General features: G+C 41.5%; 1 protein-coding gene and 1 long non-coding RNA gene across 2 annotated transcripts; one reads left to right on the plus strand and one right to left on the minus strand.

The window, feature by feature from the left end:
• Nucleotides 1-9760: 9760 nt before the first annotated feature.
• Nucleotides 9761-44256, minus strand: LONRF3 (LON peptidase N-terminal domain and ring finger 3). The gene is made up of 12 exons (XM_073641185.1): nt 43499-44256; nt 30247-30365; nt 29688-29810; nt 27885-28034; nt 26178-26421; nt 25593-25677; nt 22488-22602; nt 19847-19968; nt 18609-18767; nt 14766-14928; nt 12472-12621; nt 9761-10340 (listed from the first exon to the last, which is right to left on the minus strand). The coding sequence occupies exons 1-12, from the start codon at nt 44121-44123 to the stop codon at nt 10182-10184; spliced, it is 2214 nt and encodes a 737-aa protein (XP_073497286.1). The 5' UTR covers nt 44124-44256; the 3' UTR covers nt 9761-10181.
• A 2605-nt stretch (nt 44257-46861) lies between these two features.
• Nucleotides 46862-58018, plus strand: LOC141153206 (uncharacterized). Its single transcript, XR_012247263.1, has 3 exons — nt 46862-46926; nt 48148-48237; nt 57301-58018. It is a non-coding gene; the product is annotated as an uncharacterized lncRNA (long non-coding RNA).
• Nucleotides 58019-72089: the final 14071 nt, after the last annotated feature.

Raw genomic sequence — 72089 nt, forward strand, 5'->3', positions numbered from 1 at the left:
TCATATGTTCCATGTAGAAAGAGGCAATGCAATTATATGGGAAGGAGGAAGCGATGATGATTTATGACTTCCTGTAATATAATTGTATCTAAAGTTTTAGCGTGGTTTTTCTAGGCTCTTTGCCAGTGTAAGCATCTTCGTGTAATTGGCAAATTCCATTATTCAGATTTAATTTGTTGGTATACTTACAGGTATCTTGTTAATAATTGTGTCATATAAAATAACATTTACAACATGTCTATTTTGTATCATCATCATTTTTGAAACATAATTGTTTTTTGTTAGAAAGTTAGAAGGGTTAAAATTTGATCAGCAATTTTTCAACAAAATTTACAAAACTAATTTTTTAGGGACCACATCACATTTAAAGTGACTTTGAGGGGCCTATGTGACAGAAAATACCCAAAAATGACACCTTTTTAAATACTGTACCCCTCAAAGTGCTCAAAACCACATTGAAGAAGTTTATTAACCCTTTAGGTGCTTCACAGGAATTAAAGCAATATGGAAGGAAAAAATGAAAATCTGACCTTTTCCCACAAAAATGTTATTATTGTTCCTAAAATTTTTCATTACGGTAATAGCAGAAAGTGGACCATACAGTTTGTTGTGCAATTTCTCCTGAATACACCAATACCCCATATGTGTGGGAAAACTACTGCTTGGCTACACAACAGGGCTTGGAAGGAGCACCATTTGACTTTTGTAGCGCAAAATTTGCTAGAATAGATAGCGGATGCCATGTCGCGTTTGCAGAGCCCCTGATGTGCCTAAACAGTGGAAACCTCCCCACAAGTGACCCCATTTTGGAAACTACACACCTCAAGGAACTTATCTAGAGGTATGTTGAACACTTTGAACCCCCAGGTGCTTCACAGAATTTTATAATGTTGAGCCGTGAAAATGAAAAAATACATTTTCCAGCAAAAATGTTGCTTTAGCCTCAAATTTTTCATTTTCACAAGGGTAACAGGAGAAAGCGGACCATACAATTTGTTGTGGAATTTCTGCTGAGTATGCCAATACCCCACATGTGGTGGAAAAATACTCTTTGGGTACACGGCAGGGCTCTTAAGGGACGGAGAACCAATATAATTCTAGACCACAATTTTGGCTGAAATAGATTGCGGATGTCATGTCACATTTGAAGAGCCCCTGATGTGCCAAAACAGCAGAGACCCCCACAAATGACACCAATTTGTAAACTACACCTCTCGGGGAATTTATCTAGGGGTGTAGTGAGCATTTTTTACCCTTAGGCAATTCACAAAATTGGCACAGTGCAAAGTTCAGAAGGGAGGAAGCACCATATTGGAATTCAGATTTTGCTGGAAGGGTTTGAGGGTGCCATGTCACATTGGCAGAGACCCTGAGGTGGCAGGACAGTGGAATTCCCCCATCTAAGGGTGCAGTAATCATATTGACACCAGGGGTGTGTCACAAAATGTTATACCATTGGGCAGTGAGGGAAAAATAACTACATTTTTACCAAAAAAAAAAAATTATATCCAGATTTTACATTTTTACATGGGGAAATAGGTAAAAATGGCACCAAAATTTGTCACACAATTTCTGCTTAACATGGACACAGCACTTTTTGATTCCTGGAGAACAAATTATCCTAGAATAATTTGCTGACTCCATATACAGAGCCCCTAAGTGCTAGAAGAGCAGAATCCCCCCTCAGGTGACCCCATTTTGGAAATTACACTCCTCTGGGAATTTATCTACAGGTGTAGTGATGATTTTGATTCCATGGGTGTTTTCCAGAAACAAACAGCAGTGGATGTTGCAGAGTTAAAATAGCAAATCTGCCGTTGTAGTGACCAGTACGTTGTAGTGCCTGTACATTGTAGTACCCATACATGATGCCCAGCTTGTGCTTCTGGTTACATGCACCCTTAATTAAGCTTGCGCTCATCACTACAGAAATTCCAAACATGTGGACGCTAAATGTTGTTTAGGCACAGTGGGGCTCAGAAGGGATGGACGGCATTTGGATTTGGGAGGCACTTTTCTAGAGCCTTTGTACTTCCAGTAACGTGGAAGCCCCCTATATTTCCGTTAACAGATGATGGACCTGAGTTGGGACTTGCTTTTTTTTGTGGATTGATTTGAAGCGTTTGTTAGGAACATTTTACATAACATTTTGAATCACATTTATCCGGCGCTCTGAACACTTACATCTGGGTTTCTATCTAAATCTCTGAACGACATGATTCAGATGAAACCCCTAAGGGATCCATTCACTATAATGGGACAGCAAATTTACTCTGGACTCTGGCTGGCCTCTGTTCAGCGGTGTGGTTCTTTTCAAAGGTGCACAAAACTGTGGCCGACCACGTTTTTATGCATGCTTAAAAAGATGGACACTGCCAGACCATAGGCCAGATGGCATCCACAGTGCCTCCACAGTGTCTCCATCTGCCTCATTACAGGGAATCTTCTGCCGGGGGTTCTGTCTGAATCACGTATTTCAGAGATTTACATGGCAACCCCGGTGTAAGCGCTCAGCGCAGAGCATTGGATAATTGTGGGCCGAGCCTTACTGTAATCTTTGGGAGGCAGAATGAACAAATCAACAGTAGGTCGATAATTGGTTATATTTATTTTTTTACGCCGTTCCTCTTGCGGTATAAGTAATTAAACAACTTGGGCTGGTGCGCTTACAGCTATTCCTGATTTATATCGTTTTTTTATGTTTGGCTGCTATAACACACTATAAAAAGATTTTTTTACAAAACAAAGTTTTTGCACCGCCTTATTTTGAAAGGTTTAATTTTGCTATATTTCTACTGACAGTCATGTGAGGGCTTATTTTTTGCGGGACGAGTTGATGTTTTTATTGGTACTGTTTTTGGGAACATTACATTTTTTAATCACTTTCTATTCTTAATTTTGGAGGCAGAATGAAAAAAAAAATAGGAATTCAGGAATTTTTTTTTTTGTTTTTTTTTTGTTTACATGCCGTTCACTGTATTGTAAAAGTGATAAGAGAGCTTTATTCTTTGGGTCAGTACGATTACAGCGATACCACAATTTTTGTTTATCTTTTGCTGCTTTTACACAATAAAAACTATTTTTTTGAAAAAAGAATTGTTTTTGCGCCACTATATTTTGAGAGCTTTAAGTTTTTTATTTCTCTGCTGATGGAGATGTATGGCGGCTTGTTTTTTTGCAGGACAAGATGGCGTTTTCACTGATACTAATTTTATTTACATTCGTCTTTTTGATCGCGTTTTATTCCACTTTTTGTATGTAAAGTATGATGAAAAAACATTGTGTTTTTTATTTATGGTGTTCACTGAAGGTGTTAACTATAGTGTGGCAGTTTTATAGGTCAAATCGTGACGGATGCGGCGATACCAATATTTTTTTCATTTTTTGTTCTTTATTTTGTGATTTTTTTTTTTTCATTTTTATCATTTTTTTAAACTTTATTTTTTTCAGTTTTTTACTTAGTTCTCAATGGGAGTTTAACTTTTTTTATTGTGATCACTGGCATAATGCATTGCAATGCACCAGCACTGCAATGCATTATACCTGTCAGTTTTACACTGACAGAAGCCTTTTAGACCATGCTCTTGGCAAGGTCTAAGCAGGCCTCCGTAGCTGACAGATCAGGAAGTAGTCATGTGACCTCCTGCTGTCATGGCAACAATCGGGCCCCTGCAATGATGTCGCAAAGGCGGCGATCGCATGGGAGAGGGAACCCCCTCCCTCTACCTGCCTCTAGATGCTGCAACCGCTATTGATCACAGCATTGAGGGGGTTAAACAGCAGGCACTGCTCCTGGCAGTGACAGCTGGGTTTCAGCTATCACTTAAGCCAAGCTCCCTGCGGTGTTTGAGCTCCTGGTGGCGAGTGGAAACGCACTGCAAAATAGGACATACCGGTATGTCCAATGTCAGGAAGGGGTTATAGTATAACTAAAATACTTCACCCCAAACTATACTAAATCCATTCCATTTTTTTTTTTTGCAGAGGTGGCCGGTAACCTAGGTAATGACTAGTAAACTATAAAATTACAAAATCGTCCTTTTATGAGAATGGAGAAGATTTTTAAAAGGAACCTATCAGGAGGATCAACCCTCCTAAGCCGTTTATATATAAATGAGCTGTTAAGATCTATGGGCCGGACATAGATCTCTCTCAGAATCTGCCTCCATGGCTTATTTTAAATGAAAGGAGGAGTTACCAATGTGAGACATGTAATGACTGACAGTCTGCTCTCCTGATCTACATGTAACACTGATAACACCCCTTTTCATTTAAAATAAGCTCTGGAGGCAGATTCTCAGGGAGATCTGTGCCCGGCATGGGACAGTACAAGTCCTTATAATATGCTTGTCTGAATAAGCCCTTAAGATCAGATGATGAGTCATGATGCAGCGGAGTTCTTCTATAATAACCCCCACAATTTAAGCATTTTGAAAAAATGTATACTACTTCAAGCCAAGACTTTCCTCAATTGTGTTTTAAAAAGATTAAGAATTAAAATAGTTTAATGAGGACCTGTCACTTGCTCAGAAAAATAAGTTAAATACCTTGTAAAAATCCCTGAGCCCCCCTGATTCTGCTGTTTTTTTCCATTTTGGGCTGCATCGCTCCATTGCAGAAATATTTACATTTGATACTCCTGGAGCTCACCATGTGAAATCTCTGCACTCAGTCCAACTGGGCATGTCTTCACAGTCTTCTCTGGGTGTGTGCGCCTTTACCACTCCTTCCTAGACACTGCCAATCACATCTCAGCATCTATTCTAGCTGTCTATCAGTCTCAGATGTGGCCGAGCTGTGACTAGCAGAATCTGAGAGGGAGGGTAAGAAGCGCATTCCCACAAGAAGACTGAAGACACGCCCAGTTGGAATACAAAGCAGAGATTTGTTTTCTTCTGGAGTGCACTGTAGCTTTATAATGCAGTGACGCAAAAAGAAAAAGAACGTTAGAATCAGGGAAGCTCAGGGAATTTTATAATGTATTTTTTGTGAGCAAGTGACAGGTCCTCTTTAAGGTAGCAGTGTCACAATCTCAACTTATGTCCCATGCACAGGATGGGTGAGAAGTTGCTGATCGCTTGTGCGTTCCAGTGTTGTTACCCTAACTGATCTTGACAGGGGACCAAATTAGTAGCAGAATACATTGACGTAGATCTAGAATTAAGCTGCAGAGCGACAATTAAACAGTGGACCTGGAACAAGGCTTGGACTGGCGAACAGGAGAAACCTCCGGTGGGCCCCTGTGCAGGAGTGGGCCACCACCCTCTTACGTGAACAGTACTCCGCACAATATACTTGAATAACTATGTACAGACAAGGACAGCATCTTATTCATTTAACAAACTACCCAGTTCATTGTTATATAAATTTGTGATTGAGGATAATGTCTGTAAAGGGAAGAGTCCCACAAGATGTATGTTTGTGTATAATATATCTATATATTATACACAGACATACATGTGTGTATATAGTGCCTACAAGTAGTATTCAACCCCCTGCAGATTTAGCTGGTTGACACATGCGGAATTAACTTGGCATTGTGACATTTGTACTGTAGATCAGCCTGGAAGTGGGAAATGCACTGCAGCAAATTATTATTATTATTTTTTTTTTTAAAAACGTTAAAAGTTAATTCAGAGTGTCATTTATTATTCAACCCCTCAAACCACAAGAATTCTGTTTGGTCCCCCAAAAGTATTAAGAAGTAGTTCAGGCACCAAGAATAATGAGCTTCACATGTGTGGATTAAAGATCTCTTTTGCCAGCCTTTTCTGACTATTTAAGACCCTCCCCAAACTTGTGAACAGCACTCAGACATGGTCAACATGGGAAAGACAAAGGAGCATTCCAAGGCCATCAGAGACAAGATCGTGGAGGGTCACAAGGCTGGCAAGGGGTACAAAACCCTTTCCAAGGAGTTGGGCCTACCTGTCTCCACTGTTGGGAGCATCATCCGTAAGTGGAAGGCTTATGGAACTACTGTTAGCCTTCCACGGCCAGGACAGCCTTTGAAAGTGTCCTCCCGTGCCGAGGCCAGGCTTGTCCGAAGAGTCAAGGCTAACCCAAGGACAACAAGGAAGGAGCTCCGGGAAGATCTCATGGCAGTGGGGACATTGGTTTCAGTCAATACCATAAGTAACGTACTCCACCGCAATGGTCTCCGTTCCAGACGAGCCCGTAAGGTACCTTTACTTTCAAAGCGTCATGTCAAGGCTCGTCTACAGTTTGCTCATGATCACTTGGAGGACTCTGAGACAGACTGGTTCAAGGTTCTATGGTCTGATGAGACCAAGATCGAGATCTTTGGTGCCATCCACACACGTGACGTTTGGAGACTGGATGGCACTGCATACGACCCCAAGAATACCATCCCTACAGTCAAGCATGGTGGTGGCAGCATCATGCTGTGGGGCTGTTTCTCTGCCAAGGGGCCTGGCCATCTGTTCCGCATCCATGGGAAGATGGATAGCACGGCCTACCTGGAGATTTTGGCCAAGAACCTCCGCTCCTCCATCAAGGATCTTAAGATGGGTCGTAATTTCATCTTCCAACAAGACAACGACCCAAAGTACACAGCCAAGAAAACCAAGGCCTGGTTCAAGAGGGAAAAAATCAAGGTGTTGGAGTGGCCTAGTCAGTCTCCTGACCTTAACCCAATTGAAAACTTGTGGAAGGAGCTCAAGAATAAAGTCCACATGAGACACCCAAAGAACCTAGATAACTTGGAGAAGATCTGCATGGAGGAGTGGGCCAAGATAACTCCACAGACCTGTGCCGGCCTGATCAGGTCTTATAAAAGACGATTATTAGCTGTAATTGCAAACAAGGGTTATTCCACAAAATATTAAACATAGGGGTTGTATAATAATTGACCCACACTTTTATGTTTAAAATTTAATAAAATTCAACTGAGCAACATAACTTTTTGGTTTGTAAGATTTATGCTTCTGTTCATAAAACCTACTCTCGTTTGCAGTTTGAAGGCTCTAACTTATTTGCATCTTATCAAACCAGCTAAATCTGCAGGGGGTTGAATACTACTTGTAGGCACTGTATATAATCTATATTGTCCCCTGGTGATAATATCCCCTTTGTCCAATATTTCACCATATTATTCCAAACCCCATGTTCCACCACATGTCCAATGTCCTCATGCTTAATAAATGCCCCCACTGTTGAGATATGCCCAGAACAAGAAAAGTCTGGGCATATCAAAACAAGATGGACAGATGTCCCTCTATTGTCTGTGGCTACAGTGGGTACGGAAAGTATTCAGATCCCTTTAAATTTTTCACTCTTTGTTTCATTGCAGCCATTTGGTAAATTCTAAAAAGTTCATTTTTTTTTCTCATTAAAGTACACTCTGCACCCCATCTGGACTGAAAAAAAAACAGAAATGTAGAAATTTTTGCAAATTTATTAAAAAAGAAAAACTGAAATATCACATGGTCATAAGTATTCAGACCCTTTGCTCAGTAGAAGCACCCTTTTGAGCTACTACAGCCATGAGGATTCTTGGGAATGATGCAACAAGTTTTTCACACCTGGATTTGGGGATCCTCTGCCATTCTTCCTTGCAGATCCTCTCCAGTTCCGTCAGGTTGGATGGTGAACGATGGTGGACAGCCATTTTCAGGTCTCTCCAGAGATGCTCAATTGGGTGTAGGTCAGGGTTCTGGCTGGGCCAGTCATGAATGGTCACAGAGTTGTTCTGAAGCCACTCCTTTGTTATTTTAGCTGTGTGCTTAGGGTAATTGTCTTGTTGGAAGGTGAACCTACGGCCAAGTCTAAGGTCCAGAGCACTCTGGAAGAGATTTTCATCCAGGATATCTCAGTACTTAGCTGCATTCATGTTTCCTTCAATTTCAACCAGTCGTTCTGTCCCTGCAGCTGAAAAACATCCCCATAGCATGATGCTGCCACCACCATGTTTAACTGTTGGGATTGTATTGGGCAGGTAATGAGCAGTGTCTGGTTTTCTCCATACATACCGCTTAGAATTATCACCAAAAAGTTCTATCTTCGTCTCATCAGACCAGAGAATCTTATTTCTCATAGTCTGGGAGTCCTTCATGTGTTTTTGAGCAAACTCTATGCGGGCTTTCATGTGTTGCACTGAGGCGAGGCTTCCGTCGGGCCACTCTTCCATGAAGGCCCGACTGGTGGAGGGCTGCAGTGATAGTTGACTTTGTGGAACTTTCTCCCATCTCCCTACTGCATCTCTGGAGCTCAGCCACAGTGATCTTGGGGTTCTTCTTTACCTCTCTCACCAAGGCTCTTCTCCCATGATTGCTCAGTTTGCCTGGACGGTCAGGTCTAGGTAGACTTCTGGTGGTCCCAAACTTCTTCCATTTAAGGATTATGGAGGCCACTGTGCTCTTAGAAACCTTGAGTAATGCAGAAATTCTTTTGTAACCTTGGCCAGATCTGTGCCTTGCCACAATTCTGTCTCTGAGCTCCTTGGGCAGTTCCTTTCAGCTCATGATTCTCATTTGGTCTGACATGCACTGTGAGCTGTGAGGTCTTATATAGACAGGTGTGTGCCTTTCCAAATCAAGTCCTATCAGTTTAATTAAACACAGCTGGACTACAATGAAGGAGTAGAACCATCTCCAGGAGGATTACAAGGAAATGGACAGCATGTGACTTCAATACGAGTGTCTGAGCAAAGGGTCTGAATACTTATGACCATGTGATATTTCAGTTTTTCTTTTTGAACAAATTTGCAAAAATTTCTACATTTCTGTTTTTTTCAGTCAAGATGGGGTGCAGAGTGTACGTTAATGAGAAAATAAATGAACTTTTTAGAATTTACCAAATGGCTGCAATGAAACAAAGAGTGAAAAATTGAAAGGGGTCTGAATACTTTCCGTACCCACTGTATATGCTGACATGGTTAATTACCATGTCAGTAGATAGCCACTGACTGCTAGAACAAAAGATCAAGGTGATCCTTTGCTCTGGCAGCAGCCACTGCCTGCAGGGATCCGAGCGCCAGCACTGATATGATTATATATGATTATATCAGTGCGGGCGCTCTGCACTTCAATGCGCCCTGCCGCCAGCGCGCACACGGGTACGTTCAGTGATGCGAGTGCATTGTGCGGTGATGTCATAGCATCGCGCCATCACTGGCACCCTGCATGTACACGTGTAGGAGGCTTGCGGGTGGCATGGCCAAACAGGAGCACGCCCTGCTGGATTTAAATATCCGGAGGTAGCGCTTAGTGGCTCACTTCTTTCCTGCACCCTGCCTCAGCCCCACATGTCCTACTCCCCTCTGTGTCCCCTTCCAGTCCCATGTGTTCGCAGCCCTCCATTTCCTGCTCCCATCCCTCAGCATCGTCCATAGCCCATGTCCCCTTCAAGCCCCACGTGTACATCAGCCCCTTTCCTCACCAGCACACTACAGCTGTGTGTGCAGCCTCCTCTGTCTCATCCTCTCTCAGCCTATAGTGTACCTCCATATACTTCTGATTTATATGGAGTAAAACAGATTCTTTGTGAGAATAAGGTGCCTCATTGAGACCCTATAAGGGGCATGTTACCAATGCATTGCAGACCCATAGGGCCTTGCAATGTATGAGCTTTTGCATTTACATACTTTTTTTTAAATTTACCGTATTATAGAGAACACTTTTTTGCTTCTGCGAATATTTAGACTGCAGCATAGATGTCTTTTTGCCCTTATGTAACGTCCTTCCTTATAAAATGAATATACTTAAGCAGACAAAGTGAACTGGAGAAGAGAGTTTCTCAATTTTTTTTTTTTATTTATTTTTTTTTAATTATCACAAATCTTCAATAACAGGAAATAAATATATCAATTAACATGTTTTTGTCCATTTTTTTTGATTCACTGTGAACACATCAAGCTGGAGGAATGGTAATGAAAAAATAAATTATTAAGCGTAAAGATGATCACAAATCTGTACATCTCGTAAAAACTCAGATTTTGTATAACAAAACTTTTATCAAAATTTGGATTTCCAAAGAAAATATCTGTATACTGCATTTGATATAAAAGGCGTCCAGGCTTTGCGCTGGTTTCATTCATCAGTTCGAGAAAAAAATCCAAATAAGTTAATTGTGAAGGACTAAATGCCTCTTTGCCAGTTGTAATGTGTCATACACTTATGGCACGCACATTGTGTATGCACTCAATGGAATGTACGATGGCATTATCGTGATCGTGTACGACACATAAAAAGCAGGACGCGCCGAATACTGGTTAAGCGATCCTTCAGGGATGTCATAGCCAGAAAAGGGAGCTGTGCCCTGCTCTCAAGAGGAAGAACAGCCAGAATCCACCAGCACCAAGCAGGACCATTGGGGTTTACCTGGAAAAGACAAGGAGTAACATAAATACATTACGCACTGCAATGTACATAACATCTCGTATCGGCCCATCATTGAGTACTCTGAAATATGTCTTTAAATTAACATTTTCCCAGATGCTAATATTTGAATATGTGTTCAGATTAAGTGGTTCTTATAGACGTGTCAGCTCAATCAGTTTTACCGTGAGATGACAGACCCCACACTACACACTGCAGGGACAAGAGACTTCCTGTTTCTACATAGAGCAGAGAAAAGAGAAGAATTAGCTGGGTAGAAAAGCAAAATGAGCAATTGTAAGTACACAGTGCTGTATAATATGATGATTGCTTACAATTGCTCATTTTGCCTTTCTACCAGCTAATTCTTCTCGTTTCTCTACTGTATAATATGATGATTTCAATATATAAGAGGATACAATTTTTTGATGTGAGTGCTTCTTTAATGAAGAAAACACTGAAGTAAGATGTGCTTAATTTATTAAGAGGCTTACGCCACTTAAAGAATTAGGTACATCTTACAACTGCCGTGCACCTCCAGCAGAGATGTACTCCTTTCTGGGACTAAAGTGGTGTCAATTTTGATGAACCTGTCAGGCAGGCTTCGTCTCACGTGGCATTACGCATATATGTCTTTATGAAGGGACTCACTGGAGGAAAATGCACCTAATTCATGAAGAGGCGTACGCCACTTACTGATTTAGAGGCATCTGTTAACTTGCATGCACCACTGCCAAAAATGTACTACAGTCAGGGTCTGGGGTACCTTTCTGGAGTAAGTTATGCCATTAATGTGGCGCAATACTTCATGAATTGGACGACCAGGTGAAGCCACGTCACCGCCAGTCCCACTCATGCTACGCCTATATTAGCATAGCTGACAGTCTGCTGTAAAAAAAAATTCCAAATGTAGTAGTATTTATTTGCAACTTCCAAGTTGTGCAAAAATTATGTGAATTATTAAGGTGTTTTATAAAATTTTTCGCAAAACTTCAAGTTACCCAAAATTTTTGTGACATGTGAAGGTGTTTTACGACAGAATTGTGGTGAAATCATTTTCATGAATCATGCACATCGACTTGTAACAGTCACAAAACAACCAATCTGTAGCTTTGACCAAGTGAATATACAATCCAGTGGTGGACATAACTTATGGCGATGGGCAAAAGTTGCTTCAACAAAATTAGTAATTACTGTTAGTAAATTGGCCTGTTGTAAAAATGTGTAATTTACAAAATGTATGCCAGATCTGATCATACCCACTTCTACCACAATGATGGAAGAATTCAAGCCATACACTAAAAATGGTCAGTTAATGGCTACTAATAGTCACAATTTCTGGGGTCATATAATTAGTGATTAATACTGTCTGCCATGTCAAAAACTTTAGTTAGAGAACCTGTCACTTGCCATTAATAAGTATGGTAATTGTTTTACCTAGATAAAAACAGCTGTTCTCCTGAATCGAGGAATATTTTCCTTATGTTCCTATTCCTCTCCGTTCTTGAGAAATGGCCCCTGTTTCTTGTATGTATAAATCTACTCTTATTAGCCAAATGGCTGTTGTCCTAAACTCTTCTTTGTGGGATTTTTCATGATGATCACACCGCCTCAGCTAAAAAGGCTAGATTTAGACACAAGGAACAGGAGGCCATGTTTAGGCGCAGGTACAAGCAAAATCAATGCCAGATTAAAAAAACAGCAGCCTTTAAACCAAGTAAAAAATGCATATTCATGGCAAGTGACAGGTCGTCAACGTATATTTCTTATAGGGAACTCTGACTTCTAACCTTAGAAGAACTTAGGTCTGGAGGCAGACCAAATGTGTAAGCGAAGTGGACAATATTTTTTGCCAACCATGTCTTCTATAAAAATAAAAGGTCTTGTGATGATGTCCTCTATGTAGCCACTGATCACCCTATCAAGTGATTTGTGGACCCTGGTTGGGAAATCCTTTCCCAGGCTATGGAAGCAGCATTATTGGCTGACAAGTCATGCCAGTCCATTGCCATAATGAGTAGAACAAGTGTTCGTGGTTCGCTATCTGGCCAGAGATGATGTCATCTTCATATCTCATTCACTTAGAAACAATTTCACATCAACAATGTATCGGTATAGGATACTAAACATTTACCTGTAAATCAGTTTCCTTCTCAGGCATAGAACCGAAATGACTCAAAATGCGACCTTTTAGTGCTGGTTTCAAGGTAGAAAACCAAGTGTAAGCCTGATCGTACACCGAATCATGCAGCACAAGCAATTCTGCATAATGTTCTCCCTGCACCTGTAAGACAAGGAGCACACATAGGCTAGATTGGATAATGCTTCTAGGTTAATCTTTTGGCTACATTAATGTGTAACATGACATGGTTAACAGGTTAGGCTAGGTTCACACCGTGTTCAGCAGTGCGTTCATGACTTTCCATCCAGGGCTTCTGGGTTTCATGATCCCCTGACAAATTCAGCAAAATTAGAAAAAAGGTGGTCCAATGGACTCGCTTGCTCTCCTTTTTGCCATTGACCAGATATCCAGATTAATTTTCATTTTGAATATATAAAAGTGTAGTCTGTTTTGCTTTCAAATACTTCCTTTTTCTAATGGGAATTTAATGGATGACTTCTACCACTTTCTAACATGAAGAAAAAATCCCCCCTATTATTAAAATATAGTTTTTAAAGAATATTAATAAAGAGTACCACAAAGATCAATTATTCCTGATAAAATGACCAAAATACATGGCACAAAGGTGACCGGTGATAGAACCCTTCACCATACAATTGATCATTTTTTTGGGTTGACCTTTACCTAAAAATTATCAGCTGTATGGTGAAGGGTTCTAACACCGGTCACCTTAGTGGCAGGTATTTTGGCTATTATATCAGAAATAATTGGTCTGTTTTGGTACTTTTTAAAAAATATTAAAGTGCATCTTTTAATAATAGGGGGATTTTTTTCTTTGTTAGGCAGTATTACTATCCTCTACGATTATAACTCTGTCAGTCTATTGACTACTATCACTTATAATGGCCTTGCTCGCTCCATTCTTTGGAAGGTAATAATCCCAATGTATAATGTATGAGTTAGAGTGTAAGACCTTATTCAGACTTTCCCTTTTCCAGTGTGCTGGATCATAGTTACATAGTTTTAAGGTTTAAAGAATACACAAGTACATTGTGTTCCTATTTGGATCCATTTTTTGGTCCAACTGTTCGTTTTTGCCATCAATGCGACATTTGTTTTTCTTATATGTATAAGAAAAAAAAAAAATGACACTTCTCCTGTCCATTAAAGAACGCATTGTGACACATGGATGCATCTGTGTTTTGTGAATATTTTTCACAAACCCATTGATTTGAATGTAATATTTTTATCATTAAAAAATATGCCCATAGAAAATAACAGATTCTTATCCTATCTGTAAAAAAACAAGCATAGAAGAGGCATGATATTTACTGACATTCTAAAGGAAGCCGAATACTGACTGGATCCCGACTGTAGCAAAAATTAGAGGATTAGTAGCAGCTCAAAAAGTCCAACCAAGGATGTAACAGTCCATCCATACTGGTTACTAGAGAACCATAAGAAGGCCTTTATATCTTCAAGGATTCCTTTATTCGGGTATGAAAACTTACAAAAGAAAGTGACGCTTCAGCTGAAAACTTTTTGCAAAGTGAAGCATGAACATTGTTCTCTTTTTTGTAATTTTTCTTCAGCTTATCTTCAAGGATTGTTTTATGAGAGCATAAAAACTTTTGAAAATTTTTATGCCTCAAAAAAAGAATGATTGAAGATATGCTGACTTCTTTTGGCTTTCTTAAAGGGAACCTAACAGCTGATAAATGCTGTTTGTAGATTGGACAGCATGTATCAGGTTTGTCTGAATCCGAAACGTTTCGGAATTAGCCGCTCAGAGCCGCTAAGCTCACAGATTGGCTACAACGCTGTAGACAATAGCAGACACCAGGAGCAGTATTGAGACTCAGCACAGGACCCAGGGTGGGTGAGTAAAGCACAGTTTTGTTTTTTTGTTTTTAAACAGCCTGCAGCTGGGGGACAGTGGGTTTTCCAAAACTGGAAAATTACTTTTGTGGTATCATTAGACTAAAGTAGATGTGTTGATTATTTGTGCTGGAGTGTTTTGTGGTTGTTACATACTAGCATACTTTAGTTGCAATGATTCACATGACCACATAGTGGCAGTATTTTCTCTTCCATATGATGACTGTCAAGTCCCTGCCTTACCTCGAGTCTTGTGCCCTGACCTCACAGACTCATATATGCCTATGATGAAATTTAGTCTGTGCTAGTGATAAGTCATGGAGAACGGGAGACAAAATTTAATTACAGTTCTATTAAGCCCACACAGAGTACAGATGTGATGTCCGGATGCATAGGACTACAGCCGTCTTCTAATTGTAAGCACTTACTTTATCATCCTCAACGTACTCTATATCAGCGGTGTTATATCCGTCTCGCTGACTGTGTCGAATAACCTTAAATCTCCTTTTTCCAATACTATCCACCACCGAACGTCCATCAGCAAAGAGCTCTACATTTCTGATCTCCAACATGCAGCCATAATCTGCAAACCTATGAAAGAAGAATAATTGGTTCAATTTTCTCAAACGCAAAAAAACTAGATGTCAGAATGAGCCCTAAAAGATAGACACAGGTCCGCAATTCTTGTGATTAGTAAAGCCCCCAAGATCATAAATTTATCCTCTCTTCTATAGGTGATTGTATTTTTGCATGAATGAGTTGAGCCACAAAAAAAAAAATTATTGTAAATTATAATGAATGTACTGCTAAAGTTTAAAGAAGTTGTCCACTACTTGGGCAATCCCTTCTCATACCCCAAACTTGGCACCGATAAAATAAAAAATCTCCTGTGCTGATGCCATCCCAGCAGTGTCGGCACTTGCATTCCCACAGCTCTCACTTCCTGTTAATTACTTAACCGTACGAAGGTGGAGACAGTGACGCCAGCGCTGACTGGGCGCCAGGCTCATGTGTCATAACATACGCACGGGAACCCAGTGAATGTGACTGCAGACACCGCTGGAATGGCACTGGCATGGGGCGAGAGTATAAACTTTTTTATTTTATCAACGCCAAACATTTAGATCAAGAAGGGGTTGTCCTAATAGTGGACAACCCCTTTAATGTAGGAAGAGGTACACAACATTTTTTGGTCCTAGTGCCACATTGTTGGATTGCAGTACTCGAGAGGGCTGAAATAAAATTTAGACATTTTACTATTTCAGATTTAAAACCTTATCTGAATATACTTTACAACTCCTGTAAAAAGAGTAACGGAGTTGTAACAAAGGACTAAGAGCTTCCAGCTAGGCTGAAAACAAAAGACTTTAGCTGTAGTCTTAGCGGTACTTAGTGCTGAAGACCTGCCCAGCAGAGTACTCGGCAATCTATGAAGATTCAATTAAGAATTAATGGAATGGCCATGTGCATGGTCAAATACTGATCTATTCACAAGGGTGAAGAGCCCTAGCTCTTGGAATTGGTGGGCATCCCAGCATTCAGGTCCCTTAGCGATCGGGAAGTTATCTCGATCCCACGGATAGGAATAACTTTCAAACCTAAAAATACCCCTTTATACAGATTCACAAAATGCAATTGTGAGCTGCACATGGGACAGTCTGTATATTGTTCTTGTCCGGTGTAGAGGATACATGCTGACTGCACTCTAATGGTGGTCTCACACACACTCTTTTGGGGAAAATCATCACTGCAGTTTTTGATGCAGGTTCTTTTTTTTTTCCGCTAAAGCCTGAAAAGGATTCAAACTAACTAGGAAATATACAACCCCTGGCAAAAATTATGGTATCATCGGGCTCGGAGGATTTTCATTCAGTTGTTTAATGTTGTTGAAAAAAAGCAGATCACAGACATGGCACAAAACTAAAGTCATTTCAAATGGCAACTTTAGGGCTTTAAGAAACACTAAAATAAAGCAAGATTAAAAATGTGGTACTCAGTAAGGGTATTTTTTTTCAGACCAAGCAGAGGGAAAAAATTATGGAATCACTCAATTCTGAGGAAAAAATTATGGAATCACCCTGTAAATTTTCATTTCCAAATCTAACACCTACATCAAATTAGATCGGCTCGTTAGTCTGCATCTAAAAAGGAGTGACCACACCTTGGAGAGCTGTTGCACCAAGTGGACTGACATGAATCATGGCTCCAACACGAAAGATGTCAATTGAAACAAAGGAGAGGATTATCAAACTCTTAAAAGAAGGTAAATCATCGCGCAATGTTGCAAAAGATGTTGGTTTTTCACAGTCAGCTGTGACTAAAATATGGACCAAATACAAACAACATGGGAAAGTTGTTAACGGCAAACATACTGGTAGACCAAGGAAGACATCAAAGCGTCAAGACCGGAAACTTAAAGCAACATGTCTCCTAAACAGGAAATGCACAACAAAATAAATGAGGATCGAATGGGAGGAAACTGGAGTGAATGTCTGTGACTGAACTGTAAGAAACCGCCTAAAGGAAATGGGATTTACATACACAAAAGCTAAACATAAGCCATCATTAACACCTAAACAGAAAAAAAAACAAGGTTACAATGGGATAAGGAAAAGCAATCGTGGACTGTGGGTGACTGGATGAAAGTCATATTCAGTGATGAATCGCGAATCTGCATTGGGCAAGGTGATGATGCTGGAACTTTTGTTTGGTGCCGTTCCAATGAGATTTATAAAGATGACTGCATGAGGAGAACATGCAAATTTCCACAGTCATTGATGATATGGGGCTGCATGTCAGGTAAAGGCACTTGGAAGATGGCTGTCATTACATCTTCAAGAAATGCCCAAGTTTACATTGATATTTTGGACAGTTTTCTTATCCCATCAATTGACAGGATGTTTGGAGATGATGACATCATTTTTTAAGATGATAATGCATCCCTGTCATAGAGCAAAAACTGTGAAAACATTCCTTGAAAGAAGACACATGAGGTCAATGTCATGGCCTGCAAATAGTCCGGATCTCAATCCAATTGAAAATCTTTAGTGGAAGTTGAAGAAAATGGTCCATGACAAGGCTTCAACCTGCAAAGCTGATCTGGTAACAGCAATCAGAGAAAGTTGGAGCCAGATTGATGAAGAGTACTGTTTGTCACTCATTAAGTCCATGCCTCAGAGACTGCAAGCTGTTATTAAAGCCAGAGGTGGTGCAACAAAATACTAGTGATGTATTGGAGTGTTCTTTTGTGTGTTTGTTTTTCATGATTCCATAATTTTTTCCTCATAATTGAGTGATTCCATAATTTTTTCCCTCTGCTTGATCTGAAAAAAATTACCCTTACTGAGTACCACATTTTTAATCTTGATTTCTTTTAGTGTTTCTTAAAGCCCTAAAGTTGCCATTTGAAATGACTTTAGTTTTGTGCCATGTCTGTGATCTGCTTTTTTTCAACAACATTAAACAACTGAATGAACATCCTCCAAGCCCAGTGATTCCATAATTTTTGCCAGGGGTTGTATATGAAGGTATTATACTTCTCCCTTCAGTGAGATCCACTTTTGGCTTTGCCTAAAAAAAAATATTGCAATAAAAAGTGCAGTGATGATTTTCCAAAAAATACATTGTTTGAAACTACAAACTTTCAAAAGCCTCTGTATGAAATGGGTGACATATGGAATGTCAGTATTGGCCCAAAGATTTCTATAGGTGTTGTATGTGTGTGCCTGAGGTATAATGAAAGAATAAGATCATTTGGATATTGAAATAATGACAACATGTAGCCTATTAAACAATAATAACAGGTATAAGTTAAAGGTAACCTGTCATAATGAAAATGGTATCTAATCTGCAGGCAGGGTTTTATAGCTGTTCAGATTTATGTACATTTTTGTGGGAAAAGTTTCAGCAAAGTTTACATGTTGTCCTTGAAATCCCTCTTGCTTCTATTTATATGAGTCCAGTGGGCGGTCCTACTCAGTGATTGACAGCTGCTTTCTCTGAATAGCTCTACATGAACAGATAGCTGTCAGTCACTGAATAGGACCACCCTCTGGACTCCTATGCATAGAAACACCAGGGATTTCAAAGAATAAAATACAAGTAATACTAAATTTTTTCCCAACAATCCTATATATCATTCTGTTCCGCTTCTCCTTCTCTATACCGTGCTGTTCACAGTTCGGACTGCATGTATAACATGACAGGTTCTCTTTAACAAAAACGTAGTGGAAAAATGTAACCTAAAACATGCAAAGAATCCATTTACATACCCTTTAACAGAGTCTCCGATACACATGCCGAACTGCTTCGTACCCGTTTCCATGCATCTTCGAATCATCAGGCGATAACATGGTTCAAATATGTGCAGCGGGCATGGTACTGTAGGGTAGGCCATTGTGCACACAAATATGGGCACATTTGTATTCAAGCTTAAAGAGAATAAAACAAGGATCAATTAAGATCAGATGAAAAATACTGGATCCCCATGTGACTGCATTAAAATCAATGTGGTCTGCTGGAGTTCAACTGGACCTCTTTAATCATAGGCACAGCATAGCTGTCATGGAAGTCATAATATCAGTGAGAACAAAGTGGTAGCCCTTAAAGAGTTTGGCCTCTACTTTTTTATTGATGGCCTATTTTGAAGGCCATTGAAAGGCTGGCAATCAGCTGTTAAAGACACCGGCCAAAAGTTCTCAGATGCTGCTGGAACACAGCAGCTCTGCCATTTCTATAGGGGACACCGCCGGGTACTACAGATCCACCCCCTAATCATCTGAACCTGACCAGGACACTATAGAAATGTCTTAGCTGCTGTGTTCCAACAGCATCCAGGAACTTCCGGCCAGCCCCGGTAACAGCTGATCGGCAGGGGTGCATAGTGTCACACCCCCAATGATCAAATATTTATGGCCTATCCTAATATCTACACATTGAGATCTGTCAGTACACTTGTGAAGTTTACACTGTTATCACTATATTTTTATATAGGTATAATGGTCTTTGAACAAGCAATTGGCTGAAAAATGAGCAGTGATTAGGGAAACTGCTCTGGAGGAAGTGACAGATTGTGTCCAGGGGCATGTGATTTAGCAGGTCTGATAACATAAGCTCTGGATCAAGAGCCTGATAAAGAGGAGTAGGTGAACAGCTGTCTTAACTGCTGTATAAAAAAATATGGACTGCAAAGCGGTGACTGGACTCTCAGGAGTTAACTCCTCAGCTTGAAGTGTAGCTACAGCGTATATTCGACCAGGCTCTGGTAGTCGCTCAGCTTGGCAATGAGCTGTAAACAATGGAACATCAAAGCTCTAATAGCCAGAGAATGGCAAAAGATAGAAAAAGCAAGTAAACTGCAAACTTGCTTATTTTCATGCTATCTAACTAAAGCAATTTAATAACTTGAGTTCAACCCTTTAATTGCTGCGTACCCTGTATGGATGCATACATGCTCTAAATCAGTCCAAACCTTTCACAGATATACAGGCTTCTATTTTTGTGGACTTACTTGGAGAGTTCTGCTATTTCCTCTTCATACACCATCTTTCTCTCTTTGAGTTCCTCAGGAAAGTATTTAGCAATGAGATCTTCCATCAGGTCTGTTTTACAAAACTTCCTTATGGCCAGGTACTGGAAACATGAAAATATGCAATAAATGGTAATAATTTGTAAGGTGTAAAATGGGGGTAGCGCAGAGATAGTGAAGGAGAACTTGAACTGGTCTTGAATTTGTCTGAATGGAACATTACTACAATAAAAACTGGTGGAGTCTGTCTCACATCAGTCCGAAAATCTCACTAGTCTACAACACACTAAGAATGATACTAAACTTAATTTTAGCATCTAAGCTAAACTTACTGAGAATGTGAGGTCCTAGAACAAATCCCGTTATATAGGAGAGGAGGAAACCGAGCTCAGCAGCTCAAAATAGGGAAGCTTCCTGGATTTTCAACTTACAAACTTTAGAAACAAGATTTCAATATTGCAATCTTTAACTCATAAACTAACATGCTCTCTCTTTATTTACATCAACGTTTACAACCTGTTACAATCCCTGAGACTCCATCCTCTGACGTCACTGAGTTTTATACTGGTACAATTTATGTCCTCTACTGTCCTCCTCTGGTTTATATTTATTTTTTATTTTTTGTTTCTTTATTTTTTTCATTTTTATTTTATTTTACCTTTATCTTCCCTTTTATCTACTTTTCTTTCTTTAATTTTATTTTCATTTTTTATATTTCCATTTTTTTGCATTTCCTCTTATTTGTCTATCTCCCTATGCTTTACGTCTATCCTTCCACTATCTACTAGTCACCTTCATCCCTTAGCCTCGTTCCAATAACCCTATTACTCAGGACCACTGGACATACAGTACATTATATCCAAATTTCCATTTGCCATATTTATATGTATCTGACTATTAAAATCCAATTCCTTAATGCTGTAATGGGACACTTTCTGCCTGATGATCTGTGCTTTCAACATTACCTGTTTGGCTCATGTCCTGTATATGTGGTATATTTTTGCACTTATTTTTATGCATGATTTATACATATTTATGTTTATTTTGACTGTATGCCAATTTTTTTGTTATTCTTTTTAGTGCATGTTTGAGAAAGGTCATACCGACCGAAACGCCACACTTTGCACATTTCTGGATTGTATATAATAAAACAAGATATCCTTTAGAATTGGAGTGCCGGATTCTTTTATACTAGTGTTACGGGGTGGGACCCTATCCGAGCACCCGACACACCTTGGAGTGCCCTACTTACCTATTGTTTACAGAGAATGTGTCATCAGAAAATGACCAATTGTTTAAATCAGGTTTTTATGTTAAATATATATTTTTTTAATTCATGCTGATGTTTTATCCCCTACACAATTATCTTTGCTCAGATGGGTCTGTGTCAGTCTATCACTGTTAATGTCCATGTGAAAGAAGTAGGAGACTATTAGCCAATCTGTAATTTGCAAGATTTCTAAATAGTTATAGGAAAAATAAGAACTATGGCAAAAATAGAAAAATACATTTAACATAAATACCTGATGTGAAAAAATAGATCATTTTCTGATGGCACATTCCATTTAAAAGCTCAAAAGCACAGCGATAGTGTCACCTCCCTTTTGTGGACATGTGAACCTTCTTTGGTGGACATCAAAACCCCACAAACTTTTCTATTTTATCTGGATGTTAAATTTTGCTGGAGTTAAAAAAAAGCACTTTTTATTAATTAAATGAAAGATTAAGGCGTACTTGATGTTACAGGTGACTTATAGTGTGCTTACTAATGCACACACGACAGCTATCTGATTGTTATTTGACTTGTATCCTGCCTTTTTCACTAGTTTACCCCCTCTACATCCTCCATTTCTAATTTTCAGTTGTCGCTGAGCTAGTGGGTGGAGACAGCTATGATGTCTCACATACACACCATAGCTCAGAGAGACATGAGGAATTCCTGCTCACCTATCTCTCTGTAGCACATATTTAGAAGCAGCAGCATGGAGGACATTAAGCAGCAGTAGTGAGCAGTGCTGGTGTGAATCCAGCACTAGGGTGGGATGGAACACTTAATAGCCAGCTGCAGCACCATTTATCTGCCAATATGTCTCCTTTCCCCTCCCCTCTTCTTAGACTTTATTAGGCAGCTGTAATCTGACACCTCATTCAGCAAGATGAATGTGAGTACATTTTCAGAATAAATGATGAGTTCAGATGGAAGGGGCAGGAAAAGAAGTGACTTGTAAGTGGAGAAAGAAGCATATTTCAGGTGGAAGGGGCAGGTGAAGTGGCTTGTAAGTGGAGAAAGAAGCATGTATCATGTGGAAGGGGCAGGAGAAGTGACTTGTAAGTGGAGAAAGAAGCATATTTCAGGTGGAAGGGCAGGAGAAGTGGCTTGTAAGTGGAGAAAGAAGCATATTTCAGGTGGAAGGGCAGGAGAAGTGGCTTGTAAGTGGAGAAAGAAGCATGTATCAGGTGGAAGGGGCAGGAGAAGTGACTTGTAAGTGGAGAAAGAACCATATTTCCCCTATTATATATACAACAACGTTTCTTATATCTACTCGTACTATAGATTTGATGTCTGTTTGATATGGTGAGGTAGCAATTTCCAATTATTTAATAAAACAGCAAAGCAACAAACCTCACAGAGATCTTCTTTGCACAATGGACACCTGGAGTTGTGGTCCAGACAGCGCTCTAGACACTTGAGGCAATATGTGTGTCCACAGGGAGTAGTAACTGGCTCATACAGCAACCTGGAGTCAATAGAGTAAAAAGAGAAAACAACAATATCTTGCAACAATAAGGAACGTGTGAGACATCTCTGCATTACAATGGGGGCATTAAGGGAGACCTATGGATCACTGGTGTGGCTAGCTAAAACCTTGCATATACACTACTTACTGGCAGCTGAATATCTAGTACATCTATAACAAAGTCGGGTTGTAGTAAGAGGGTCCTAGTCACAAAACAGCACAGACAGCACCAGTAACCATTTTACCTTAAAATGCTTTTCTTGATCTGAATGTGAAAGTTTTTTTTTTGTTGCCTGAAAAGTAGAACTGGGTTAATTCCAGCTTGGTGTGTAGACTGGACTCTGGGTCATTGGATAATCCAGGGAAAGGAGCACAGTCTGCCCATTTTATATAAGAAACAGCCTGTGATATATAAGGTTACATAACCCCCAATGTCTGAGTGAGCTATGAACACACTGGCTTCTCTTAGCTCTATTCTCTGAAGGGACCGTTCTATACAATGAATCATGTTTTCCAAATACATGTAATAAAGACATTAGAAACCTGAATACTCGAATACTCTATACAGGAGGTACATAGAACTGTATCATCATTACTGCTCATATTCATACTTCATTCACACAGACCTTCCCTTTCTTTCACGTATCTGGGTCTGTTATACAAATTTGTAGGGAGGCTATACATGGGCAAATGTCTCACCAGCACTCACCAGTTAGTGAGACGTCTGCCCACTTTCAGCCTGCTGTGCTGTGCTGGCACATAGTTGGATATCCCTTTTACAATAAGTACTGCTGATCATAAGAAACACTAAGGGCCCGATTCATCAAGACCAGCATTGTTCACTCCGGCCTTCATGAGGAGGTGTACTGGAGTCAGAAGCTCTCGATTCATGAAGAGGTCCACACGTCTTCATGAATCAGGAGCGTCTGACAAGTGGTGTGCACCTTTCTGCACCACGGCAGATAACTTACTCCAGTTAGAGACTGGAGATAGATATCTGGCATAGGGAATGCCACATCTCATCGGGAATTAAACGAGCTGTGGTGTCCCACCCTGCTCCCTAGTTTGGCAGAGCTGGGAGAAACTGGTGTGAAAATGCTAAAAGTCGCAAAATTTTAACATAACTCTGACTCGTGACAAAATTTTGTGACTTTTCAAAGCTTTTACATCAGAATTCCGACGTGAAAGCTTTGATGAATCGGGCCCGTTCTAAATGTCTATTTCTTTAAAATACAACTAGGTTACCTCTAAAACATCTTATTTTGGATTCTATATGTATAGTATACCATAAGTATTAGTACAAGTTGTGATTTTAGCCGTAGAAGTAAAAATATATATTAAAGATCATTCCTAAAATGAGTGTCTACCCATGATAACTTTTTAGGGGATACTAAAGAAATTAATTTAAAAGTTAACATGCTAATTGCCTTGGAAACATCTGGGCGGTGCGGGAGAGTGTCCTCTGTGCTGTCATCATGCCCACATGTCACTCCGAACCCCTGACATCACCACTGGCAAAGTTAGGTATAACCTACTAGCTTTTTTCTGTGCATTGTATATGTGCTTGGTGCATGCATGGGATTTTGGCTCAGCTAGTAGTGACCTGAGAAGAACTATGGGATGTATAGGCTTGATAAGAGTAGGGACACCATGAAACCTCAGCCCTCCAGTATCCCATAGTTATGATTTGCAAACTGTGCACGACATTTTTTAAGCTAGCAATACAAACAGGGCCATGTGTACGACACTTTATTAGAGGTGTCACTAGGGCCAAACATCCAGGGCACACCTCAGATTTCTTGCTCGGTGACCTGGGTCTCCAACCAATCGCAACTTTGAACTGTATCAGCATTAACATATTATTTTTATTTTTAGGGGCACTATCTATCTGGCACTACTGTGTTTAGGGGACAATTGAAGCACTTTGGGGAGGATGATAATTATACTACTAACAAATTTTGAAGTATTTCACTCTGCCAAATAGTAGGTGCAGTGATAGGGCAAATGGGGCTACAATAGGCACAGAATTGGGAGTAACAGCAGGATGGGAAGTTTTGGGCAATTTAGGATGACTCTGGAATTGTGAGAAGTTAAAGGAGTTGGTTGAGTCTTTGGACTGAAGTCATTTCTGGTAGAAGTCGTCATTGTGGTCTGGGCCAGATGGAAAAGATGGGAAAAGTGAATGACTCCAAGCAGAAAGAACATCAACTGTGAGTTGCTGGATTTATCTGCTACTGCAGACACTTGTAGGTTCAGCAGAACTGGTATTTACCACTATATGGTCACTGTATCATGGTAATATTGGTAATTTTTATGGTGTTTTTGGCATTTGATAACAGTTTGGTGCAATTCAGTGAATATGAGATGTATAGTGGTATTTTTGGTAATATTAGTCTTTGTATTGTATGTTTTGTTGAGTAGTAGTATGGTAAGATTATAAGGTAGTGGTAATGGTAGAGGTCATGTTGTAGTGGTATTATTTTGACGTGGTAAAGTGTTATTATTGGGAATAATTGTCTTTGTGTTTTGTTCCTAACAATATGCAGGTAATATTTAGTCCCGGTGTAGCTGGGAAAAGTTCTATAATAGTATTAAATTCATATATATGTATGTACTTTTTGGTTGTGGTGGTTTTGCGGGAGGGTGAATATGCAGTAAGATCCTAAACTTCTGGTAATGGTAGATGCAATGCAGTCAGCCAGATTACATGACGCATGGGGTCGCTTTTAGGCTATGTTGTAGGACTCTTGTATAATATCCTAAGTGTTTGAAATTATTTGACTGGTCAGGTGGACATGATTTGGGTTGATTTACTGCCGAAAGATGTCAAAGGCAACGAGCAGAAACTTAGGAAGAGTGTCACTGTAGGGTGTACAGGTAATAGGTGGGCTCCAGAGACTTTGTGAATAACTGGCTGTGGATTAAAGGAAACACATTATTTTCTCTTGGGATGTCATGCTGGGAACAATCCCAGCAGAAAGAAACGTTACCTCATACAGAGAGAACAGTCCAGGTCTGATGGGTCAACGTAGACGGGCGAGCCCTGGTCTCCGTTGTTTACACGTACTAATAAATCTAAAAAAAAACAACTGCATTTAGTGATATATATTTGTACATTAGAAAAATATGTAATATCATCAGTTTTGGATAATGTTGATTTTTTTTTATTGATACCAAAAAGTACATTTGTGTGAATGTGCAGTATGTCTGCAGCTGCCAGAAAAAAAACTTGTGACGCTCCAATATATGTTAAAATTCAGGGGTATTTCCTCCAAAGGCATAGCAGAATAACACAGAGGTACAATATATCTGTGTGGATGACACCTTAGGGCCTATTCACATAGGGTTTACAGAACAAGCAAAAGGAAAGGAGGACTTTCTGATGTATACCTCCAGTAGAAGACCCTGACATATGCCCCTATATAGACATAAAGTGATATGTTTAATGTATGTTAAAAACATTTGCATGGTTCAGCTGGATGCCTGTATATGAAATGGTGCAGAAGACTACAGTATTCCATGCATAGGCAGAAATACACCTGTAAATGAGAACTGATATGACGTGAAGGTCTCACCTCTCTTCTGGAGCTTGCATGGCCCCTCCAGCAGTCTACCCTCACTTGCATCATCTGAAGATAGCTTTCTCTTTAATGTGCTGCACAGCAGAGGCAGTTTTAGAGGCGTCTCTGCTGGTGAGGTCCTTTTGTTCTCCATGTCTGTTTTGTCTTCAGATTTTTGCTTAAACTTCCATGAGCTTTTACATTCACACGAGTCTACTTCTTCAGGAAACATTACTGATTTCTTATATTCCATATGACCCTAATCAGATAAAAGGTAAATTGTGTTTTAGTTTTTTTGCAATCTCAAGATAATGGGATTTTCGGTAATGCCACCAAACAAGAGAACAGGAGAAACCAATCCCTCATGGCTCATGGGATAAATGTTGGTGGCCAAAGTAACACTTCAATTCTGATCATAATGAAGGGGAGAGTTCTGACTGTGCTTAAAGAGACCAGCTCAGTATGGAGTCTCACAGGCAATGCATCATGGGGGAAAAGTATGCAAATTAGTCTCTTATAAGTTATATTGTATCACCTAGGAGAGATGGCCTATGAGTCAATGGCCAACCCTTTAAGTGACCTTGTAGCACGGCCAAGGATAAATGCCAAGCCTGAAACTGATCTAGAGATGGGGTGTTTGCCCCTCATCAGTGCAGAGCAGAGACTGGTTGGCTGATGATGTTAAGGCCACTGGTTCTCATGAAACTATCAAACATTGCCATATCAGGTACCCACCTTTCACAGGTTTCATTTGCTCTGAGACAGAGTTAATTTTCATACTTTTCTCCCTTGTAAGATTTTCTGTAAGAAAATGTGCACATGGCGTATTTTAGACATCGGTGCACATGTATAGTTTTGACGGCAGTGTTTTTCCTGAAGATTCTTCTTTGCCGTCTTATTTGACATCTTTGCAATTCTTTTTTTTTTAATTCATAATAAAATAATGTTGATTCCTAAGTGGAAGTCACCCGAAGAACGGTCAGGTCACTTCTTTTAGTCGTTTCATGGTTAAAATAAGTTACAAAAGACTGAACGTGTGCACAGCAAGTCGTTTTGCCATTGCAGTGCATATGTTCATTATTCTTAACATTTATTGAGTGCTTTTTAGGTGGGTTCCGAGCGGAATTTGCCTGAAAAAGACAATGCGTGCACATACCCTTAAGACTCCATACTGAGCTGGTCTTTTTAAGGAGAATCAGTGCTTCAACCCCGAAAGGCATGGACAATGCTGGATCTCTTGGCTCATATTGTTATTGCAGCCATACTTTATCCTGCAGAACATGGGGCTGATGGCAAAGAGCCAGACCTTTTAAATTATGAGATTGACAAAACCATTCCCCGTGTTCTTGGAAGATCTTTGTCACACACTTTTTCCACAGTTCAGTGATCCCTTTCTAGTGTCTGACTGTGAATATTCCGATGACATCAAACCCCTGGAATATACCAATGATCTCAATGGCTATAAATAGGGAATACAGAAGCTGAGAAGGAAGACTGGATGCAGAAGAGAGAGGAGACTTGCCAAAATGGCCCTACAGCAGAAGATGATGGGAGAAGATTAGAACTGGTTCAGCTGTACGTTCCTGCTCAATAATGTGCAGTGTTACACAGGATGGTGGTGCTATGTGTCAAAAACAGTAACAATAGAATGAAAATCTAGTTATTATGTTATTTCCTAAGACACAAACCCATGATAAAATTCCAGCAGATCTTGTTACTCACCCTATATAATCTCTGTGTGTTACTGGTGTAGTCTGAGGTGTTTAGTGAACTCGTAAGACTTCCCTTTATCCTCGTGGGATGTGGCATTATTTGCAGAATTTCAGGCAAGTCTCCCTGACTGTGTCCAAGACTTAACATCTTTAGCAAAAGCTGCGGATATGATAAAATAATTTATTAAAACTTTCAAAACTCCCTGTGCACCAGGACCAATTAGAAGATGAGATGTTGGTGGATATGTGGCAACAACAGTCTTTAGAACTTAGACCAAATGTAATAACTTAATCTGTTGGGTTTACATGTGGCCATTCTTTCTTCAATATGACTGGAAATGTTGGATTACAGCAAATCTCTTTGTTATCGAGTCATCAAAATAGTTTTATTTATCTGGGAGTCATTCACAGCCACTCCTAAATAACTTCATTCTTTCCTGAATATGCAGTTTGGACAGTTGGATCATTTCCCCATACACAATAGATGGAAATGGCGCAAACCTGCCGATTTTACTGGACGTCCATCTGGAGTGTATGGGACCTCCCAAATCTTCCCGCACAGATGGTGTTAGAGAACAGAAGGCTCAAAAATTTTCAGGGGAGACCAAAGTGTCAAGGAGTGACTTTTTCCTCTCTTTCTGTTGAAAACGCATAGATGCTCACCCAAGCTGAGCGTACATGTATAGGGGAAAGTCAAAAGAGATATCTGTCTCACAAATTAAAATTCAGTCAACAGCTATCTCATGTGTATAGTCAGCCTTAGGCTTCCCTGACATTCTGAACATATTCCATAAGGATTGACATTAGTGGTCGATACCTTTGACAACACTTAGCCTCTAAAGAGGATTTCCCCTTACCGGGGGGGTGGTGGGGGGATTGGCAGTGATGGAGCGGGGTCACATGAGGAATGGTCGTGGTTTCAGGAGGCTGGCGGCAGCAGGAGTGGGGCGATGCTGCGGTGCCTGGGCGCTCACTAGATGTCGGCGCCGGTGAGCAGAGTCAGCTTTCCCATTTAGTTCCCTGCAGTGGGCTTTGGGAAAATGGCTGCCGGAGATGGTGAATGCGCAGATTGAGATCTTGGGAGACGAAATCTTGTTTCCAGAGACCTCAATCTGCGCATGTGCCACCTCTGGCAGCCAGTTTCCCGAAGCCCACTGCAGGTAAATCTACGGGAAAGGGGACATCGAGTGCCGAGGCACCACAGCATCGCCCCACTCCTGCCGTCGCTGGCCTCCTGAAGCAGCGACCCTGCCTCCTGTGACCCCGCTCTATCGCCACCGACCTCCCCCACCATAAGCTACTGTTAAAACGGATTATAAGATGCACCCCCATTTTATTTAAAAAAAAAAATCTTATTTTCCCTTCCCAAATTTGGGGTGCGTCTTATAGTCTGGTGCATCTTATAATCCGCAAAATATGTAATAGATCTTGGAATAAAAATAAGTTTCACAATTAGATATTATAAAATGTTCCTGTGCTGAGATAATCTTATAATTGTATCCTTGCTCTGTACGATGTAATGGCTGTGTCTGACCGTGCAGGAACATGGTCTGATCATACCACAGCTCCTGGGCAGGGGAGGAAGCATGTCTGATGATTCTACACTAGATCTCTATTGAATGGTAATAAGATCTATACAAAAAAGGTACATTTTTTTATTAGGGAACAAACACTTTTACAGCCATACCAATACTTCCACATGTAAAAATGTGCTCATAGTTTCCATATAATAAAACAGACATGTCAGAAAAGGTGAAGGGTCCTCCATATTCGATGTGTGCAGGAATCATTACAAACAGAATTATTACATTACCTTCTGAGCTTCTGACTTTGCTGTACTATTCCCAGAATCAAGTGAGAGACAGTAAAGATATTCTTTTAAAGCATCATCAGTTTTTCCCAAGTTTACCAGTGCTTGTGCTTTTTTCAGATGCCCCTATTTATAAAAAAAAAGAGAAATATTTAATTAATTTGTGTCATTTTATTAAAAATACTTGTGATGCATACTCATATCCTTCCTCAGACCTACACAATAAAGAGTATAAATAATAATTATAATATATCATTATATAATATTGAGTGTCAACCTCAAAACACATAGGCAGGAAGGAAAAGGAGAATTGTTCCATATGTCAAGGCACCAATACATTTGGAAATTGCCCTAAATGCTATGTTAGCCCTAAGTTCTGTTTATCTACTGATATGAATCCATTGTAGGGCACAGAAGATGCAAAACACACAATATTTTTCCAAATAAATAAATACATAATAAAGGCCGAAAGGATGGACCTCTGTATCTTTTTCAGCCATCTATGTTTGTAGTATAAAAAGCATCTAATTATGAGAATGATAAAAGATTTTCAAAAACTTACTTTTAACCAATAAGGCTGCAGCTTACAAGCAATTTCAGCGTCGTTCAGAGCCTGATCAAAGGACTTTAGATTGAGGTGAATCATAGAACGGTTGCTATACAGTAAATGGTCAAGTGAAGCTGTAAGAAAAAAACATCACAATCTGGCGTTAATGGACCCGTGCTTGTCTGTTAGACGTTCTGCATTATCAGACATGGAAAGGTAGGTCAAGTACTGTATATATAAAAAGTACAGAATTTTTACTTTCGTTTTTTCTTCAGTATTTAATTAAAGTTGCCTGGTTATTTAATGAGAAAGAGATGGATATTATTTTTTTTTTCATGAGGCTCGTTCTTTTTTTTTTGCTGAAACATTTCTTGCACAGTTCAACTGATGGCTAAAAGCGAGCTCAACAGAACAAAATTTGGATTCTGAAATGTAGAACATTTCTCTGGTGTGGAAAAACTAATTTTTGCAAAGCCTTAGAGAAAAATGTGAGTTGAAGTATTATTCCCATCTTAAGCTTTTATGGCACCGAATCTCCACCTTTCTCATAAAGATAGGCCATGGGATAAGTCATAAATTCTTAAAGTGGGATTAACCCCTTTATTAGAGGCAGTGGGTAAAAGTTTCTTATCCATGACTCATCTGTAATCTAGAGTGTAGAGCAGCAACTGAAAATATCCCACACTTTAGAAGACCCCGCATGTCCATGCATTACATACACCCTTTGATTTTAAGTCATTGTGTTAAGCTTAATTTCAATTATGGTTGCATTATAGGGTGCTTCAACAATTTCTAGTTTCCCCTGGACAGAACAGTTCATGGCTGGGGGTCCGAGCTGAAGAATATTGTTGGAGGACACATAAACAAATAGGGATTACTCATTAAATTATACACCCCTTTAACCTGCTACTACCAACGTATCAATGTTTGTTTCATCAACTCTTTAGTCCATTACTACAATTTTTCCTTTTAACTTTTATATTAAAGTTGCCAGCAGGATTGCTAATATGGCCATTTAATTATTTTACTTACTTATATCACCATTAATTTCACAGCACTTTACAGACATTATCATCACTGTCCCTATCGGGGCTCACAATCTAGATTCCCTATCAGTATGTCTTTGGAGTGTGGGAGGAAACCAGAGAACCCGGAGGAAACCCACACAAACACCGGGAGAACATACAAACTCCTTGTTGATGTGGTCCTTGGTGCAATTTGAACCCAGGAGCCCAGCGCTGCAAAGCAACAGTGCTGCCCATTTAAAGCCATTACTAGTCAAAATCTCCTGGGCTGCACTGAGAATTGCTGGGTGATTACTTATACAGGACATTTAGCACTTTCGGTAAATGACAACTTTGTCTGCTTATGGGGGTTTTTTTTCGGGAAAGATCAACAAAACTGAAACCTGTTCATCAAACTTGTGGCTATTTTCGAATGCACAATGGAAGGTTTCCCTCTCGGACAGGATATAAATGAAAGGCCATCATAGCTTAATTGCTGAGAATTCTCTAGTTCACTTTAATAATCCGTTAACCAGAATAATTGCCCTCGGGTGGTCAGAAGATTTCATATACATACCTGAGCACATCAAGTTGTTAGGTCAGTAATGATGTTAATGGGAAGGAAGCTCATTAAGTTCTAATTATCATTTTTCCATTACAGTATATGTTCTAGCAGAGTAGTCACTTGGGAAGGGAAGTCCAGAGCAATTTATAAAATTAAATAGGTCTGCATAGAATCTGTTTCATGAGAAATGTGTCTCAGAACTAGTAGAGTATCCTGGTAACTATGGTCAGAGGACAGGATTAGATCTACAATGACATTGCTCAAATTTCAGTTTTTTTGTTTTTACCCTAAAGGAAGTTTTGTTCTCAGAAATATTTTAAGCATGCATTGGCGAGAACTTTTTATGTAAGTCAGTGCACTCCCGCTGGAAAAGTGTTGCCTAGTTTACTCTATACGTTTTTGCTTCGTAGTTGGTGTAAAAATGGGTAAAGTTTGATCTACACTGATCAAATTGTTAGACAGGACTCCAAAAACAGCTGCTTATAACCAATGTCCTCCCAACAAATATCTGCAAATCGTGTTCCTGCAGCAGCCAGATCCTTCAAGGTGGAACAAGGTATCAAAATGTGTTAAATAATCCAAAACATTTTATTAGTTTGAGTCTGTATCTTTACGTCTTCACACAGATACTGACTAATGTAACATGAGTTGTAGTTGTTGGTTCTGCCTGCATGATGGAGCAATGATCCTAGAATGCTAATTCTATACATCTTACCCTATATAAAGGCTTAAAGCACATGATGAGGATATTCTTCCTACTGACATGTACTTATATTAGTACCATTGAATTTTTGGCAGTACTGCTCCACTGAGAACCTGTAGACATCAAAGACCAAATCTAACAGACATAAAGGACAGTGGATAGTTTTTTTTTTTCAAACCCTACAGTTCCAATGTGACACCACATTCATTGGGATCTGTGCCATGTTTGTTGTCATTGTAGTACGATGAAGTGATGTCCTAAGCCATAGCAGCCAATGATTGTCGCCAGCAAGGATCATCAATATAGTTGAAATGGGATCACATAGGAAGCAGCAGTTAACCTTGGTGATCATCGGTGTAAGAATAAGGCTACATTCACACATCCGCGTGACACGTCCTAGTGCTGTCCGTTCTTTTCTCGGACAGCACAATGACCCATAGAGTTTCATTGAACCATTCACACATTCATTTAAAAAAAAATGGGCCTGTGTCTCCGGTCCCTGAGACTCAGAGAATGTCCTATTTCCATCTGTTTTGTGGATCAGACTCTGCCATTAAAGTCTATGAAGATCGGTGAAACATGTATGAAACTAGGAAGACATATTTTGTACTTCAGAGATCCATCAGCGTTTCATCCGTTTTTGGCTTATTCACACATCAGTATGTTTGATCAGTATTTGTATGCCAAAACCAGGAGCGTCTCCAAAACACAGAAAAAGCATCAATCATTTAATTATAGTTTCTCTGTAAGGTCCACTTCTGGTTTTGGCACACAAACACTGATGCAAAATACTGATCGAATACTGACGTGATTTAGGCCTTTAAATGATCTATTGTTAAGAGTCCATGGATAAAAGAAGTTCAGACAGTCTACCTTTTCAGTGTAAAAAAGGGGATAAAAAAAACCTGATGTAACTAGGATGACTCCTGAAAAAATAAAATTGGTCCATTCCTTGTAAGGTGAAACGCACACAGATGTGTGAATGTAGCCCAAGACTGATTGCACACATCCATGTATCCAGGAGTGGACATAGAGAGAAGAGGCCCCTGTGCAAGAACGATACATAGGCCCTTTACAGTCCAATAGTTCATAATGCACAATTCCACCTGGTTTGGAGCTGGTAGTGCCCCTCATACCTCTTGGGACCCTGTGTGACCGCACAGGTTGCACAGATGACATTTCTGCATCCACTGGTAGACACTCTCAGAAAAGGGCCCCTGTGCAAGAATAATATATGGGTTCTTTGCAGTTCAAGAGCTCCTAAAAATGCAAAATTGCACCTGCTTTGGAGGTACAAAATGGGCTGGCTCCCTTACCTCTGGGGCCCCTGTGCGACCGCACAGGTTGCACCAAAGATATGTCCACCGCATGTGTCACGGTCCTAAAAGCCTGTCAAGTTGAGGTCAGGAGACCCATGCCTAGTCCGCACTTGGGCCGTGACACAGATGTGTGCATGCAACCTAAAACTCAATGTAAGAAGTAATCAACTTAGAATTTATAAGCTTACCTGATATTTCACCTAATATGAATGCATGGTTCTGCTGCCCTTATCTTCAACAAGTTAAAGTGCTTACAGTGCACATACTAGTCAAATATTTCCAGGAACAGTCCAAATTCCCGTGCCCTTTTAAGTGAGTGGTCTCTGTTTATCAGCATTTTAGCAGCACTATAGGAGCTAGAACATCCTTTTCTTCACTTCCTATTCCTTATGCCTGTATGCAGTTTGACATATATACGAGATCAGGAGCAGAGATGCAAAGACCCTTCCCATCCCCACTTTCTGTAATCTCAGTGTCTCTGCTGCCAGAGACGGATTACACATGACAACAATCAGCAGGCAGCGAGTTAGACAGAAGTGAGACCCCTACTGGCCGGCACTAAGGAATGATTTTTTGTACTTATATTGTTATTTTGTGTAAACAAAGTACTTAGCAATTTTATTAGTCAGTGTAACAGCTATACGATGAGCCTCACTTTCCTGAAACAGCAGGGACCGTGTAACATTTTGGGCACCTGAAATTGTTTATTTAGGGGAAGTAAAACTCCATAGATGAAAACTTTTGTGTGTGTGTGTGGTGGTGGTGGGAGGGGGGGGGCAGTATTCTCAAACGCCAATGTATTAAATCAGTACTTTGTAAGAGAGTCTGGGTGTCACCATTACAATCTATCGTTGTGCAGCTGAAAAGCAAAGTGCATATTATTGTAATATTGACCTATATTCCTAATAGACATGGGAGCAGCTCACAAAGCCGCGTTATATAAGGTGGGAGGCGCAGCTATTTATACTCGCTATGACATTCTCATACTGTTGCCAATTGTTTTGCCATTATTTTCTGTTACATTGAAGCTTTCAGTGTTAAAATGTATCACTTCAATACAAAATTAGCTCTGGCTCTAAAATAGCTGATTGTAAAGTGCCATTTCGCACTAAGAAATGTCAACAAAGTGTGTTGCTATGGCATCCGGATCGTAATGGATGGAACATAATAGTAACGTGTTCATCCGACGGCTCCTCACGTCATTCTGACACTAGTTTTATTTATAGCAAAGTAAACAGAAGCAAATAAATATACAAAGCGATTAAAGTGAAGGTCGCCTTTTGTTGGATCTTTGGATATTAGGAGAGGACATTCATTTCCTAGTTCATTATCTAACATTTCACTGGTTAGCAGAAGTGATCAGGTCAATCAGCTGCGAGGAGATCAATGTCTCTGTGGCGGCAGGGAATACAGAATTGTAATGTGCTGAATATCACGATAACACTGACCTCTCCATATAGGCACAATTAGGATCTATGGCGCACCAACCCCAATCCACCCTGCAACTTAGATCACATCTGTATTAAAGCCTCTGGGAGGAACTGATTTCAACGCCCCCAACTTCACACAAGCAAATTTCGAGATCTCTACACAGACCGCAATGCCCACGTGTATCTCCGTCCCAACTTACAGCTTCATAGACACATATATAGACTCATTCAGACGTCCGTGTTGCACAAACGCGTGGTATCCGATTTTTTGGGGGGATGGGGTAAATAACACATGCTTATAATAATCTATGATGCTGTTCACGTGTCTGTTTTTTTCCAGCAGTACAGATGACAACGGCCACTATAAATCTAGGAGTCCATGAAAACATGTACAACACATTGATAGCATCAGTGTACTTCCGTGTTTAACATTACGAAGTATAGGAGAAACTTTGTAATTGATTTATTTATTCATCCATCCGTGAAAAACACTGATGACACTGATAGTAAAAACAGACACCCTGATGGTAAAAACGGACAGACTGATGACACTGAAGGTAAAAAAGAACACATGGATGACACCCTGATGGTAAAAACAGACAGAGTGATGACACTGAAGGTAAAAACGAACACATGGATGACACCCTGATGGTAAAAACGGACAGACTGATGACACTGAAGGTAAAAAAGAACACATGGATGACACCCTGATGGTAAAAACAGACACACTGATGGTAAAAACGGACACACTGATGTCACAGTGATGGTAAAAGCGGACACACTGGTGACACTGATGGTAAAAACTGACACATGGATGACACACTGATGGTAAACATGGACACACTGGTGACACATCGATGGTAAAAACGGACCAAACACTGATGACACCAGTACCAATTTTTCACATATGTGTTTAAACCCAGATGTGTAAACAAGGCCTAAGGCTGTAAGTTTAGGTCGGGTTGCCAGCTGTCAGACTGGGCAATGCCATCCAAATACAGACCATGAATTACACCCGTGTGAACCCGGCCTAAAGAGACTAGGAACTGATCTGCTGCACCAAAGAACGGAGCTGTGCAGTGCAGCTCTATTTTATGAGTTTTCATCTGATCACCACCGGAGCTCATAAAAGTTCATCTGTGAGGTGCCGGATGTTGGACCCCAGTGATCTGGTACCGTTGACCTATCCTAAGGATAGTTCTTCAATATCTGGTGACTGGACAATACCTTTAATGACATTTTCTGTAGTAGATTTACATCTCGGGGACCTGTAGACATTGTCTGGTGCCTTAGAATTAGTGGCTTGTTGGTCCCATTGCAAAATCTCCCACAGGGCCCCCAACTATCACAGGTCTTTAATTGTACTGGTCTTTTCATACATGCCAAAGGAACTTTTGGGCCCCTATGCTCCCGAGGCTGGGTGCGACTGATTAGTATCCACCCATTGAGTGGGCCACCCAGGTTTCTGTGCCCATTGCCTTTTTTTGGTCCTGTGTCAGAGCTCAGCACCTAGACACCCATTGGTATACCCCCATAACAAACTGTGTAGTTAAAATATAATGATAATGTAATATTTTCTGTGGTTCCTGACTGTTCTCCAAATATTAGCCAAAAGGTAATGTACGTATATTGCTAGTAAAGCCCATGATTTCCTGATCATGAAGGCTAACCACTTTAGCGTAGTGACTTGATGGCTTGAAACACTGAAGATGGCACAGTAATAAAGAGCGTCGCAGCTTCTCCATTCTCCGGATCGGCGGGGATCCCTGGTGATATTCCTTTACTTTATGTTATGAAACTACTACTATAAAAGAATCACAGCAGTTCCATAGATTGTTGAAAAAAGTGAGAAGATGAAACTATTGTATCACTGTTTTATATGAAGATGATTGGCTTTCGATTGCTTCGCATGTAGCAATCCATCTATTAAGAGATCATTACAGAGTGCATTGTTCAGCTGCAGACAATCCTTATGTATGTGGCTGCCTAGCGGCGCTGACAGCGAGCTGCATTGTCTGCTCTGGATCCACATAAGCTCAGTCATTTTGCAAGCTCTGTTTTACAAAAATCTAAGATCCAAGTACATTCTGCTAATTTCATTGTATAAGAGGCACTCAATAATTCAGCGATCTAGTTAAATTACAGTTATTGTTGTTGGAAAAAGGTTGCAAATGTTTGACCCAGTTCTTTGTTACCTCACTGGTTATGCAAGCATAGAAGAGGGAGGAGGGGCGGGAGGATTGGCAGACAGTATATTCTTCATGGTTATGCAACTCTGCTCTCCTGACCCACTTTCTCAACATAGCTACACTTCCAAGGAACAAACCGGTCAGGCTTCTTATAAAGAGCATGTGGAGCACCACCGAGGCTACGAAATGTGTGCCAGCTCAGGAACATAACACCGCTACTAACAAGCGGACCCATAAAGTCACACAAATGCTCCACAGAACACAAGGCGTCTGATGATCTGTAATATTGTAAGGATATTAAGAACAGCAACGTATTATCAAAACTGATCCAAGTGGATTCTTTTACCAATTACATGTAGTTTATATATAGGGTTGTCTGCGTGATCTAATATAGGGGGTCCCCTGATCAGGGTGCCCGATCTAAATGTCTGCATTGTTCATTGAAAACAATGGACCCATTGTAATGAGAAAACTAACAATTATACAACATCTGATTCCAAGAAATCCCAGCAACTAGATCCCAAAAATCATTTTATTAGTGTAGACTGCAATAAGAGCTGGGGTTTTCCAAACAGATAAACCTTTTATGTACAGTGCCTGCCTTGTATAAGGGTATGTAACCATCCCATGACGGAAACCATTCAAAGTCAACTCCACCTCACTTGTCTGCTGTCAATTACAAACATTAATTTCATTTATTTAGCATATTAAGAAATATTTCACTATGTGGCGCATATATATATATATATATATATATATATATATATATATATATATATATATATATATATATATATATATATATATATATATAGATATACATACACACACACACACACATATAGCAAGGTATATATTAAGGTTAAAGGGCTTGCCTGGCTCTTCCCCGGTCCCAATCACAGGAGGGTTTGTTACAATATGGCTGCGGTGACAGCAATTCTCACACGAGTCACGCTACCAAAAATATCTGTGCGGCTTGCTGTCACGCAACTATTTTAGAGTTGCAGTTTTGCAGTAAAAATATGGCCAAATCACAGATAAGTTGCAGTCACATGTGACTTGCATTGAAGTCTATGTAAAGTGCTGCAGAATATGTTGGCGCTATAGAAATAAAAATTATTATTATAAGTCTATGGCAAGTGAGTCTAGTGGGACAGAAAATCCAAAACAGTTGTTAATATACATGACTGAGTCACAGTCGTAGGAGGTGACAAGTCACAGTGCGACACCGTAGGAAATCATTAGATGCAATGTCGCAGTGTGACACATGTCACCATATAGATCTAGCCTATATGAATAGATAAGAATAGCGGAATCTCAGCCTTAGGCTATGTTCACACGTTCAGTATTTAGTCAGTATTTTACATCAGTATTTGTAAGCCAAAACCAGGTGAGGAACAATCAGAAGAAAAGTATAATAGAAACACATCACCACTTCTGTATTTATCACCCACTCCTGGTTTTGGCTTATAAATACTAATGTAAAAAGAAAAAAAAAAGTTTCTCCACCTCCTCCATTATGTCAGTCCATGAAAATCGGATGTCATCCGAGTGCGGTCCGATGTTTTTCATGGTCCCATAGCCTTGAATTGCACGGCCGAGTGCGATCTGACACTCGAATCAAAATCGGACATGTCTCAGATTTTTTCCTCAGACCACTCAGTACGAGGAAAACAAAAAAAATCGGACATGTGCACAGCCCCATATAATATCATGATATCATGAGTACGTGGTGAAAACCATGGATAGCACTCGTCCGAGATAATCGGCTGTGTGCTCACCATGAGTTTTTGGTGAGTTTTTGATACTGTGTGCTTTCTTACAGTTCCAGCAAAGTGGATGGGACTTCTAGAAATCTCATAGCCACTGTGCTTTTTATTTACTCAGCATAAAGTGACCTGTGGTGATTCACAACATGTCAATCTCTCCTGCGGGTACGCTGAGTTTTATGTGCGGATTTTCCCCAAAGACTTCCATAAGATGCAGAAAATGCTCAGGCAAAAAACGCACATGCCTTTTTAGTGCGCTTCCACTGTGGAAACGCATGAAATATGCATGTAATCTGCACATTACTGTATCAATAAAGTTTTGTTAAAGCCAAATACCAGGAAGTATCAAAACAAAGCAGCTTTATTTAAAACATGACATCCCAAAAGGAGACGAAAAAAGCAGCGTCAAAAGCGCATTTAAAAAAAACTAAATGAAAAATGCAATTTACATAATAGGTGCAGAAATGGATCAGAAAATCTGCAACATCAAAAACTCCCCAAATACTCATCCTGGGAACATAACCTAAAAGAGCCTTTATCAAGCTTGAATGTCGTAGTAATAAGTGGATGTGTGACGTCACCTGCTACCTGAGGTACACTAGCAGATTGCATAGCAGATTCGGAAAATTGCTGCTTCCTGATTGATGAAAGTCACCTACAGAAAGTGCAATAAATGCCATGCAGAGTACAATAAAAGGAAGGTGACGGTCAGCTTACAGCAACCATTGCCAAACATAACCCCACTCCACCCCAGGCCGTCCCGTTCTATATACTTTGTACTAAAGTGCAAGTTTGGTCATTCAGACTCATTTGTGTTCTCTTTTTTGCATCCTCATTATAGTAGACCAGTGCACTACATGTAGGTAAGAGACAGAAATGTATCAGTTTGTCAAACCAGAGTTACTGGAATCAGCAATGTGCATGAATATTTTTGAAACACCTATTTTTATGGTTACATGGACGAATTTTCGGTTTGCGTGTTGTCGCACTCAGACCAATGCTATTCAATGGGGCCGTGCAGATGACCTTTTTTTTTTTTTCACGGACTGAATCTGTGCGTAAAAAAATATAATAAAATCCCAGCGCAGACGGTTTTTGCCCTTGTGTCAACTTAGACTCCCTCATTCAAGTCTATGGGTGTGCAAAACAAAAAACAGACTCCATACGGAGCCACAGCATGGCCTCTGATTTTTACGGATACATTGCAATTCTTTAACAAAGGAAACTGTATTTAGTCTTGTAAATTTTTGAAACATACCGATGTATAAAAACAAAATGGATTGTACACGGATGACAAAAGGGAAAAAAATTGTCTGAATTTTCTGGATGAAATTCGGATGATTTTTATATTGTCTTACAGTGGTAAATACCAGTAATAAGGGCAGCCCAGACCAGTTACAGGCACTTCATACATAGCAGACAGCGTCGTCCCCACATCATACATAGCAGACAGCGTCGTCCCCACATCATACATAGCAGACAGCGTCGTCCCCACATCATACATAGCAGACAGCGTCCTCCCCACATCATACATGGCAGACAGCGTCCTCCCCACATCATACATAGCAGACAGCCTCCTCCCCACATCATACATGGCAGACAGCGTCCTCCCCACATCATACATGGCAGACAGCGTCCTCCCCACATCATACATGGCAGACAGCGTCCTCCCCACATCATACATGGCAGACAGCGTCCTCCCCACATCATACATAGCAGACAGCGTCCTCCCCACATCATACATAGCAGACAGCGTCCTCCCCACATCATACATGGCAGACAGCGTCCTCCCCACATCATACATGGCAGACAGCGTCCTCCCCACATCATACATAGCAGACAGCGTCCTCCCCACATCATACATAGCAGACAGCGTCATCCCCACATCATACATAGCAGACAGCGTCGTCCCCACATCATACATAGCAGACAGCGTCGTCCCCACATCATACATAGCAGACAGCGTCGTCCCCACATCATACATAGCAGACAGCGTCCTCCCCACATCATACATAGCAGACAGCGTCGTCCCCACATCATACATAGCAGACAGCGTCGTCCCCACATCATACATAGCAGACAGCGTCCTCCCCACATCATACATAGCAGACAGCGTCGTCCCCACATCATACATAGCAGACAGCGTCCTCCCCACATCATACATAGCAGACAGCGTCGTCCCCACATCATACATAGCAGACAGCGTCCTCCCCACATCATACATAGCAGACAGCGTCGTCCCCACATCATACATAGCAGACAGCGTCGTCCCCACATCATACATAGCAGACAGCGTCCTCCCCACATCATACATGGCAGACAGCGTCGTCCCCACATCATACATGGCAGACAGTGTCCTCCCCACATCATACATAGCAGTGTCCTCCCCACATCATACATAGCAGACAGTGTCCTCCCCACATCATACATAGCAGACAGTGTCCTTCCCACATCATACATAGCAGACAGTGTCCTCCCCACATCATACATAGCAGACAGCGTCCTCCCCACATCATACATGGCAGACAGCGTCGTCCCCACATCATACATGGCAGACAGTGTCCTCCCCACATCATACATAGCAGTGTCCTCCCCACATCATACATAGCAGACAGTGTCCTCCCCACATCATACATAGCAGACAGTGTCCTCCCCACATCATACATGGCAGACAGCGTCCTCCCCACATCATACATGGCAGACAGAGTCATCCCCACATCATACATAGCAGACAGTGTCCTCCCCACATCATACATAGCAGACAGTGTCCTCCCCACATCATACATAGCAGACAGTGTCCTCCCCACATCATACATAGCAGACAGTGTCCTCCCCACATCATACATAGCAGACAGTGTCCTCCCCACATCATACATAGCAGTGTCCTCCCCACATCATACATAGCAGACAGCCTCCTCCCCACATCATACATAGCAGACAGTGTCCTCCCCACATCATACATAGCAGACAGTGTCCTCCCCACATCATACATAGCAGACAGTGTCCTCCCCACATCATACATAGCAGACAGCCTCCTCCCCACATCATACATAGCAGACAGTGTCCTCCCCACATCATACATAGCAGACAGTGTCCTCCCCACATCATACATAGCAGACAGTGTCCTCCCCACATCATACATAGCAGACAGCCTCCTCCCCACATCATACATAGCAGACAGCGTCCTCCCCACATCATACATGGCAGACAGCGTCGTCCCCACATCATACATGGCAGACAGTGTCCTCCCCACATCATACATAGCAGTGTCCTCCCCACATCATACATAGCAGACAGTGTCCTCCCCACATCATACATAGCAGACAGCGTCCTCCCCACATCATACATGGCAGACAGCGTCCTCCCCACATCATACATGGCAGAGTCATCCCCACATCATACATAGCAGACAGTGTCCTCCCCACATCATACATAGCAGACAGTGTCCTCCCCACATCATACATAGCAGACAGTGTCCTCCCCACATCATACATAGCAGACAGTGTCCTCCCCACATCATACATAGCAGACAGTGTCCTCCCCACATCATACATAGCAGACAGCCTCCTCCCCACATCATACATAGCAGACAGCGTCCTCCCCACATCATACATAGCAGACAGTGTCCTCCCCACATCATACATAGCAGACAGTGTCCTCCCCACATCATACATAGCAGACAGTGTCCTCCCCACATCATACATAGCAGACAGCGTCCTCCCCACATCATACATAGCAGACAGCGTCGTCCCCACATCATACATAGCAGACAGCGTCCTCCCCACATCATACATAGCAGACAGTGTCCTCCCCACATCATACATAGCAGACAGCGTCGTCCCCACATCATACATAGCAGACAGCGTCCTCCCCACATCATACATAGCAGACAGCGTCGTCCCCACATCATACATAGCAGACAGCGTCCTCCCCACATCATACATAGCAGACAGCGTCGTCCCCACATCATACATAGCAGACAGTGTCCTCCCCACATCATACATAGCAGACAGTGTCCTCCCCACACCAGTTTGCAGTAACTGCTTAGTACAGATGTTTGGACTATTGTGCACAGACTGACATCAAAAGGGACAGTAAATTCTATATGAGGGTTAATATAGATAAAGATACAGTGTGACAAGTGGGAATATTCCCAGGTTGCTCATGCTGGCATCTCTTCTCTGGGCTCATGCCAGCCTATAACTGAGAGCCCAGAGTGCAGCTGCCTGAGAGCAATGCCACCCTCTCACAGTGCCTGGTGACTGTACAGTGTGAACACTGCTCTTACCTAGGGAGATGGCTTCATTGTATCTGTCCAGTGCATCCTGTAACTTGCTCTCACTGAGCAGGGCATTGCCTTCATGCCTGAGCTTGGCCGCCTGGACCTCGCAGGAGAACCACTTGGCTATGATGTTACTGAGGAGCACATTGACCCTGTAGTGGTGCTCTGTGCCCTCCGGAGCCACCCTGCACAGCTTGCACTGACTTCTCCTTCTCTGGCTCTCCAGGCACCTCTTACAGAAAGTGTGCCCACATGGCAGAGTCACAGGCTCGTACAGGAAGCCCTGGCACTCCTGGCAGGTCAGGATGCCCCACTGTGGGCTCAGGGGCAGCGGGTCCCTTCCTCTCAGCTGATCTGCCAGGCAGGACACCAGGGTCTCCAGCTGCTCCGCACACAGCTTCTTCTGGGCAGCGGCTTCCTGGTACAACGCGCAAGCATCCTGTAGTCTGCCAGTGTATGCCAGGCAGTCTGCCCTCCTGAGCAGCAGCCCCCAGTCCACCACCCCCGACTGCTGCTCCTGCAGCTGCCTCTCGTAGATCTCACACGCCAGCTGGAAGTTTTGGGCTTGAAAGGCTTCTGCGGCAAACTCCAGCATCAGGCCGGCACTGCCGGCTCCCTCCTGGGTGCCCATGCTGCCGCTCCGCCGCTCACTTCACCCCCGGGCTCTGGAGTCGCTTCATTCCTGCAATACGGCTAATAAGAATTCTTCCAGCCAAGTGTTATATAAAATGCCCGGCACGTGACGCCCAGCAGCGGCTCCCATTGGCCGAGCGCCTTCAAATTGTTACAAAACCTCACTGGGTTTTATAACAAGGTTGCAGTTGTCATTGTCTGATCGAATGTCAAAGTAAAGTAATGATCGTGCCAAGAAGGCCGACACGTACACAGCTGGCACTCACAGGGCACACTATGCCACATTATATATCTCCCATCCTGGACACTGTACACAGCTGGCACTCACAGAGCACACTGTGCCATACAATGCAATGTAATACAATACAATATATTGTATAATGTAATATAATATAATAATATATCTCCTAGCCCAGACACGTACACAGCTGGCACTCACAGGGCACACTATGCCACATTATATATCTCCCATCCTGGACACTGTACACAGCTGTCACTCACAGGGCACAATATGCCATATAATATAATTTACTATTATATAATGTAATTTAATTTATTATACCTCCCAACCCCGACACGTACACAGCTGCCACACACAGGGCACAGAATGCCATAGCGTAGAATATAATGTAATATAATAATATACCTCCCAGCCCAGACACATACACAGCAGCCACACACAGGGAACAATATGCCATAGAGTAGAATATAATATAATAATATACCTCACAGCCTGACACGTCACACATAGGGCAAAATATGCCACATAATATAATGTAATGCAATATAATATAATATAATATACTTCCCAGCCTGACACTGTACACAACTGATTTATACAGGGCAAAATATGTCATATAATATAATATATCTCCCAATCTGGACACTGTACACAACTGATGTATACAGAACACAATATATAATATAATAATATAATATAACCACCAGCCTAACAATGTACAGAACTGCCTAACAATGTACAGAACTGATATTTACAGGGCAAAATATGTAATGAAAAAATAATAATATAGTATACCTCTCAGCCTGGACATGTACACAGCTGCCTTACACAGGGCAAAATATGGCATGTAATATAATACAATATAATATAATAATATAACTCCCAGCCTGACACTGTAACAGAAGTTATATATACAGGACACAATATATAATATAGTAATATACCTTCAGCCTAACACTGTAGATGGACACAACTACTATATGCATAGATATACCTCCCGGCCTTGAATATACTGTATATACCGGTATGTCGTAGAGAAAAATTGTAAAATTCATACAGACATTTCCGGAGAGGGGAGATATCTCCCTCACATTGAACATTAACTGGTAAAGTGAGAAAGAGTTGACACTGCAACCTGTATTTAAGTAGGACCTTCTGCTGTGAACAGGTAATTACAAAAGGGGATCTGCTGAAAAACAGTCACCAAGTCTAGGATTCATATACTCAGAGGTGGACAAGTACAGGGGCTTCCTCTGTTCAAAGGAATTATCGCAGACACTCTGGAGCCAGTGGTCAGTGATGAATATTGGGGTTTGCATCAATACGATATTTATGGGAGATATATTTTTGCTGTCGTGGCAAAGTTACAAACATAACGCATTCACTCACATCACCATAAGGCTGGCTTAACACCTCCAACTTAAATATCGATAGATGGATGATGCTATCCATGCCATGTTCCATCTCTATAGAAAGGTAAAATCGTGATAGGAAACATGACAACAATATCTTCTGCCTGGGACCTCCAGGGGTGAAGATATCCTGGAAGTTGAGGATCTCATAATCTTCTAAAGACCTGGCACATCCCAAGACCAACCCAGCATATGAGCTCACCAAGGGGAGGTATGTGGGCGTAACCTTTATCTAATAAAAATTAGAGTTTAGGTTTTTGCCATTTGTCAGTTCTGGAAGGCACAGTACACTGTAATTCTGTCCATTGCTCTAAGGAGTTGTTCTAAGGAGTGCTTCCCTCTGCTAAGTTCTGTGCCATTTCCATGTCACAGGTTTAGTACTTTTTCTTTTGTTATCTCTTTCATCCAGTGTGATTGTATATACCGTATTGTTTTGTGCCCATTTTGAATTATCTTTGCATATTTTTTTAAAAACACTGCCTACTTTTTCAGATTAAATATATAAAATTTAATAGTTCCATTCCTCTTGCACTGTAAACAGCACCCCTGTAGCCATATGTTATCTGTAATGGGTGTCCAATCGGACTCTATAAATGATTGGTGGTAGCAGATAGTAGTTCCTTTTGTTAATGTTGAGTTGGCAGTGATCATATCGGAGTATACATATATATTCCTTGTGTTGGAATCGGAGGCGTATATACCATATGCTCACTGTGAGTTCCCCAATAACTGGGAAAACAGCCGCTGCCTAATCAGCATCCCTCATCTGTTAATTGCGTATTTGTCCTGACAATTGTAGGCAGTGGAGTTGCGTCCCCTGACAATATATATATATTATATATATATATTGGCCTGTACACAGGGCCGCCATCAGGGCATTACTGCACTTACTGGCTTATGGGGCCCGATCGGGCTCCCATTCTTCTGCTCACTGGGCCCCAGTGGCAGCATTCTGCCGGTTCAGTGAACCGGCGTCCTCGGACACAGGTTCACTTTAAATCTATTGCCGTGCAGGAAGCTTCCCGCACGGCAATAGTTAACAGCCGTCGGCCACTTACAGGCCGGCGGCTGATGTCAGCGCGCACGTCGCTGGGGCATGACAGTGCTTCCGGTGATGGCAGAGCCAGACACCGCGGGAGTGCTGCAAGGTAAGAAGAAACTTTTTTTTTACCTTTTTTTTTAAAGCCGCACCAGGACAGGATGGAAACATGAGAGCAGAAAACATGGGGCAGGATGAAAACATGGGGGACATTGAAGGCAGGATGAAAACATGGTGGCAGAATGAAAACATGGGGGACATTGGGGGCAGGATGAAAACATGGGAGCAGAATGAAAACATGGGGGACATTGGGGGCAGGATGAAAACATGGTGGCAGAATGAAAACATGGGGGACATTGGGGGCAGGATGAAAACATGGGAGCAGAATGAAAACATGGGGGACATTGGGGGCAGGATTAAAACATGAGGGACATTGGGGGCAGGATGAAAACATGGGGGGCATTAGGGGCAGGATGAAAACATGGGCGCAGAATGAAAACATGGGAGACATTGGGGGCAGGATAAAAACATGGGGGACATTGGGGGCAGAAAACATGGGGGCAGGATGAATAAATGGGGGACATTGGGGGCAGGATGAAAACATGGGGGACATTGGGGACAGAAAACATGAGGGCAGAATGGGGGACATTGGGGGCAGAATGGAGAGACATGGGAGGCAGTATGGGGGACAAGGGGGCAGAATGGAGACATAGGGGCAGATGGGGAAACATGGGGGTAGAATGGAAACAAGGATGCAGAATGGAAACATGAGGGGCAGATTGGGAGACATGGGGGCAGATTGGGAGATATGGGGGGCAGATTGGGAGACATGAGGGCAGAATGGAGACATGGGGACAGAATGGAAACATGGAGGCAGAATGGAGACATTGGGGCAGAATGTAAACATGAGGGGCAGGATTGAGAGACATTGGGAGCACAATGGAGACAAATGGAGACATAGGGGCAGGACAGAGACATTGGACGCAGATTGGGGGCATTATGGAGACAATGAGGGCAGGATGGAGACAATGGGGGCAGGATGTGGGAAATTATTACTGTAGGGGCTAATTATAGGGACAATGGGGGCAGGATGGAGACATTGAGGGCAAGACGTGGGACATTATTACTGTAGGGGCTAATTAAAGGATATTATTACTGCTGTGATGTATTTTATTTTTGAGGATACTATTTTCAGTGAGGGGGTCCTGTTACTGTGCAGGGCAGCACGTTGTCGCTTTTTTTTCTTCATCTGGCGTAGTGTAGAAGTTGGGAAAAATTGGGGAATGTGCTCTGGAAGTGGTGCTCTAGATAACTGTGTTATTTTCTGCAGAGACGAGTCCTGGCTGGAAGAAGTGATGGCGGTCTGCGCTGGATGAAGGAGAAAAGCGAAGAAGAAGGACTTCAACTAGAGATGTCACCGGTGAGTCAGTGTGTTATCTGTACACTGACACTATACACTGTATACTATGTACAGAGATTCTGTGTATAATAGTACTTATGGTAATATTAGTATTCTATTTTTTTATTAAAGATCAGTATTGTAGTATTCGGTCACTATGGGTGGTAATATGTGATCTGGTCATGGCGTGGGGGTATTTGTCCCTTGTATGTGATATTATTCGGTCACTATGTGGTGGTAATATGTGGTCTGGTCATGGTGTAGTGGTATTTGTCCCTTGTATGTGTTATTATTTGGTTATTATGTGGTGGTAATATGTGGTCCGGTAATGGTGTGGTGGTATTTGTCTCTTGTATGTGGTATTATTATTCGGTCACTTTGTGCTGGTAATGTGGTCATAGTGTGGTAGTATTTGTCCCTTATATGTGGTATTATTGGTCATTTTAAAAATGTATGTGACACATTCCCATAAATAAAAATATACCTAAAAGAGTATTGGGTATTATAAGAAATGTTTAATAGGTTAGAGTAGAGTATGGCCCGGCCAGAAGTGTCTCCTTGTCATGGTGGCGGCTTAAAAAAATCTTTTGACCAAAACAAAAGCTGGCTATGTATGTGATATGGTGTTTGATGGGAACTGTTAATGTGTGATTGGTGAAGACATGGTGCAAAAAGTAGAGTTTGGAAGGTTTGAGGTATGGAGGCGGAGCCTGGGCAGAGCCTCAAGGGGGCCCGAAAAGTTTGCCAGTATGGGGCTCCGAAATTCCTGCTGGCAGCTCTGCCTGTACATATCAATTGTGTACATTTTCCAGACTAAGGTGTATGGAATTATTGATATTGTATTTTATATACAAATGGAAAATGTCTGGAAAATGTACACAATAGATGTATAGAGGGCAAAATATGTAATATAATATACCACCTAATCTGACAGTGCACACAACTGCTATATACAGATATCTAATTTAATCTTGGAAAATGTACACAAGTGTAACATATACAAAACAACACAGTATATATTTTGTTGTATTATACACTGCTCAAAAAATAAAGGGAACACTTAAACAACAGAATATAACTCCAAGTAAATCAAACTTCTGTGAAATCAAACTGTCCACTTAGGAAGCAACACTGATTGACAATCAATTTCACATGCTGTTGTGCCAATGCAATAGACAATAGATGGAAATTATTGGCAATTATCAAGACACCCTCAATAAAGCAGTGGTTCTGCAGGTGGGGACCACAGACCACATCTCAGTACCAATGCTTTCTGGCTGATGTTTTGGTCACTTTTGAATGTTGGTTGTGCTTTCACACTCGTGGTAGCATGAGACGGACTCTACAACCCACAGAAGTTGCTCAGGTTGTGCCGCTCATCCAGGATGGCACATCAATGCGAGCTGTGGCAAGAAGGTTTGCTGTGTCAGTCAGCATAGTGTCCAGAGGCTGGAGGCGCTACCAGGAGACAGGCCAGTAAACCAGGAGACGTGGAGGGGGCCGTTGGAGGGCAACAATCCAGCAGCAGGACCGCTACCTCCGCCTTTGTGCAAGCAGGAACAGGAGGAGCACTGCCAGAGCCCTGCAAAATGACCTCCAGCAGGCCACAAATGTGCATGTGTCTGCACAAACGGTTAGAAACCGACTCCATGAGGGTGGTATGAGGGCCTGACGTCCACAGATGGGGTAGTGCTCACAGCCCAACAACGTGCAGGACGCTTGGCATTTTCCACAGAACACCAGGATTGGCAAAGTCGCCACTGGCGCCCTGTGCTCTTCACAGATGAAAGCAGGTTCACACTGAGCACATGTGACAGACGTGACAGAGTCTGGAGATGCCGTGGAGAGCGATCTGCTGCCTGCAACATCCTTTAGCATGACCGGTTTGGCAATGGGTCAGTAATGGTGTGGGGTGGCATTTCTTTGGAGGGCCGCACATCCCTCCATGTGCTCGCCAGAGGTAGCCTGACTGCCATTAGGTACCGAGATGAGATCCTCAAACCCCTTGTGAGACCATATGCTGGTGCGGTTGGTCCTGGGTTCCTCCTAATGCAGGACAATGCCAGACCTCGTGTGGCTGGAGTGTGTCAGCAGTTCCTGCAAGATGAAGGCATTGAAGCTATGGACTGGCCCGCCCGTTCCCCAGACCTGAATCTGATTGAGCACATCTGGGACATCATGTCTCGCTCCATCCACCAACGTCACGTTGCACCACAGACTGTTCAGGAGTTGGCGGATGCTTTAGTCCAGGTCTGGGAGGAGATACCACAGGAGGCCATCCGCAACCTCATCAGGAGCATGCCCAGGCGTTGTAGGGAGGTCATACAGGCACATGGAGGCCACACACAATACTGAGCCTCATTTTGACTTGTTTTAAGGAAATTACATCAAAGTTGGATCAGCCTGTAGTGTGTTTTTCCACTTTAATTTTGGGGGTGACTCCAAATCCAGGCCTCCATTGGTTAATAAATTTGATTTCCATTGATGATTTTTGTGTGATTTTGTTGTCAGCACATTCAACTTAGTACAGAACAAAGTATTCAATGAGAATATTTCATTCATTCAGATCTAGGATGTGTTATTTGAGTGTTCCCTTTATCTTTTTGAGCAGTGTATATAATCTGCATAAACAATTATATAATAATAGTATAGTATAATTTAATGCCTTATACTTGTACTATAGATCCTTCTGAATACAAAATATAATGTAATGACTATACAAAGGGGCATATGTAGAGAGTCCTATGGGCTACAGGATAACTTCCTACCTCTCACTTTCTTAAAGACCAGACAGTTTCCCATTTTTGCACTTTCTTTTTTTCCTTGTCTTCCTCCAAGAGCCATAACTTTTTTTATTTTTCCACTGACATAGCTATATGAAGCCTTGGTTTTTTTGCAGTTCTTTTGAATTGCACCATCTATTTTACTATGTAACTTATTGGAAAACAGGAAAAAAATCCAAGTGCGATAAAATAGAAAAAAATCTGCGGTGTCAATGTGTGTGCATTTTCATCTCACTCTCCTGTTGTGTGATCCTGTGCGCAGCGAGCGACCACTACAAAAAGGAGAGGGATGAGAACGCACCTGCAAACATTGATATTGTATGTGCTCTTGCAGTGTCAGTTCATGCAGGGATGGGAATTTAGATAAAGCAGCACTCCAAAGCGAGTGCTTTTTAGAGTCGTTATTAATCACCATAATAGGGGGTGGATAGGATGGTGATACACCACTGAGCCGTTGGCCACATGAAGGTTGCAGTGAAGTCCCCTGATTTACACACCTAATAAAACTGTTTACATATACAACACAATTAGTGAAATCTACAGTACAAGTATGATTTTTATAGGGGCTAAGTTCCCTATATGAATATCCAAATGGTTTAATTCTAATTTTGGAGACTCCCTTTAACTAAAAAAAAGGGCACAAAAAAAAGGGCACAAATTAAATAATAAATAAGGCGTAAACATAAAAGTCATTATTAGAACCATTTCTACTCCAGAAAAAGGCACAAAAATCGAGGCCCAAATTTTGATATGTACGGGAGAGTCATGAGCCGACAGGTATCTAAGGTGTATCAATCGTTTAATTTTTCTAGCTCAGTATCTGCACACAGCCTACACTGTCGACTTACATACACTGTGTGCACAGTTATTAGGGAAGTGAGAAATTTGACCATATCATCATTTTTATGCAGATTTTCCAACTCCGAGCTGTATAAACTTGAATGCTTATTGGATGAAGCAGATCAGGTGATGTGGATTTGTGTAATGAGGGGGGTGAGGTCTAAGGATACAACGCCCTTTATCAAGGTGTGCAGAATTATTAGGCAGCTTGTTTTCCCCAGGCAAAAGGAGCCCAGAAAGAGATTTAACTGCCTGAAAACCAAAAATTGCTGCAAATCTTGCAGAGGGATTCAGCACTCTTGAAATTGCTAAGATATTGGGGCGATCACAGAACTATCAAAAATTTTGTTGCAAATAGTTAACAGGGTCGTAAAAAATGTGTTGTGAAAAAAAGACGCACATTAACTACCGAAGAATCAAATGTGAATGACCGGGAAGCCATTGTCCTCCAGTGCTGTCATATTCCAGAACTGCCAAATAAAGTAGCACTCTGCAACGTTAAGTATGCGAACATGAAATATATGAAGTTTGAATAGCATTACTGCTCTAGAAAATAGAAATAACTGAGATATCTTATCGCATACATTTGGCAATTCATGTATACCCAGCAGCCACAATAAGGCGTTTCTCATTACCAGGAACCTACCTAATGTGAAGAGACTAAAGTCTGCATGTGTATGGGAAGTGCAAGGGGAGTGGCCTAAGCCAAAAATAGACGACATAACGGTAATAATATTAGATATTAAAAAATATACTTTATTGGATAGAACATGGTACGAAACATAAAATACACTCTATAAAAAACACTCAATAAAGCCATCAGAGGTGGTGGCACATGGTGTATCATTTTGATTGCGCTCTATATATATAGGGAATTGATGCAAAACATACTGAATCAAAGTGTGTCTCACATATAGACATCAAACATCGCACATCAAATAAATTTACAACATACCTCCCAGAGCGTTCTACACCTGGTCACCACACTGAGGCCGTCCCCAACGCGTGTTTCGGCGCTTTGCCTTTCTCAAGGGGCAGTACCACTTGTCACACACCTGCTGTATATATATAGAGTGGCCGATTACCTCCTAATCGCCACTTCCTTGTACATGTCTAAACCTCCCCCTACACACATGACCACGCCGACCCTACCCCACCGCCAATTACACATATAGAGACCGACGCGCCTTGCGTCCCAAAAGAGGGGCAGAATTAACCGTAGACATTCCCCCGGTATAGCGGAAGTGACGTTCCTTATGTGACGAGTTTGGGCGGAACCTACGTCATACGCGTCATCATTGAGGGCGGAAGTGACGTAGTTAACATAACGTAATTGGGCGGAACTTACATCATACACAGCGTCATTAAGGGCGGAAATGCACCCAAGTACATTCACCATGCCCATAGATGACGCAGAGAAGTCACCGTTACCAGGATACGCGGCGGCGACGGCGTTCACGTCCTAGGACGTTTGAGGACGCCGTAAGCCAGCGTATACACCAGGACCGTGACCCCACTGCGTACAGGCATAGCCCATTTGACCAAAGGTTCACCATAAATCACACCGGACTCACACATAAGTGAAAACAGTAAGAGATCCTATATACAACTATGGGACCTCATTATCACAAAACAGTGATATATACACACATATCTTTCTTATTTTCTTTTATATTTCTAAAGAGGTACCCAGAATAACCATTGAGATATAGTAAATTAGTATAGGGACACATTACATATGTGACCAATAACGCGATACGTGTGAAATATTCTATATCATGTCGTGTGCACAATAGCCCATATCTCCCCAAATTATCTCTTATAATACCAAATACTTTGAAAACAGTTATTGCAATACTTTCGTCATATATAAATAGAAAATTCACAATCATTAGCATTACAATAATAATATCATGGTATAATTGGCATATATGTACACAGATGCCCAAAAGAGACAACTATCAGGTATCGGGTATTTTCCTCCACTGTACATAATACACTTAGAAACAAATGGATCAGGGAAGAGGAATTTTTCTTCCACATATATGGGGGACACCACAGAGCTCCATAGTCTCTCACTATTTTCCACTATGGTATCCGTGGTATGGTGTGAATAGAATCTTCACGTTGGATCAATGGGTGGATGTATATTGCCGTAATTATCCACAACAGGTAAGCGACAAACAGACACATAAAAACCTAAAAATTAAAACAACAATTAGATATACAAACATAAAAGGGATTCTTTTCAATTAAATTTGTTGGCTATACAGAGGACAGCAGACTATAAAAATGGGGCGAAACTGATATTTTCGTTGAGTCCGAAACGCGCGTTGGGGACGGCCTCAGTGTGGTGACCAGGTGTAGAACGCTCTGGGAGGTATGTTGTAAATTTATTTGATGTACGATGTTTGATGTCTATATGGGAGACACACTTTGATTCAGTATGTTTTGCATCGATTCCCTATATATATAGAGCGCAATCAAAATGATACACCATGTGCCACCACCTCTGATGGCTTTATTGAGTGTTTTTTATAGAGTGTATTTTATGTTTTGTGCCATGTTCTATCCAATAAAGTATATTTTTTAATATCTAATATTATTACTGTTATGTCGTCTATTTTTGGCTTAGGCCACTCCCCTTGCATATTATATGTATGACGACTGGTGTAGTATCAGTCCTCTCTTTTGAGCAGCAACACATATATTTATAAATATAATATCATTTACCAATGTACTATATTTGGTTGCTGTGGTGTTCTTTCAGTCATTTGATGTGTATGGGAAGGTAAGATGCTGCGGTAATTAATACCGCCTGAGGCCTAGGAGCGGAGTGCTCGGTCAGAAAGCCTATATATATATATATATATATATATATATATATACATATATATATATATATAAACAAAAAATTAAACACAAAGAACACACTGAGCATAGCAACACGTATAGGGAAAAATGGTCACCAAAAAAAGATTACTCGTATGATAATACGTTTGCTACATGGACAAAAATAAATGGCAGACCATTCGGATGAGAACACAACTGACGAAGAGAACCACCGAATGTTGGGTCCAAATATTAACATGATAGACATCAGAAGAAATAAAAACCCTTTATTGAAGACATGGTTAAAGTGGCACTACATGCACTAGAATGCCCGCACTTAAAGAATATATATTATGAAAATAAGAATATGATAATCACCACAACAATTAAAAGACCACAAAAATAGATAAGTACTTAGACAATAATTCAGGTATGTCATATAATAACAATGTACAAAGATCACTATATATCAAACCGTATACTATATAAAAGGAAATGGTACACGGTGCCTTTATAGTATGCACATAAACATTGCCTAGAGGAAGGGCCTCAAACACAGGGCCCGAGGGCCGCATGCGGCCCCTGAGGCTGCTTAATGCGGCCCCCAGGCACCAGAGCCCCCATAATGATTGTGGCCTGGTGCTGAGGGCCGCCATAGTCAGTGATCCTTCTCAGTTGAATGTCCTATAAGTTAGGGCCCAGCATGGGCCATTACTACAAGATGGGGACCAGGATGGGCACATTACTACAAGATGGGGACCAGGAAGGGCACAATACTGCAATATGAGGACCGGGATGGGCACATCACTACAAGATGGGGACCAGCATCGGCCATTACTAAAAGATGGGGACCAGGATGGGCACATTACTGCAAGATGAGGACCGGGATGGGCACATTACTACAAGATTGGGACCAGGATGAGCACATTACTGCAAGATGAGGACCAGGATGGGCCATTACTACGAGACGGGGACCAGGATGAGCACATTACTACAAGATGAGGACCAAGATGGGCACATTACTACAAGATGAGGACCGGGATGGGCACATTACTACAAGATGGGGACCAGGATGGGCACATTACTGGAATATGAGGACCGGGATGGGCACATTACTACAAGATTGGGAGTAGGATGAGCACATTACTCCAAGATGGGGACCAAGATGAGCACATTACTACAAGATGGTGACCAGGATGGGCACATTACTACAAGATTGGGACCAGGATGAGCACATTACTACAAGACTGGGACCAGGATGAGTACATTACTCCAAGATGGGGACCAGGATAGGCACATTACTACAAGATGGGGACCAAGATGGGCACATTACTACAAGATGGGGACCAGGATAAGCACATTACTACAAGATGGGGACCAATATGGGCACATTACTACAAGATAGAGACCAGGATAAGCACATTACTACAAGATGGGGACCAGGATGGACACATTAATACAAGATGGGGACCAGGATGGGCACATTACTACAAGATGGGGACAAGGATGGGCACATTATTACAAGATGGGGACCAGGATGGACCATTACTACAAGATGGGAACCAGGATGGGCACATTACTAGACAATGGGGAAACTACTACAAAAAGTTGGTCAGAATTACTATATACTGCTAATTGTAAGAAAAAAATCACTGTATGTGGCCAATTAGGGGACACAAAAAGGAAATAAAAATTGTAAAACAGTAAACTTGTAAAAACTATAAAACTGTACCACAGCCCATAAAATGATTGCCATTTAAAATAAAATAAAAATGCCAAAAAATGTACAAAAAATGATCCAAAAGGTGTATAGAAAAAACAATATGGTATCATTAAAAATTTCATATCATCCTGCAATAATGTGGCCCTTGAAATTCACATTTTTTCTATGTGCGGCCCATATACTTAGCCGAGTTTGAGACTCCTGGCCTAGAGTATATCATATGCCGTAATTATGCCAAAATTAATCAAGTAGCTGACAGAAAAACCGACATGTGCAACACAGTATATAGCCAGGTGTCAAATATATAATACCCACACAGGAAATAGAAGGGGAAGGGAAGGGTGAGGGAGGAGGGGCATAATTTTTCTGTGATTTTTCTAATATATGAAATCTGAATTGCATCACTGCTTTAAAAAATAGACATAACTGAGAAATCTTAGCGCATAAATTGGCCAATTCATGTGTACCTGGTAGCACCTGTTCACACCTGTTTTGGAAGTGACGATTGTTTTTTTTGATATTTGTATACACAGGCTTTCTGACTGAGCACTACGCCCCTAGGCTTCAGGTGGTTTTATTTACAGCAGGATCTTACCTACCCATACACATATAGATTTTAGTCTCTCAGAGAGGAAACACATTGGTAGGTCCTGGTAATGAGAAACGCCTTACCGTGGCTACCAGGTATACATGAATTGCCCAATTTATGCGCTAAGGTTTCTCAAATATTTCTATTTTTAGTGATACAATTCAGATGTCATATATTTCATGTTCGCATACTTAGCGCTGCAGTGTGCTACTTTATTTGTTAGTTATATATGGAGATGGCTACTCTTAGTAAGCACCTGTACACACCTGTTTTCTGTTTTGGAAGTGATGGTCAGTTTTTTTATATTTATATTCCAGAACTGCAACCTTCCTGGAGGGCCCAGAAGTACAATGGGTTCAGTGCTCAGAGACACAGCTGAGGTAAGGAAGGCTGAAACCCGAGCACCACCGAACAAAACACAGAAGTGGACACGTCAAGATTGGGCCAAGAAATATCTGAAGGCAGATTTTTCTAAGGTTTTATGGACTGATGAGATGAGAGTGAATCTTGATGGAGCAGATGGATGGGATCGTGGTTGGATCAGTAACGGGCACAGACCTCCACTTCAAGTCAGATGCCAGCAAGGTGGAGGTGGGGTACTGCTATGGGCTGGTATTATTAAACATGAGCGAGTTGGTCCTTTTTGGGTTTAAGATGGACTCAATATCAACTCCCAAACCTATTGCCAGTTTTTATAAGACACTTTCTTCAAGCAGTGGTACAGGAATAGTCTGTATCTTTTAAGAAAACCATGATTTTTATGCAGGACAATGCTCCATCACAGCATCGAAGTCTCCACGGTTCAGCTGCAATTAAAGGCCTTAAAGATGAAAGATGACATGGTCCCTTCCTCACCTGACCTAAACCCTATTGAGAACTTGGGGTCCCTTCTTAAATGGGAGATTTATGGTGAAGGAAAGCAGTATACCTCTCTGAGCAGTGTCTGGGAGACTGTAGTTGGAGCTCTCCAAAAAAATAATCGTCAACAGATTAAGAAACTGACAAGACTCCATAGATGGATACTTATGAATGTAATTGAAAAGTAGGATGTGTTTATTGGTCACTGATATATATATTTTAAATGTCAGAAATGTATTTTTGTACATTTTGAGTTGTCTGCGTATTATTCTCACTTTCACAGATTAAAATAAACAATTGAGTTTGTAAAATTTTCATTTAGTTGCATAATAATTCTGCACACATAGATATTCTCATAAGAAAGACAAAACCTCACTTTTATTTTCTTAAACATTCACAACAGCGCTATAGTTGATCAATAATAAAATGAATCAAGAAATACAAATTGCCTAATAATTGTGCACGCAGTGTGGTTGTGTAGATTGACTCTTCGCACCAGGCAATGTACACAAAAAATATTACCTGCCCCAATGCTTTACACATCAGCTAAGCCATTAGCGGTAATAACAATCTTGTTCACTGTTCCTAATGTCGACCATGAGAACTATGAAAGAAGCTCAAGTAATGCGATGAATGTATTTTGTGGTGTCACTGTGCAAAATGTGCCAGCGTTCAGATCATCACATGTAATTTCAGGCTCCACACGAGGATGGTAAAAAATCAATACACTAGGTCTAGACTCTAGAGAAAGCTGGAGAAGCTTATTTCTTTACAATTTTGCAAAACCAACAGGAAACACCAGTAAAGGGTTTTTATAACAGACAACATTAAAGGAAGTAATAGGATAGAGATTGTAGGCAGAAGTGGAAATACAGTGGGGATGTAAAGGTCTACGCTAGGCTAGCCAAATATATCAGCTGAAAATCTGCTATCAAACAAATGACCTCATAGATTTAGATACCGGTAAATGTAGCATAGGGAGGAGGGGAACGGAGGCTGGAAGCTTACCACATTGAAGACTGAATAGCCTCAGCTGGAGTCCATCCTGTGGGTGCTGCACCCATTGGTGATCGCAGACAAAATGTAGAAAGTAGGAGTTGAACCGGCACATCCAACCAGGAAAATGTAAAAAAAAAAAAATTTTATTGGGAATTTTTTTTTTTTAAAACATGATAATAAAATGGAAACCTCAGGAGAACCTGACGTGTTTCAGGTGCAGAACGCTCCCTTAGGCTGTGTGCCCACTATGCGTTTTTTAAGCGTTTCCGCAGCGGCAGTTCCGCTGCAGAAACGCTTAAAAAAAGCTTGGTAGAAGGTCTGCCATGTTCCCCAATGATAATCCGCATGTGCTATACACATGCTGCGGAAATTTCCGCTGCGGATTATCATTGTGGAAAAATCTGCAGCACTACCAATTATTTTGCGTAAACGCGGCGTTTTTGCCACCATTGACTTGCATTGGAACGCATGGAATCCGCATCACAGGATCTGTACATGCGGATTACATGTGTTTCAATGTGCGGATGGTACCTGGGTCTGGAGGAGAGGAGACTCTCCTCCGGCCCTGGTACCATAGAACCTGTAAAAAAAGAATAAAATAAAAAATATACATTATACTTACCTTCTGATGGCCCCCGGAGTCCTTGTCTCTGCTTGCCGGCAGCTCGCGGTAGATTAAAGGACCTGAGGTGACGTCATTTAGTCATGTGACAGGTCATGCGACCGCTGACGTCAGTAGGTCCTTAAATCTACCGCGAGCTGCCGGCAAGCAGAGACAAGGACTCCGGGGGCATCAGAAGGTAAGTATAATATTTATTTTTTGACATTCTCTCGGGTCACACTATATAAATGCATGCCGGTTGCATGGATTTATATAGTGTGACCAAGTTGGCAAGCACTTTCCAAGTGATGCTAAAATCGCTTGACAACCCGCATGCGGAAATGCATGTGAAGAACACTTCACTTCCACATGTCCCTGGCAGGAAAACGCATGTACAATCCGCATGTACAATCCGCATGTACAATCCGCATGTACAATCCGCATGCGTTTTTTCTGCGAGGGAGATGCAGAAACGCTCAGGAAAAATCCGGAGCATTTCTGCATCGTGGGCACATAGACTTAGTCATAGGATGTCAAACATAAAACATAGAGTGATGTTATATATATTAGAGACCAATGTCAATTGGGGGAGTGATTAAATGATTAACCAAAACCAAGTTGTTATAAAGGTGTTTCACACACGTATAACATGATTACCAAAAGATGTTGCCTAAAATAAACAGCGATAAATCTCTATGATTAGATTAGGATGATGGAATGCAATAAATGCAATAGACAGTAATATCTAGCAATATCTCATGAAATTGCTGAATGTAAATATATATATCAAAGGACTGCAACATCCGACTTAGTCCAGAGATAGAAGCATATGCGGTGTACAAAACACAGACAGAAGCCGGCAGTGTCAATTCTGGAAATATGTCGTAAGAACATAAATTAGTCTTTACTTTGGTCTGTAGGGCTAAAATATGTATATATTGTATTTTTGGATGATAAGAGGTACAAGACTATAGGATGAATCCTGCTTTGGACACCAGAATAAAAAATATTTCATACCTTTTTTGGTTTTCAAGAGGAAAAACAGAGGGTTAATATTTTACTCTGTAGTAGGGGATTATGGTATTGGAGTGTTAGGGAGAGTTATATTTTTCCTGGCAACATACTAAAAAGTTTTATTTATTTTCCTGCCACCATCTTTTTCATACAGGTCAATATATTAGTTTCGAGGTTGCGCAGCATGTTCCAGCTGTTTCCCCTCACTTTGATTAACAGGAGCGTAAGTACAATAGGTGCAGGGGTTGTAATTAGAGATGAGCGAACTAGAGAGAGAGATGACTAGATATGCATGGCCTCACTCAATACAAGTGCAGCCAATCACTGAGATACTGAGCCGTGATTTGTTGCAGCATTTTAGATGTGACCTCACCACCGCAGCATTTACACAATCAATGAAGCAGTGACAGAGACATATTGCTGGACCTGGGGAGGAAAATAAGAGATGATTTCATTATTTTTAACACTGCCATGAAGAATTAGTTAAAAAAAGGTTGCAATGGAAGAACTTTAAGATCAGTTTTGGTCAGGGGAAGAGAGAACTGTGCAGTTATGATTCACTTGATCCACAACAGAATGCTGAACACTTTGTATAATATGAACAACAGCTCACATATCTCAGTAATCAGGGTGAGCGCTTTGCTCAGAGGCATAGCTAGAGGTTCAGCTCAAGTGGGGGGTGTGAGGGAGAAAGCATCCGAATGGGCCCCTAACCAGGTACCCATGTGTACAATTATGGTGGAGCACCCTAATCATGGTTACAGGGGAACCTCAGCAGATCACCATAGTGTTACAGAAAATAAGCCTCTATAGAAAGATCAACACCAATATTATCGTCATATGGTGACATATAGTGGTAGATACCAGTCCTGCAGAACATATACAGTGGTGGCCAAAAGTATTGGCACCCCTGCAATTCTGTCAGATAATACTCAGTTTCTTCCTGAAAATGATTGCAATCACAAATTCTTTGGTATTATTATCTTAATTTAATTTGCTTGCAAGGAAAAAACACAAAAGAGAATGAAGCAAAAATCAAATCATTGATCATTTCACACAAAACTCCAAAACTGGGCCAGACAAAAGTATTGGCACCCTCAGCCTAATACTTGGTTGCACAACCTTTAGCCAAAATAACTGCGAACAACTGCTTCTGGTAACCATCAATGAGTTTCTTACAATGCTCTGCTGGTCCCTGATATTTGAAGGGTGCCTTCTCCAAACTGCCATTTTGAGATCTCTCCACAGGTGTTCTATGGGATTCAGGTCTGGACTCATTGCTGGCCACCTTAGAAGTCTCCAGTGCTTTCTCTCAAACCATTTTATAGTGCTTTTGGAAGTGTGCTTTGGGTCATTGTCCTGCTGGAAGACCCATGACCTCTGAGGGAGACCCAGCTTTCTCACACTGGACCCTACATTATGCTGCAAAATTTGTTGGTAGTCTTCAGACTTCATAATGCCATGAACACGGTCAAGCAGTCCAGTGCCAGAGGCAGCAATTAACCCCAAAACATCAGGGAACCTCCGCCATGTTTGACTGTAGGGACCGTGTTCTTTTCTTTGAATGCCGCTTTTTTTTTCCTGTACACTCTATGTTGATGCTTTTTCCCAAAAAACTCTACTTTTGTCTCATCTGACCAGAGAACATTCTTCCAAAACGTTTTAGGCTTTCTCAGGTAAGTTTTGGCAAACTCCAGCCTGGCTTTTTTATGTCTTGGGGTAAGAAGTGGGGTCTTCCTGGGTATCCTACCATACAGTCCCTTTTCATTCAGATGCCGACGGATAGTACGGGTTGACACTGTTGTACCCTCAGACTGCAGGGCAGCTTGAACTTGTTTGGATGTTAGTCGAGGTTCTTTATCCACCATCCGCACAATCTTGCGTTGAAATCTCTCGTCAATTTTTCTTTTCCGTCCACATCTAGGGAGGTTAGCCACAGTGCCAGGGGCTTTAAACTTCTTGATGACACTGCGCACGGAAGACACAGGAACATTCAGGTCTTTGGAGATGGACTTGTAGCCTAGAGATTGCTCATGCTTCCTCACAATTTGGTTTCTCAAGTCCTCAGACAGTTCTTTGGTCTTCTTTCTTTTCTCCATGCTCAATGTGGTACACACAAGGACACAGGACAGAGGTTGAGTCAACTTTAATCCATGTTAACTGGCTGCAAGTGTGATTTAGTTATTGCCAACACCTGTTAGGTGCCACAGGTAAGTTACAGGTGCTGTTAATTACACGAATTAGAGAAGCATCACATGATTTTTCAAACAGTGGCAATACTTTTGTCCACCCCCTTTTTTAGGTTTGGTGTGGATCTATATCCAACTTGGCTTTAGGACAATTCTTTTTGTGGTTTTTCATTGAAGACAAATTAAATGAAGAGAATAATACCAAAGAATTTGTGATTGCAATCATTTTCAGGAAGAAACTGAGTATTATCTGACAGAATTGCAGGGGTGCCAATACTTTTGGCCAACACTGTTACAGGTTACAGTACCGCTATAGACAGTAACTTACAGCTGACGTTCCTTCTGATGGAGACCGACATGACGACTTCTTCCAGCCGTCCTGCCTGGACTCACCTGCAGAGTTTATAAGAAAGACACATTTGACTTGATGGCTCACATTTCCAGCACCGTCCCCATCTATTCTTAACAAGCACAAACTCATCTTCCTACTGTCACCCTAATACTGAGCCGCTGCTGCCAGATGTGTCCCTATTACTGCACCTGCTGTGTGACATAAAACAGTGCTCCTCTTAGTGCAACACATAATACCCACCATTGTGCCCCTTACAAAGTAAAATGCTTCCTTTGTGCCCTCTTGATGGTGAAATTGCCTTCTAGAAAATATTAATGCCCTATGAAAGTGCTATAGAAAATAGTCCCCACATTTTGCCACCCTGGAAGTAATAATGCCCCCTGTGTTCACCTTTGTCAGTCAAAATACACTGAGAGCCTACATAACAATAATGCTTCTTAAGTGCCCACTTAACATCTAATACTGTCCCCTGAGTCCCGCCATGTACAGTTCCCCTATACACAGTATAATGGGCCCACAGCTCCCCTATACACAGTATGATGGGCCCACAGATCCCCTATACAGAGTATAATGGACCCACATCTCCCCTATTCACAGTAGGATGCCCCCACAGCTTCCTTATACACAGTATGATGCCTCTACAGCTCCTCTGTACACAGTATGATGGGCCCACAGCTCACGTATTCACAATATGATGGGTCCACATTTGCCCTATACACAATGTGATGGGCCCACCCCTCCCCTACACAGTATGATGTGTTCAAAGCTTCCCTATACACAGTATAATAGACCCACAGTTCATCTATATGTAGTGGTATGCCCACGACTCCATTATCTCCACTATACACAGTATGATGGGCCCACAGTAGTCCTCCTCACACATGCTCATATAGGTACTATACACATGATCAGTTTTTAAATACATCAGATAGGGACTGCTCTGATGTGGGTTACCTTGACGTTGGTAGAGCGGCTTAGTATACATTTTTTACAAAAAACGTGTCAACTAAATACTCTGTTTTTTATCACCTTTTTACTAGCACTTGCTGTTTACTATTACTTTTCAACAACAGAGTATTTTTGTATGTTTCTTTTACTGTGTCCTTGTGTGTTCAGTCTTTTGGTGGTGTGAACACTGTCCTACAGACTTGTTCACCTTGTGCATGGCCCATGTGTTTGTATTCAATTTGTTTCTTGCTTTTGCAAGATTAGGGAGGTCTCCACCCCTCCCTTGTGGGCCATGCACATAAAATGCCGTCCTCTGCAGCGTGTCCACATTACCTGTTAGATCTGCTCATATAGGTACTATACACATGATCAGTTTTTAAATACATCAGATAGGGACTGCTCTGATGTGGGTTACCTTGACGTTGGTAGAGCGGCTTAGTATACATTTTTTGCAAAAACGTGTCAATTAAATACCCTGTTTTTTATTATCACCTTTTTACTAGCACTTGCTGTTTACTGTTACTTTTTTACAACAGAGTATTTTTATACGTTTGTTTTACTGTGTCCTTGTGTGTTTCAGTCTTTTCGTGGTGTGAACACTGTCCTACAGACTTGTTCACCATGTGCATGGCCCATGTGTTTGTATTCAGTAGTCCTCACACAGTAGCACCCACACTGAATATGACCCCCGCACTGTAAAATGGCCACCACACATGTATAATGGTCTCCACAGAAGTCCCATACTATATAATGTGCCCACATTGTATGAGGGCCCCCACACTGTATGAGGGCCTCCACATAGCCCCCACACTGTATGAGGCCCCCTACACTTTATGATGCCCCCATAGCTTATGAGGCCCCCACAGTAACCTCTGCACTGTATGAGGGCCCCCACAGTAGCCTACACACTGTATGAAGGCCCCCCAAACTTTATGTGGCCCCCACAGTAGCCTACATACTGTACGAGGGTGCACACAGTAGCCCTCAAACTGTATGAGGGCCCCTACACTATAGAAGTGTTAGCTCACTTTATGATGCCACCACAGTCACACCACAAGTACTAAATAAAATAAAAACATCCTATACTCACTATCCTATACCCCAGATCCTGACGAGTCCACTGGCAGACATCACAGGCATGGGCAGACCAACGCGTTGATGTAATTGCACTGGTGCACACACAGGGCATTAGAGTCCTAGCGTGCTGCTCCGCCTACGCCTTGTCCAGTGCATCACTCTGCCTTTCTGTAGGCCACAGGCTTAAAGTGACCTGAGGTTACAGAACGGAGAGCGGTAGAGCAGAAAGACTATGTTTCTCTGCTCCACAGCAGAGCTTAACTCTATCAGCGTGCTGCGTATGCCGATACAACTAAGAGCGGTGCTCACTCCGGAAGGGCCCGTCTGCTCCCCGGTATTTACGGTACTGATAAAGGACTGATTTATGTATTCTGCGACAGAAGACATTAGCCATTCTGTAGACATACAGTAATAACAATAGCCCATAGGCTGCCATGTTCCTAAAAAAATCTATAAGGCACAAAAGCTATTAAAGCTGGTATAATGTAATCAAGGCCTTATATTGTATACTGCAAAAGTTTCCTCAAAGTTTAGCAGCATTGCCATCCGTCTGGTGAAAGTACCTATGGATATGTATAGGTTAAATACGATTGCTCAGCCTCTCGGCCACGGTAGGCTGAAGCCGTGTTCAAGGCACCAGCGCACACACAGAACGTCAGGTCCCGGGACTCTCACGTCCTATGCGTACACTGGCTCCTCAGACACTACAACATCCTGCCGTGGCTGAGAGACTGAGCTGTAGTGCCGGCACAGCAACGTGTTAGTCTGCTTGGTGAAATTGTCCGGATCCTGGATTAGGTGAGTATATGCTTTTTATTTTACTTAAAACTTTTGGTGTGTGGGGAGATCTCATACATTTTAGGGGCGACTGTGGGGGGCCCTCAAAGTGTGTGGGTCATTATACAGCATGGGAGCTAATGTTGGGGCCATCAAACAGTATGGGGGCTAATATGGAGGCCATCATATGGTGTGGGAACTAATGTGGGGAGCCCCTCATACAGTATGGGGATTAATGTGGGGGTTATCATATAGTGTGGAGACTTCACACAGTATGGGAGTTAATGTGAGGGCGCTAAAAGTGTGGGAACTACTGAGGGGGTTATCATACAATGTGGGGGCCATTATACAGTTTGAGAGCTAATGTGAGGGCTATTATTTAGTGAGAGGTCTTCTATGAGGGGCATTATACTGTGTTTTGTGGGAGTAGTGAGGACATCATACTATGTATAGGGGAGCTGTGGTCCCATCATACTACGTATAGGGCAGCTGTGGGTCCATCATACTGTGTATAGGGGAGCTGTGGGCCCATTATACTGCATATAGGGGAGCTGTGGGCCCATTATACTTCATATAGGGGAGCTGTGGGCCCATTATACTGTGTATAGGGAGCATTTTTCTGTGTATAGGTGAGCTGTGGGGGATTATACTGCATATGGGGGAGCTGTACATGGGTGACTCGGGACATTATTAAATGTTAAGTGGGGACTTAAGCATTATTGTTATAGGGGAATTCAGTATTATGACCGTCAAAGGTGCACATGGGGCATTATTACTTTTTAGGGCACTTCACAAAAAGCGAAACTCATATATTATATAGAGTCATTACAAAAAGAGTGATCTATTTCAAGTGTTTATTTCTGTTAATGTTGATGATTATGGCTTACAGACAATGAAAACACAAGTCATTATCTCAGTAAATTAAAATAATTAACAAAAAACACCTGCAAAGGCTTCCAAAGCATTTAAAAAGGTCCCTTAGTCTGTTTCAGTAGGCTCCACAATCATGGGGAAGACTGCTGACTTGACAGATGTCCAGAAGGCAGTCATTGACACACTCCACAAGGTCCCAGAGTTCCAATTTTCATTTGGAAATCAAGGTCCCAGAGTCTGGAGGAAGAGTGGAGAGGTCACAATCCAAGCTGCTTGAGGTCTAGTGTGAAGTTTCCACTATCAGTGATGGTTTGGTGAGCCATGTCATCTGCTGGTGTAGGTCCACTGTGTTTTATCAAGACCAAAGTCAGCGCAGCCGTTTACCAGGAAATTTTAGAGCACTTCATACTTCCCTCTGCCGACATGCTTTTTGGAGATGGAAATTTCATTCTCCAGCAGGACTTGGCCCCTGTCCCCACTGCCAAAAGTACCAATACCTGGTTTAAAAACAACAGTATCTCTGTGCTTGATTGGCCAGCAAACTCACCTGACCTTAACAACATAGAGAATCTATTATAGAGAATCTATGGGGTATTGTCAAGAGGAAGTTGAGACACCAGACCCAACAATGCAGATGAGCTGAAGGCTGCTATCAAAGCAACCTGGGCTTCCATAACACCTCAGCAGTGCCACAGGCTAATCGCCTCCATGCCACGCTGCATTGATGCAGTAATTGATGCTAAAGGAGCCCCGACCAAGTATTGAGTGCATTTACTGAACATACATTTCAGTAGGCCAGCATTTCGGATTTTAAAAACATTTTTCAAGCTGTTGTTATAAAGTATTCTAATTTACTGAGATAATGACTTTTGTGTTTTCATTGGCTGTAAGCCATAATCATCAACATTAACAGAAATAAACTCTTGTAATAGATTACTCTGTGTGTAATGACTCTATATAATATACGAGTTTCACTTTTTGTATTGAAGAACTGAAATAAATTAACTTTTTGATGATATTCTAATTTAGTGAGTTGCACCTGTATAGTATCAGAGAGATTTGCATCCTTCTCTGGCAGAATTGATCAGTCATTATCAAAATTCCCAATTCTGAGGTAAAATCTGTATTCAGTGAAGACAGACTTTCTCATTAGTGAAGTGCAACGTTGCACTGAGGTGTGCTTGACATCCCACCAGGTACAAGGAGCGCAGGGCGGAGGAAAAGACCCTCTTCTCCTTTTTCATGCACACGCTGTTGGAATGAACAACAGTCCGGGTCCTCGCACAGCGGCGTTACACATCTTTTTATATATACTCCAGCGGCGTTAGTGATAACACAAGCTTACGATCCTTATAATTTTTAGAGGGAAATCTTGCTCTCAGGTTTCCTTTAATGGACAGTGGAATTGTACATTTTATATAATATCTACTAGAACATGTAGAGATAAAATACATAATGTGTACACATTACATACTAGAAAGAAGAGAAATTAGAATCAGACTTAGGAATGCCACTAAGTAGTATATAGTATAACAATGTTATCGCATTCTACTAGTCGGATTATATAGGGGCCATCGTTAACATATAACAAAAGGAAGGAGTGCAAAGCACCAAACAACGATAATAGCCCAATGATTAGAAAAATAGAAAAAACTTTATTGAATATCAGACAACAGAAAGTTTGGCGAGACAATAGATACATATACAAACACATATAACAACAAAAAGCGATACACAGTAGCGTAAAAAGATATTAAAAAACACACACTTAAAATTTTGAAGAACTTACCTGGGGTTGTTATTAAGCCAGCGGACAAGGGGGGGAATTTGGTGGTTTGGCCACAATCAATGTATGAACTTGAAGCTTTTCGCCAGCTACGGGATAAAACGTGTTATAAAAAATTGACATTTAATCCCCTTTCCGCATTTGTCAAACAACTGCAGACTATTTTGACTATGGCAACTGACAATGGGATTATCACACGTGATCTGGCATCCGCATTGTCTGTGTACGAACCAACAATCCCCACCTTGTACCTCCTCCCCAAATTACATAAGAATATGGACAAACCCCCTGGACGGCCCATTATATCGGGAAGGGGTAACTACAGTACTTGGAACCTATTAACAAATGGATTGACTCCAAATTAAGTCCTTTGGTGGAAAATCTTCCTTCCTTCTTGAGAGATACAGGGGACCTGCTGAGGAGGGTAGATGGTCTATACCTTGAACCCGATTCTATTATGGTGACGGCTGATATTGAATCATTATATACCAGCATCAGACATGATGATGGCCTGAGGGCGATTAAATATTTTTTGGCGGGATCCAATTTGTCTTTGGACATCCAAAATTTGATTTTGGAAGTACTTGAATTTACGTTAACCCATAATTTTTTTGTGTTTAAGGGGTCCTTCTACCTACAGCTCCAGGGGACAGCTATGGGGGTGGCTTTTGCCCCCTCCTATGCTAATCTCTTTCTGGGGCTGTGGGAGAGGGACCTCTCCCTGCCTGATCAGGGGTCGTCGATGGGTCGTGTCCTTTCCTGGACGCGTTACATCGACGACATTTTCCTGATCTGGCAGGGTCCACATAATGTTCTTGACGAATTTATGCAAGTTTGAACATTAACCACTTGAATATAAGGGTGACCTATGTATGTGATCCAGATAAAATCGATTTTCTCGATGTATGTCTCACTAGGGATATACACAGTGCCATCCAAACCAACATTTTTAGGAAGCCGACAGCTACCAACACTGTTCTACATGCTTCCTTGGCCCATCCACAGCACGTGGTACAGTCTGTTCCGGTGGGGCAGTTTCTGCGTCTTCGCAGAATCTGCTCCACGGACCATGATTTTGAAGCACAATCACTAGACCTAAAAGAGCGGTTTTATCAACGCGGATATAGCCATAGAATGGTCAAAAGGGCCTATAATCGTGCTAAACATTCTCAGCGTCATGATTTACTGTATAAAACACATGAGAAGCAACAAAGTGATATGGTGCGGTTCATTACCACCTTTCACACACGTATACCTGCAGTCAGACGTGCTCTGGCTAAAGCATGGCCTATCCTGCGAGCCGATCCAATACTTGCAAAATATATCTCAGTTAAGCCCACCATTGTATTTCGGCGTGCAAGAAATCTCAGGGACCATTTGGTTCGGAGCCATTATGTAGATGGAGGAACACACAAATTTCTCGATCAAGTTCCCACTCGGGTTGGCTGTGTTCCCTGTGGTAGGTGTGTTGCCTGTCCGAATGTGGTCAGAAGCAATACATCACTGACTCCACGGGCACACTGTCTTTTGAGATAAAAAACCACATTACATGTACATCACGGAATGTGATCTATCACGCCACATGCCCCTGTGGCCTTATCTACGTGGGGATGACTACACGGTGCCTAAAGACACGGGTGCGCGAACATGTCCTTGGAATTATAGCCGCAGCAAAGCAAAATGATGTCACACTGTTAAAAACTCTTCCGAGACATTTTAAATTACATCACCACTGTGACGCCAAATTGCTGAAAGTAAAAGGAATCGATATAGTAACTGCAGGTATACGTGGTGGTCCAGTCTCTCAAAGACTGGCCCAAACTGAGACAAGGTGGATCTGGACCTTAAAAACGCTATATCCGGATGGGTTGAATGAGGGCAATAGCTTTGCACCTTTCTTGTAAGGTTTTACCTGCTGCCATATGTATTGTGTAGTCATTTTTTAGATATACACAGTTGCGTATTATTTTTAAGGTGGATTTTTATGTATTGATTTTTAATGGTTTATATTTTTTAGCAGGCAATCATTGTCTCTGCTCAGGTCGAACACATGGTCTAATGGATACTCTATGTGCGACGTCACCCTTGCTGAGGGGAAATCAACAAGAAACCATCCATCCCATGAAATAGATACTGCTTTCTTCCGTTTTTCATAAATGTATTTTCTTATTATGTTTAAAAGTGTTCTACCTTTGTAACTGGTTACATGAGTACTAATATATACCAACATTAGGTACATCTATACGTAATCACCTATGATGTGACATTATTGATGGTGTTGTCCTGTAGTTCCATCTATACCCTTTTTTCCTTCTCTATTATATGATCGTATGTAGGTGTACCTTTCTGCATAACATACATACATGTATATACACACATTGAGTTCAGGAAGATGTATATTTGGACATTTTGTGTTTGAGCCATGGTGTGTAATGTATGCCTGATGGACAATGTTGATGGATACACATGCAGTCTAGGAAATATATGTGACATTGTCGTTTTTGATCTATATACATGCATTGTTGTAGTGCACAACTGTCCTTGATATATGTACATGCATTGTCTTTATTGCATATTCCCTTTGTTCTCCATCATTTTGATGTCTTTTATTATGAGTGTATTGATGTTTATAACTACAGGCAGTGTGTATCTATATGTATTGTTTTAGTCCCTGGTCACATATGGATGGTCTTGCCTTTTCCTTTGATGGGTGACGTTGCGCACTTTTTGCATTATATGTACCTGGACTATGTACGCGGGGGCGTCGTTGTCCTCGCACGCTGCATTCCCCTCGGCATCCATGGGCTATTAGCCGCGATGCCGTCGGAGTCCGGTGTCTGGGTAACGGCGACGCTCTCCGCGTCACTTCCGGTCCGTCGCGAGGCATCTCTGGGTAGCGTCTTGGTTCGCATGGTGACCGGTCACGTGACTGGTAGTACCCGCCCCCTGTGATTCACATAATACACTATTTAAATGACCAGTTGTGATACCTGAGCAGTCCCCTTGAGGAAGGCACGCAGCGCCGAAACGCGCGTCGGGGATACACACACGGAGTGTGCCCTGTTCTCTTCTCTCCCCCTTATAGAGGTAAAATGATCTTTTACTTACATTTTTATGGATACATTGTAGGGAGAGGACATGTGACTATTTGCCCATGGTGATCATGCTGCTCTTCTTTTGATCAAACATTGTTCATATGCACACCTGATTTATATAGCGCAGCATCTTGTCCACTTTACTTTAGTTTCAATCCACGGACACTCTCCATGTTTTAGTCACACTCCGTGTCATGTTTTGCTTGTTTTTTAATATCTTTTTACGCTACTGTGTATCGCTTTTTGTTGTTATATGTGTTTGTATATGTATCTATTGTCTCCCAAAACTTTCTGTTGTCTGATATTCAATAAAGTTTTTTCTATTTTTCTAATCATTGGGCTATTATCGTTGTTTGGTGCTTTGCACTCCTTCCTTACATTACATACTATTAGTGATGAGCGAGCATGCTCGCTACTGCTCGGTGCTCTCCCGAGTATCTCACTGCTCGAGATGCTCGGCGCTCGCCGAGTATTTCCGGGTTGCTCGGGTGGGAACTCGGGTCCCCTCCCTGCATGTTTGGTGCTCTTTAGAGAGCC

Source organism: Phyllobates terribilis, unplaced genomic scaffold, assembly GCF_046119375.1.
Source record: "Phyllobates terribilis strain yellow unplaced genomic scaffold, ASM4611937v1 Scaffold_7__3_contigs__length_470593459, whole genome shotgun sequence".
NCBI classification, from domain to species: Eukaryota; Metazoa; Chordata; class Amphibia; order Anura; family Dendrobatidae; genus Phyllobates; species Phyllobates terribilis.

Coding starts and splice junctions, on each gene's coding strand:
- LONRF3 (XM_073641185.1), bottom strand. CDS start 44,123: ATGGGCACCCAGGAGGGAGCCGGCAGTGCCGGCCTGATGCTGGAGTTT. Junction 25,678..26,177: donor ATGCAAGCTCCAGAAGAGAG/GTGAGACCTTCA, acceptor GTTTTTTTTTAG/ATTTATTAGTACGTGTAAAC. Junction 12,622..14,765: donor AGTACGTTGAGGATGATAAA/GTAAGTGCTTAC, acceptor CTTGTCTTACAG/GTGCAGGGAGAACATTATGC.